Below are 72089 nucleotides of genomic sequence, written 5' to 3' on the forward strand. Positions count from 1 at the left end.
CCAAAGATAAAATTAGACATTTACACTATCCAAGGAGCACAAAGTTGAAGTTGTGCATGAATTTGTTGTTGTGTTTGAACTACTGCAGTATACGATTCTTAGTTTCTTAGTAGAGCATGGCCCAAATAACCAAAATTCAATGCAATAAATTAAAAATAGTTCGGAATCAAAAATAAATGGCCATTTCGATGAGCGGAATGGATAAGTCAAAAAAACGACTGACAAACATCTCTTTGATCGTCTTGAAAAAGGGTTCCTTATACATTCAACGAATTGGGCTCACATCTATGCTTTATTCTAAGTTTCAAAGAATTGTTTTTTCGACTTTTATAATGACCAGATATGTCTGTATGTGAGATTCTATTAACCTTCAATAATATTGTTTGAATGTGAGTTCATGCATCAGGGTGTCAGTGGGGACTTAAGTTACTGTAGATAATGGCATCAAACGTCAGGTGTTTGGGAATTGAAAAAATTATGAGCGAAATAGCAATGATAATAATGCTTGTGCAAAAGACAGAAATATATGTATTAGTTTGCCTCAGTCCAGTTCCCTGCATGACTGATTTTCCATTTTCAAATATGCGTTGCTTCTGGTACGGTAAGTATACTTAGGATATTTTACTTGACAAACGAAATTAGAATATTTGGAGTTCTTTACCAAAAAATAATAATATTTGGAGTAGAATTTACTAATCTAATCGATCGTTTTGTTGTGGTCGTGATAGCTATATTGTTTGAGATATGTGCAAAAAATATATATTGTTTTAGATATCGGACACTTGAATTTCCAGTGCATAATGCAGTAGGAGTATTAACAAAAAGGGTGGGCAAAATCAGTGGTTGCAGCATAACAGAATATTATCACTTGCTTAGTTACTTGAGCTTGTGATATGTGTCACCGATATTTTCCCTTGTATTCGGATAATTTAGGCATACTTGGTTCTAACTTCTACTAGATTTGTTGCTTCTTTATTGGTAGAATCCTATCAAAATGAAATTTCTAGGTCATCGAACAACTGCAACTTCAGTAATCTTTAACCAAATCCATATCCTGATATCCAATGAAAATCAAATTTCGTCGTGTCTAATTTCTTGGCGTGGAACTAGCTAGAGTGGCTCCAAGTTGGACTCAGATATTCCTATGAGACATGGAATACATAATGTACCAAAGAGGTTAAGGGATCCCATCATTTTTGTACATTATTAAGTTCAATTTCGTAATAGAAATCATTTTGCACGTGATAACATACATGAATACATGATGATTGATAGAGCAAGGTATAAGAGCTAGCAAACTTCAACAGTACTTTTGGGTTCTCTCAAAGGCTTTATTTGGAGGAGTGGGAGAACGAGGATTTCATTTCCTTGGATCTGCTGTTATCCTTTCACCAACTCTCCCATCTTCTTATCTTCATTGTTATAGTTTCCATTTTATCCAAGAGAGATAAGAGCAGATAACATGAATAAAATACATGAAGCCTGGATTTTGGTATTTCCAAGCTACAGAAAGAAATATTAAATTTGTACAACAACAGGTTTTATCTCCATACATATAAGACGCCTGGCGCATCAAATTTTGACTACATTAACACAACGGTGTATTCTCTTGAGAGTGACCTTGTCGTGCTCTATTAGAGCATTTGTTCCTTCAAAAGTCATGATTGTGCAACAACAACCTCCTAAGTGTGCAATGTTTGTGGCTCAAATGCTCACTGGTGTAAATATGTTGCGGCGCGTATGAGGCGGGTGATAGTGTTGAGAAATTTTGCAATTTGGATTGGATGTATCCCACCCTGTCATAATTCCTTGATAACATCAATGAAAGAAACTTTAAACGTGACATTGTTAAGCTATCCTCAGAGCATTCCCAATGCAAACAACATTCCTAATGCAAACAACTTTTTTTCACCTCCACGTAGGACTATTTCTCCTCTTTGCTACTTTGTGGTGAAAAACAAGAAAATATTGCCCAATACAAAGGTGAGTGTAAATTTTTTTTTTTTTTTTTTTTTTTTTTTTTTTTTGAAACAACTAGGGATTAGGCTGTTAGGGTACCCCCAACCTTTATATATTAATATTAAGTTCTCAAGTACAACTTTCCTTCTTTATCCCCTTTGATCAATTCACTAATTTTGTGATCCATGGGAGGCATAAAGTACAAAGTTTCATTATATTCACTAATGGTACCTAGGTCCATAGTATGTAGCTTTGACATATAGTCTGCCACCTGGTTACCTTCCCTCAGAACATGTTTGAAATTTACTTCTTCAAACTTCCTTAGCTCTACACGTATCTGGGCCACTAAGTTGCAACAGTACCATGGTGGGTCTTCTTTTTTGGTCAGCATCTTCACCACTCGCATTGAGTCAGCTTGCACTTCCAATCTCATGATATTTATTGCTGCCACCCCTTTAAGCCCTTGAAGTACTCCCAACAGTTCTTGGTGTAAAACTGATAACTTCTTCGAGCTTCCAGTGAATGTAAAGGTGACTTTAAACCTTGGACGGAATATTTGATTCCGCCTAAATGTAAAAATCGAAAATACGCGCCGGACGAATGAAACATCCCGTCTGAAGTTTTAAAAAAAAAAAAAAAAAAAAACCGAAAAAAAACACGGAAAACACACCGAATGTTTCATTCGGTAAAAAAAAATCGAAAAAATTTTTAAAAAAAACACACGAGACGGAATAAAACATTCTGTCCAAAGCTCACAACTCAGTTACTCTCTCAGTAGCAACTGCTACTCTCGTTTTCACTTAGTCAGAAGTCACCGCCATTGTCACCCTTGCATTGGGCAAGGGTTTTTTGCTCCAAAGCAATGAAAACTCTCAATTTCCCTTGTTTCTCACTTGCATTGGGAATGCTCTAATAATGGACCAACAGCCTTGCATGTCTCACGTACACCACTCGATTGGAGTGAGACCTTGGTAGATCTGAGTGATTCTGGAGAGATATGACGACTACTAGATCGAAAGCTAAGAATTATGTGCTCTCTTAGAATGGGAGAAGACCGTCTCTCAACCCAATTCTCTGTTTTAGATACTCTCTCTTAGACGTCCACTGAGGATCCTGGATTCTGCTTCTAATCTCTCAAATGGTGGACTAATGGATAACCCTCTAAAGCGTGGAAAGCCCATTGTCTCGGGTTTGCTCCAGTATTACGTTGTCCCTTCTATTTTTGGTGTGTTCGCTCTTCTGTGAGTGTATAGGTGATAATTTGGCCCTGCCCTCAACCCGCCCCAACCCGACTCTCAAAATTGCATGTTCAAACCCTTAACAGTTTGCCCTCACATATTTGAAGGGCGGGCTAGGATCTAGGTTTTGAAGCGTGAGCCCGGTCCTCACTTGGCCCTTATACGTTTTCTTATTATTTTACATTACATTTATGTATATATCTAAGTTGTATTAAAAAAAAATCACTAAATTGGTTTTCAATAGGAGATAGATTAGAACATAACATATGCGTTTTTTGTAATTGAATATATATATATAAGCAAATCCAACCTAACAACATAGTTAAGTATGAAAAATGTAGATATTTTAAAAGTATCATCTCACCATTTATCTCTTTTTTTCTAAAGACATAAGAATTAGTTTTGTATACTTAGTTAAAATTGATATACATAATCAAAGTATGATAAAAATAAATAAATAAAATACCAAAAAAATTAAATAAAATAGTAAAGTATAATTCGACCGCCCCTCATTTGGCCCTCAAAATTGAGGAATGGGTTAAGGGCTCGAGTTTTCATGCATGACCCTACTCGACCTCGCCCAGCTCGACCCTCAATCATAACGGCATTTATAATTTGATGGTTGGGCTTGCCCGGCCCGTCCCTTTTATCACCCCTCTAAGTGAGATTTGACTCCTTGGGGTCCTAACAACTACATAGGAACTTCATAATTATCTATTATAATAAAACGAAATGGATAGACAAAGGGTGGTAAGGATTTCGTGGGAATCTGAGTTAGATGGGGGCAGATGTGCAGTTGGGATCGTTTTGAAGGAATTAAATTGACTCTTTATTAACACACTTAATTTCACTTGAATTTAAGGGGTGTGATAAATGGCACAATGAATATTAGAAACTCTTGAGTTTGAGAAGAAATGTCATACACAAAACAAATTTAAGTTGAGAAATTTAAGGAGTGCATTAAATTATTAAAAAACGCTTCTCTAGCCATATTTAATTTGTTTTTAATAGGCTTTAAAAAGTTGTAATGAAGAATTTTAGACCTTCTAAACCAACCCAATAATAACAACACCTATCTCCTTCAAGTATGACTCTTGCTGGTAATTCTTCTCCTTCATCTAATATTTGTGTAACTCCTCCATTAAAGATCATTGAGAATAATGAGCATCTTCACCTCCTCTCTGTTTTTGCGTTTTCTCCATTTCTATAAATTGTTATTACTTTTTCTCTCTTTATTTGCCTTCTCTTCTCAGGCCTTTCTGGTTGGTAACTCTGGCATCACCAATCCACACATGTAAGTTATTTTAATTTTTAATTTTTAATTTTTAATTTTCCCTTAATTTTTTTTTCTCATGCAATTTAACCATTTGGGCGCCCACTTTAAGTCTCATGGTTATCATTAATGGCCTAAAAAGCCAGGGATTCTACTTGCATTGTATGACTATTATTTGTTTGTACAAATTTGTTTGATATAGTTATATGCCCACTATTTCAGCAAAAATTCCTCCGTCTCCTGTCTCATATTACATTTCCTCTATCTGAATTTCTTCTTCTTAGTTTCACAGGCATAGGTGCTTGAAGAGCTACTCTATTTCACAGGTTTGTCTTCTTCCATGTTTTTTATACTCTTCAAGTTATGGAATACTTATTCTTAATTGCTTATTCATTTGTTGATGAATACGTTGCAATGGCTCCTTTTGTTGAGCTTTCTACGTTTACAAATACTTAATTAATTAGCTAAACTTCATTAATCATAGTTTCAAATATGCTAAAGAAACTTTACAATTTTTTTGTATCGTGGTACATACCAAAAAACAATGTCAATTTCACTTGCTAGGTTTTTTTTTCCTTTTTTTCTCTTATAGTTAGCCTTGGGTGAATCTTATCTATGAATCCATTTATGATATGGACTCTACCATTCATTATGAACATGAAAACAGATGAAAATACCTAATTGGTATAAGGGATTTATACAAACTCAGCTCTTGCATCGATGTTTATATGACATACTTGAAATGAAGGTGAGTAGGGGAGGTCAGTTAATTAGATCAGTTTATGTAAAATCAAATTCACAATCTTCTTCTAGTACTCGCGTTATTGGTAATGTGTTTTATTTTGTTCTGAAATTTGGGTTTGTGTCAACCGTGTTGCATGTGGGTACATTTCATGATTGCTCTATAAATTCCAGAACTCTCTTTATCTTTTCTCTTTGTGCTTCCATTTTAATCGATGAGGTTGAAAAAATGGGAGAAAATTTTACCAATTTGAGGAAACAGAGAAGAGCAACGCTCAAAATTCTGACTACGATTTAGAAAATTGTACTTCTCATAGTCTTCATTTCATCTCTTCCTTCTTTATAGCATTGGTGTTATTCACGTTGGTGTACGTCGCTTCAAATTTAGAAAATTGTTCTTCTATACTTTAATATCTATTTTATATTGCCAATGTGTATATAATGGTGTCGCTACAAAATTTTGTTAGCCCTTATTCTCTTAATCCATTTTCGAACAACTTTTATTATGCGTCCGATCTAACCTGGCTCTGAGTTTCTCTTTTGGTCTTGACAATTTAACTTCCCAAATGAGTCTGCACACTAAAATGAGTAATATTTTAATGTGGAATACATATTACACGAAAAGTAGTAGCACATAATGTAGGACGTGTCAATGTCTTTACGCATGCAGTTAAAATATGATTATTACATAGTGGTATTGAATGAATTTACATTAGTTGTTAGCTCATCTCGATTGAGTTTGCAATTTGTTTGTGCAGCTGAAGCTCTTCCTCGCTTGAAATTTGTTTTAGCACCCTCTTGAAAATTATTTGCAATTTGTACAGCAAATTCAAGAAACAGTTTGGATTGTCATGTTCTCTTTTTCCTTTCCTTCTACAGTTCTACAGATGCCTTTGTTCTATACAAGTGCAAGTCATCATCAAAAGGTATTTACTTACCAATGTCTAATATGGTTGTTCATGTTTTTCGTATGAATTAGTCAATTTCCTGTATTTTTTGTTTCATACGATTGATTTGATATTGCCAATTTTGTGCACTACATATACACTTCTTGGTTATAGAACTATTTTTTTCAGTATCATTTTTATTCCTTTATTATAACTGAATTTCATGTTCTTCATAATCATCATTCTAAAATGAGCATATGTCCAATTATACATACTTATTTTTGTATAAGAACTCAAGTACATGTTCCTTGGTTGGAAGTCCAACGTAGAAATGTTTCCAATTACTGAAAAGTAAAGAAACACTTAACTCCTAAATCTAGGTTTGTTTTTTCTGTTTTTCTTTAAGCATTTGCATTTATGGTTAGCATATCTTTTTTGTTCTTTAAATAGAATGTAAGAATAAAAAAAATATGTGATTCTTTGAATGATGTCAACTTTTATGAAGTCTACTACAAAAAAAAAAAAAAAAAAAAAAAAAAAAAAAAAAAAAATGTTGATGGACGAATAAGGAGTGGACATGGAAAATGGAGTTGATGCACTCCGGATGGAGTTGTAGGAATCAACGTACATTATAGAACTGATGTTGTGGTATTCTCTATGACCGATTTTTTTTTGGGTTTCCAGAGAACAAAACTAGGGAAAAAAAGATTGTCTTACTGTTGTGGAAGTATTCTAGGATTATTTCTTTTGCATCGATTACAACAAAAAAGAAACGATAGAATTAGAAACTAAGTCATAAGAGATAAATCACAATTTGGAGTCTTAACGCGAACTCAAAGGTCTTAATGCAATAAGAAAATGCATATAACATTTGGTTTACTTGAGGTCGAGAAAAATATTTTATTTTTACTTTCTTATTTATCTGATGAACTCTTAAAGCATTAGTTTCGAAGGGTTAACAATTTAGTGGAAGCAGAGAACTTTCTCTGTATTAGGAACTTTCATTGGAATAATATTGTTTCTCCCTTTGATTATACTTGCCTTGAACTCACACAATAATCTTCCGTACCAGCTGGTTATTTACATTTGAAAGTAGGTAGTGTGACAACTAGGAACTTGATTTAGTTGACTGTTTAAATGGATATGTACATGATAACACCATCTCACCTTTTTGTGACTTCGACTCTCCTATGTTATTTCGATCCTCCATAGAAATCTGTGGATTAAGAGTGCTTACCTTTTGTCGTGTCATTTTTGTTAGCAAGGTCATTTGTAAATAAACTCAAGAATCTCAAATTCTCAAACTAGATTATCTTTGAAAATTTGTTGTTAACGTTTATGTGAAATTGCATTTCAAGAATCTCAGTCCAAGAAGTAGGGCTCTGGCATTCAATTATGTGTTCATATGTTGATCAAGGGAAATTTTGTTTATAAGGAGTTTAATTATGGATAGGGACTATCGTTTTGAAATGTTTGTTCAGATTGAATATTTTATGAAATTTATGACTGAATATCTTGAAATTTTCGGATATTTGATCGGTGAGCAGGCCTGTTTGTGTTGTGATCAGTAATCCTCCACCAATTGAAATTGGCCAGCAAGCTTTGGTGTGAGCCCTCAGAAGTTAGTCATAGTGTTTCCACTTCCTATTGGTACATGTCAGAAACTTGCATAAGAGCAGTATTGGATTGCATGACAATCTTGATTGCATGTGCATAATGACAATTTCTTGCACATGGATGATGGAACTTGGTTCGATACTAGCTTTCTCCAATTCTCTTATAGGTTAAACTTTGATACTTTCTCCAATTCTCTTATAAGTTAAACTTTGTGATCTCTTACCTCATTTCTAATGAGGTATTTTGTTGTAATGAAATTTTCAGTTCTATTGATCTGACTTTTTTTCTCTTGGGTCATTGGATACACCTGAAAGTTCGAGAACATTATACATGGGCTGTCTTAGAGGATAAATGATACCATAGTGAAGGTGAAGCAAGAGAAATATTCAGAAACCAAGAGGTTGGTGCTGCATGTCTTGCTTATTGAAATGATATAACATATGGTATAAAGTATGGTTAATAACTTATCAGTGGGTACAGTGCTTGCTTTTGTAGGGGTACAATAATCCATGGAGATCGACTTCAATGGAGGTGGAAAATAGTTGGAAGGAGTTTCCATGCATGGAAGATTCAACATATGTTACCGCCTCTTCTTTGGTGTATAAATTGAGAGATAGTGCATTGTGCATACATCCTAATCAGTTTCAACCAAAAGTGTAAGTTAGCAGATCAGTTACGCAAGTGTTTATAGATCTCCTATCATCTTTATATATAAAAATGATAGGAGAAAGGTAATTTCATAATGTAACCATTTAAAAACAACTTTCGTAGTGCAAGCCTTTTATCCCCTTTTTGCACATTTTGTCTATTTTAATTAGTGCAAATTTTGTTACTGACTCTTCGCCAAAGGCATAGACATGCTTCATTAAACATTTGGATTTGTAATGTTATTGGTGGGTTTTCCCATGGGGTATGTGCTTGAGATAGGGAATGAGTACTTCATTTTATGGAAGTTGTTCAGTGAGGAGTTCATTATTGTGTATGGAGATTACAATGGTAGGTTCAATGGTAAGCTTTAACAAATAACTTCCTGAGTACATGTGATTCTTTTCAACTTATAGTGGTATCCTATTTGCTATCATATATATTAAGGGTCGTCTCTTCACTATTTTAATTCCCACTAAACAAGACTTCCTTAGCACTGGGAAAGTTTTCCTATATATCCCTTTAAAGCTAGATTTTGTTGTTATCATATTTATCATAGTATTTTATTTTTATTTTATGCTTCGGCATAATTTACCTGATATAGCATTTCATTTTCTATTGTACACAACATTGAAGGAGGATATGGTCCAGTATAAGGAAAATTGGATTTGTTTGGGAGAAAGTGGCAAGGGAGAAAAGCTTAGACCGATGGACAATTTTACTACCATCGATCTAGACTTCAAAAGTTTTATTGCAAACTTGACTTGAGACTATTATTAATGCAGTTGCATTGTCGTTACAGATTCGGTGGTTCAGTTGTGAGTGTGTATTGACATAAGAGTTCAACTTATAAAATGGAAACATAAAAAAACTATTGTTTAATTGATGTAATAAGTCAAAGTCAAATCTCAAGAATACATAAATACAAGTTTTTAGCTACAAAACGTTATTATGGCAACACCAGAAAATGCTCATTTGTATTTTTCAATAAGAGACTAAATTGTGAAAAAAAAACATCATCAACACTACATTTATTTGTCTTTCGTGTTTCAAACTACGGTGTACTAAGATTAATGCCACAAACAACATAATAAACACATCATAACCAACCGTGCTGTAGGCACGGGTAATACTAGTCTATTATAATAAAACAAAATGGCAAGACAAAGAGTGGTGGGGATTTCATGAGGATCTAAGTTAGATGTGCGTGGGGATTTGTATAAAGAGGGTTTTTAAATACAAATTCAATGCATACATTGGATGCATAATGTAATCAATATTTCAATTAATTAAAAAGAATTTGTGTTCAATGCATACATTGGTTATACATTAGATGCCTAAATAATTAACATTTTAATTAATAAAAATTTAGTAGGCTAAAAACTTATAAACGTAAGTATTGAGACTACAAAAAAAAAATTGTGTTCATTGCATACATACATTGGACATTTTTAGCAATGTTCTTTTCTGTGTTCAATTAAGAACCCACTAAACCATTTGATTTTCAACGCTTATCAGAAAAGAAGAAATCATGGCACATTACGCTTGCTTCAAAAGTCTACATTTACTTCTCGACCGTTTCAATTTGTTTGCCCTCCTAAGACTTCTCGAGCCCATTTCTCTACAAACTAATCTCCTCTTCCTTCTTCCTCTTCAGGTATCTCTGAACCCTTTTGATTTCTTTTGGATTTTCTATGAAGCTTTTGTAGCTATTGTATGAAGGTCTGATTATATTTTTGTTATGGACGGTTTCATATTTGTTTTGGCCTCTCTTAGGAAATAATATATTAAGATGCTAGCTTCTTTGTTTTATAATTTTTTGAAATGTTTTTCTCTGGTGCGTCTATTCATCTCAATCTAGAACTCTCATTTTTTTTTCTCTCTTTTTGCAGGTGTCTCGCCAATCCTTTTCTGCACTCACGTTTACAGGGTAAGTTTATTCTTTTCTTTTTTCCCTTTGTGTTAGCTCCTTTATTTTTCCAATTTAATTTTATGTTTCCTCTCTAATTTAATTTTGCACTCCCTTTTGTATTTGGATTGGTACAATCGCTTAGAGAGGAAGCAAAAAGATTACCCAGACTTTTCTTTTTTGGTCACAATAACCAAAGAAAATCAGTAACTTTTCTGTATAAACATTATGTGGTCTCCATAAAGTTCAAGTTTCTAATTATTTTCTGATATACAATCTGGAATTCTCTTTTTCCTCAACTAACATTTCTGTTAGTTTTTCACTATGCGCCACAAATAAATGTTGATTAAGCGCGTTGCTTATAATATCATTCAGGTGATTGAAGTGTACCTATATCTGTAATTGGTTTAAAGTAGACAGTGATTCCAATGATGACTATATTTAGTATAGGTTGCTTCGTGTTTTCCATTCCATCTATTCTTTGAGGTGCGAGGCTTGGGGCTGATTTTGGACTAATTTCCCTCTTTAAGTTATGAATTTCAATGTTGTTTTGCTGTTTTTTGGTTGTTATAATTTGTAATGCACTATTGGCACCATTTCCTGCGCCCTTCTCTTATATAACTATGTAGTTCCATTTCTTTTTATCTGTTTAGGTCTGTGACTACAAGAAAGGATGGAAATAGAATGATTCCTTTGTATTCAAAAGGTATTTGTGACAGAGGGCTTTGGAACTCATTGCTTCCAAAGCACGACATATGCATTCAAGGTATCATTTTGAAGCTTAATATGGATCATCAATTGCGAGACGAACAAAATTTGGTTACCTAAATTTGCTAGATTTTTTCGCAAATCATTTTGGAATTAAAAGCTTACTACATATGTAGTGGATTAGCATGGATTTTGTCAGGATTATAGTTTGAGAATGTACTTTTATTTTAATTGATGAAATTCTTTTTTATTAATTTCAAATGAGAACAATTGTTGCTCTGAAGAAATTCAATCTAAGGTTGAACTATATAATAATTTCAGGCATGATGTACAGTTGTTAAAAGATCACAGTTTCATATCTCATCTTATCAGTTTACACCTATTTTGTAGATTCCATATGACTATGAGTGCTATTTGTTTGGGCATTTTTCAGAGCAACAAGGTAAAATCTCTTATGGGTATTTTTCAAAGCAACACTTTATGTGAATTAGGATTTATTACTACTTTGAAAAAAAATAGAACAATTGGATGTATACATTTATGAAATATTTTAAAGCAATGAGTCCCTATAACACATCCTTAATTCATACTATATCAATCCTCGACTTATACCGTATTATCTTCAATGGTATATGGAATACGTTTATTGTCTTTAACACAATTGGATTTCTACCACTGATACAAGTCATATAACCCCATGCGGACATTAGCAAGATGATCGTTTTTTAATAACAATAATTTAAGATCAAACCGCATTGGAGCAAACTTGATCTTAAGGATCATTTTAGACTAACATAGACCAAACATAAACCAATATATCTTAAGGATCACTTGTGGAGATTTATGATACTATAGATCAATATAGATATGTGATACTAAGACTCTTTTTAGACTAGCATCATAATGGCTCATTTTAGATTTTACATGTGTAGTCGTCACTAACATGATTTACATGGTATTTGAACACAAAGAATGGTTGTACGAATCTATGGATTGGTAATGTCCTATACAGGAAACCTTTTGGGAATGTTTTTTGTTTCTCGCAACGATTATTACAAGTCAATAGTTGACTTCCAAGTTGTATTCCCTTGACCTTCCTTTAGTGTGCATTTTCTCAAGGTTTAATTTGTGTAAGTAAGCTTTTGGAGATTGCATTGTAAACTAGATTCCTATTATAGTTATTATATTTTTTTTCTTACTTCTACCTAACAGGCTTTGGTCTCGGGTTTAACATGCATCACTTTAGTCACCTATGTACTGTAACCCATTCTCTTCCTTTGATATAAAAGTGTGTACTATGTATATTGTGTTTTTCCATTTTTTTTGTCGTTGTGTTTTGCTATTTATACGAGTGTTGCATTGTGTAGAAACTATTGATAAGCGTAAAAGGTCATCCAATTTTTGTCAGCTTATACTGTGGCAGAACCATGTGTGGAATGGATCTTAACACAGTTGAGATTGATTACAAGCTCCAAGTTGGCTAACCACTAGGTAAACTGCTACAAACTCCATTTGTTGATTCTTCATATTACTCAATTTAAAGTTGGCAATGCATTGTAGGATTTAATATCCATTTACTCAAAATGGTGTATAAAAAGGAGGAAAAAAAATCAAATAAGACAATCTAACGTCAAGGTTTTCATTTATTGTATATTGTATATTTATTGTTTTTGTTTCTTTCGCCTTATTGTGTCCATAGTCTCCCCATTTAGGCATTTACCATTGTAAGTTTGCAACTATGGCATCTGCAAGGAAGAAGCAAAAAAGTTCAAGGGAAAAAACACTAACATGTGATGCTTTACCATATAATTTCATTAACGTTTAGTTTTTTTAGTTTAGTTTATTTTATTTTATTTTATTTGCTCAGCATCTAATTTACAACTTTGTAAAACTAAACAAAATGAAGAGGCCTAAGCTACAAAGTATGCAATCGATTGAAGTGTGATCTGTAACATATGTAACTTGGAGGTATGAACCCCAACAATTTATTTTTATCAATTTTTTTAAAAAAATTATTTTTTCGTTTGATTCTTGACTACATAATAAGAACTAAGTTATCAAATATGACCATTTTGGCATGTATTTTCTTTTTATTCATCTTAGTGATTCCATATCATGTTGAGAAATTACACTAAGGTGTCATTCAAAATCTGATTTACATAGGATTTGTTTTGAAATGCATTCCTTCTTCTTTTTTTTTTTTATTGAGTTGAAAGGCATTCTTGTTCAGTTAATAATAGTTCATATTGCCTTTTGCGTATTTTTTAGATTTTCTCCTTCAAAATGTGAATTTGTACTAAAATGGTATCATGGCTACGTTCTAATAATCCATTCTTTTTGTATGTTTTTTATCAGCATTTCTTATGTAGTAGCAGTGGAACAAACTGAATGTGTAAAACTTTCATGTTTCAATTTTTTTATTATACACAAACTTGCTAATAAGAAGAACTTGAATCTGTCCATTGATCTAGTGAGTGGCGAAGAAAGCATGAACTTCATTCTAATTCCATTTTGTTTTATGGTTATTTGAGATTTAGAATCCATGTTGGCATCAATTTAATTGTAGATTATTTAGCAGTGATGGACTAATGTGCGATTTTCTTAGTTTGGGAATATCGATGGCAGTAATAACTTAGAGGAATAAGCAACTTCGGCAATATTGTCAAGGTCATTGTGTTTGTTACGATTAGATTATCATTCTTAGTGTATAGTGTCTTTGTACTTGATGTAGAACCCCGACATGATAACACAAACTGCAGATAACAACCATCACACCAATTAATATTTAGGAACTCAAAGGAGGAGTATTCTGACCTGCCATAGTTGGTTGCCTTTGTATTAGCAACTTGAGTAACAAACTATATATACATTATTATGTAATTGGGTTATTCAAAGAATGCAACGCAAGAAGTCCAATCTTGGTGCGTTCTTAATCTTTAGCATGCTTAGTTAGTTTGGGGTATACACAAAGTAGGGGCTCCACTTTAGGTACACATTTGAGTATAAATTTCGCATGAGATGAAACACCGAGGCAAGACTACCTGCTTTGGATTCAAGTCTAGGCGTTTAGATTTCTTAATCTTTTCCCAACTCTCTTGATTTATGTTAATCAGTTTGTGCTTTTGGAAAAGTTACCCTTTTATCGTTTTAATTCAACACTTTCTATATTTGCAAGTAGGATGGGAGCTGCTGCTGTTTTTGGAGGGGTTAGAGTTATTGACTTTTGCAATGCTTAGTAGATTGAAAAGGAAAAGCTTTATGTCCAAATGTGTGATAGAACAGTAGACATGGTTGATACCCAGCTTCCCCGATGTCCACAATGAGATTTTGTTTCAATGTACTAATAAAGTGTATCAAAGGACCTCACTATGACTAACACTAACAGGTCATTGGGAGTAGTTTACCTTCGCAATCCTCTAAGTGCTTTTAATAGAATAATTTGATTCTCACCATATCAAAGGTAAAAATGTCATTTATTTTTTCAAGAATCAAAGTAAACATGTCCTAGAGCGAAAGAGCATCGTGTCGATAGAATATTTTGATTCACCATATCAATAGTAAATATGTCATTGTTTTTTTTTTTTTTTTTTTGAGAATCAGAGTAAATATGTCCTACAGCTTGCTAAGGGCATCATGCCGAAGGCACACTATATCTAAGAGCTGGATTTTTTTGCTTTGTATTGCCATTTTAACTTGAGTATAAAGTTTTGTGTTGCAACATGCATGTATCTGTTTAATAGAGAAAAAGAGGTCGCTGACTATTTTTGGGTACATCCTTGGTGTAAATAAGTTGATCATCTTTTAGCTGCTCATTGACTCTTGCAAGTAATAATTTATGGGATCAGTGATTTGCCCCTTGAGCTTTGGAGACTTGAATAGGGCTCTCATTCCCCATGACTCTCAATAAGCAAAATTAATTATTTGCCTAGCATCTCAATGAGTCACTACAACAGAAGGGTTCAGCTGCAACACCATAGGGCGTCGCTAAACATATCAAAGTGTGTTGCAAAAGGTCATTTGCGACGCACCTTATGGCGTTGCATAGCCGTTGCTAAAAAGTGCGTGACAACTGATCAAATGCATCACCAAATAGGGCGTTGCAAAAGGTTTTGTTCTATTGCAACGCCAAGCTGCGTTGCTATTGCTTTTTCAGTGTCGCTATTCCTTTTTTGAACAAATAAAGGGAAAATGAGAATTTTGAATTTTTTGCAGCGATTGGCGTTGCAAATGCATCACTTTTACCAACAATGAATGCATTGCGAAAGGTTGATCTTTAGCTACACCTTTAGCGTTACTAACAACTTGGATTGCATTCCAAGCCACTGCCCTTATTTGCAATGACTTTTGCGTCACACATAATGGAGTTTGAGAATATGACATCCGAATTTGGCTAATTATTTTGATTCTTTTTAATTTGCAAAGTTCTGCCCAATTGAACATAAGTTGATAATACATATCAGGATAAATTGACAATGAATCATGACAAAACTAATTTCATTAATCAATATTACCATTACAAAAAACATTTCAAGCATCCATACAACTCTTTTCCACTACATCGACATAATCTTGACAAAGCAAAATCTACTAAATTGTAGAGAAGTTCTTCAAAACAAAAATTTGGAAAAAGTCACAAAGGTCCATAATTTGCGATATGAAAAACATCCACTCAAGTATTCTTCATTAATCAACCAACAATGCAGCAGCCGATCGACTAATCTGGTACACCAAATTAAAGAGAGCATAAGTAAACTTATCCAAAATAATGAAGCTAAGATGGTAAAACTAGCTACTTAGCAAAGCAAATCATAGAAATTTGTTAAAAAATGCAGCTCATAAAGTAAAAAAGAGATAAGAAAGTATTACTTGCTCAAAGTATTAAAGCACATGAGTATTGCTTAGATCGGAAATGAACCATTGTAGGTTTATTTGACTAACATGATATCGAACAATTCAGGCACATAGAGGAGACTTAAACAAGTGTCACATACCCAATACCTACAAATCCCTTAACCAAAAAAAATACACCATGTATAAGTTACATCTAGCCTGAGTGTTTAGCTAATGACTTCAAAGAATTGTGAGGGGACGACGGGTGCAAACCTTAGCTAGCAGTGTCATGAAAAGTTGCTTGTTCGAAACTTTCTAAATTTTACACTGAACCAAGACAATTCAAGGACAAGATCCATTTCAATTCATAGTCCCTAGACTTTACTTCATAGTTCATAACCATATGACACTAACAACAAACATAAGAGTTAAGAATACCAACCAGTTCAAACCCTTGATTTGTCACAGAAGCTACTGGAGGACCAAAGAAGTTGCGGACAAGATAACAATGCACCACACATCATTCATAACAACTAATTCCTTTAGGCAAAAATATCTAAACTTCTTCACGAAAAGAGTACAAAAGGAGGCCACAATACTTAACTAGAATATTACTATAAGAATATTCCTCGGAGTATATAACACAATCTAGACAAGCAGAGGATATTCACACCTACCAATAAAAGAAGAAAGGTTTGAAAAGAGATGTTGAGACAGACCCCTTTACTTCTGATGGCCATTTGTCTAGGTGGGGGAGCAGGTAGAGCTTGCCCAGGAAGGGAGACTGACTTGTCCCATCCTATCTTCAACTCATACTCATAAACAACAACCCTTTAGAAAAAATGAATAAAAATTCTATTATTAGAGCATCCACTGCGCTATACATGAAGTACTGAGAAAATTGTATGTAGTTAAATACAAGATTGTTCCCGTCTAACCAACTACATAGTCATGGATCAACTGCTAATAATACCAGAAACATAAACATTTTTTTTTCTCCTTAAATACTTGCTCAAGAAGATATTCATTCACATAACCTAACAAATCACAATGAGGCGGCATATCTGACAACTAAAGTAATGGAAATATATATATTAGACGATACAATACTGTGTACATATCTTGTTTACATAATAAGAAGTATCATAGCTGGACTATGAAAGAGAACTGCAGCCATTTTTTTCAAATTAGAAAGAACTTAACCGAAGAAAACAGGCCTTCTTCACAATCTATGGGTAGAAATTTCTCAAACCTTGCATTTGTAGAGATAAACATTATAGAATTATATAATGTTTCTCAAATTATAAAGAAATAACAATAACAGTGCAAATATAAATAGCAGAGGATCCTTGACGCCTAACAATAAGAATGTTAAATTTGTCCAAGTTAACTAGTTGTCCTAGTAAGACCAGATTAAAATTAGATACTTACTACAAAATTTCCAACATGGTTACCCTCACGCCACTGGTCACGCTCATGATTGCGTCTCTCCCTCATCAGCTTTTGCTTATGCTTCAACTCTTCCATAAAATGATCTATATTCCTTGACTTCCCTCGTCCCCTTGCTTGGGAATCAAATCAATGACTTGAAGAAACCAATGGATGTGGTATTTGCAAGGATCATCCCGACCTCTGGTCTAAAACTTTCTAATTCAACACTAGATAACGTATATATCTCCTCCAACTAAATCAGCAAGTTCCAATAAGAAAAATAAGATAAGAGAAAAAAACAATTTTATTTAAACGATATGATAGAAAACAATGAGCACAATAAGCAATCATATTATACGGAATACTCGCAACAAGTTAACATATTTAGGAAGGAAGGCTTAGAAATCAGATCTAGGACTTACCAAAGAGGAGCTACATATAGCCAATTTGTTACTGCTCTGGCAAACTATGCACAGTTCAAAAGTGGCATCGAACAACAGCATCCGAGCTTCCATCCTAGCTTATTGGATAGTTTACAACCACCCCAATTGTTCGCTGGGAGCTTTTTCCGATTACAGGAATTCTAATTTTCACAATTTAATATTAGAAAAATAAAACTGACAAACACTTATATATGTATTTCAAGGTGAAAAGAAAATTTGCTTGCTGCTATTAGCAAACCTCCCAATTGCTGCCACACAACACTACCAAATTAGTGGCTGTGCACATCAATATGCCTCCATCGGCAACAGATTGCATTGCAGAGTCCCGGAACACAGAAGGTGAACCATAAGGATCAAGATCCACCTAAAATACCAATCACCAAGATAAGTGTAAATAGATTGTACAACCTGAAAGCATGCATTGCCAAAGAATAAGAGATGCAACAATGAAACTATCACTTAATGTGATGGCGCCGAAACAACCTGTCCTAACAAGAATATGCTTTAAGGCATCTGTAGGCTCATGCCTAAAAGGGGACAGAACAATTAAAAACTTGTCACGAGAATGAAGGGGCAAAACAACTTACATTGCATTCCACTTCTAGCTAATTAAACTTCATGTAATTTTAGTATAAGTATTTGGTACCAAAGGTGTACATGTGGATCAATCGAAGTTCTATTCTGAATTGGGATAAAAAGACATGGATGAGTAGATCTTAGGTACGCTAAATTTTAAAAGTTGAAACCATCAAGATTAGTTAAAACTTCAAGGTCATGCCAATGAATGTTATGTATTATCGCACTACCTTAAACGATGTCATGTTAGGCACTCCTCTCAGACATTTAAAGCGTTTGACATATGCATCTAGTTATTGTTGGTCAACAACGCCCACCGACCAGTCGTCTATCTAAATCGATTTTCTCAGACTTTATCTGGTATCCAGAACAACTAAAGTATTCATATTGAGTGATTCTGGTTATTCCTTCCAAAGCTTACCACTTATGAAGTTATGAATCTCAATACCATGAACCACAAGTCACACTACACCAAGTAAAACTTAGATTCTTCAGTTGCACAAAATGTGTCAAACACAAAGCACTCTGTAAATGCACCTTTCTTTCAACCATCCGATCCAAACTCAACGGGCAATGCCCTATAATATACTGATCCATTTAAACCATATAACCAAAAACCCTTAGTATGTCGTCCAAAAAAATGTCATCAATTTTATAAGGAACTAAAAGCATTTATCTTATTATTCTGCTTTGATCAGTATGAGATGAGATTGCCTATTTTAATCTATTCCAATCCCTAGCTTTTTCTTCATAATGAATGTGACGCGGAAATTTTTTCCTTATTAACAAAGAAAGCTAGCACAAATCGAAAAAAGAAAAGAAACAACTAGTCAAGAACTGACCCCTTACCAGCACCACACACAAAGGGGACTTGGAAAGAGCTTTTAGATTTCTGATATACAAGCTAGAAAATTTTAAGCCAATGTTAATGTGTAATACAGAGATAAACCAAAGGGAACAATATAAAGAAAAACACAAGAATCTTCAATTTTAACCAATAGCTCGGACTCAACACTCTCTACTCAGTGTACCAATCGGAATAGAACCCATCCTCCCTAAGAGGGCAGCAAGACTAGCAATATCTCCATCTATCATAGATTTCTAAATGCCCAACTCTTAACAAAGATGTCTATCATATAGACATGTAAGCCCACAACTACTGTGAGAGACAAAGATGGTATATATAATCTCGAGAAACAGTAACTCCTCCAACTAAATTTCCTTGCAAAATAATCCTAACACCATCTCCAATTCTATTATATATGATTAAAAAAAAATCAGCACTAACTTTCCCAAATTAAATCAAAACCAATAAATGAAATTGAAAGAAACAAGCAAAATTCACCCTAACCACTTGTTCAAAAATAAAATCCAACGTAGGAATAGATTGAACCACCAAGGAAAACCATGCTTATATACACAATACCAACTATTAAAGAACATCTGCATTACCACCATAAAAATGTCAACAACTTCTATTCACCACTGAACATTTGATACACTATAATGTACATAAAAAACAAGTTGTTTCAAACAATTAATTTCATAAAATTCACAACTAAACATGAATTTACCGATCCTTTGAATAATTCACAACAAGAGACCTCACAAATAAAGTTCAAAGAGTCTAAAAATGCAATTCAAATCCCACCAGTACATTCACTGACATAAAAATCCACCATTTTCAACAAAATTTTCTTTTCTAAACATAACATATTTCTATTTCACTACAATCAAAAGTACCTGTATGATAAGAAAAAAAAGACCCTCTGTTTCAGGATTAATGGTTCCACTACCTGTCGAAGTCGTCAATGTGAACAAAATAAAATCAGTTAACCTTAAATAGAGAGAAGAAATCAAGTAGCTTTCAACTGAGAATATCAACTAACTTTTGAATTGAGAGACAACAAGTTTAACAGCAGTGGTGGTGGATTATACAAAAGTCCAAGTTTACCTTAGATTTGACGGTGGAGGAGGATACCATACAAAATTTCGTTTGGTAAATGTGGAATTAACCCTAAACACATATTAAACCAACCAAAAGTCGATGCATTGATGGTGTGGAGGATTAACCAAAATTAAAGCTTTCAAATTTAATAAAAAGAAATAAAAGAAAGAACAATACCTAAGCTTTGACCACGCTGGAGGAAAATGAGGAAGAAGATTTTTTTTTTCTTTTTTTTCAGTAGAAGAAGATTCGATGGCTGTAAAGTAAAGAAAAGGGTGGGAGGGGTTTTCCAATTTTTAGGGTTAGAAGCCAAGAATAAAAAAGGCCCGCGAGAAATATTTGTTAAATTGGAATATCCCGCCCCCATAAAAAGTACATCAGCGATGCCATTGTCGCCCCAACAAAGGGTAGAGTGAAAAAAACTTCAGCTATAAACAAAAACTATTTGCAACAGTCAAGGCGTCACATTTGTTAAGTTGGACAGCAGCTGCACTAATGGCGTCGCAGTAGATAGCTTTTATCAAAAAAGCTATTTATTCTTTTAACAAAATTATTAATTATGCCCTATTGGTCACGCAAAATGCGTGGCAATAAGTAAATTTAAGTAAGGCTGAGTTGGATTGATTGACAAACTATTAGGGACGCCCTCACAAATCCTGGCAACCGATATCTTTACCAACGAATTGTGACCACCAAAAAGAGGGGTTTAATGAGAACCCTTTTGTTGTAGTGAGTGAAGCTTTCCAGGTGGGACGAGTAACTTAAATCAATTGTCTTTTAAAGCGTTTTGGGTGGTTCTGTGCATGTAGAGGAGATCAACTCCATGGTTTTGCCGACACAAGACCTAAAGGGAGTGAACTTGCTATTGTGGAAATCAAGATACGAGTCCCTTTCATACCAAAATGTTCACAAATTGATGTCCACTGTGGCTATTGAATTTCCCTGTCATGCAAAATGTCCACTCTGAACCATGCATGTTGTTACAGTGGTTATCTACAAAAGGGTCTTAATTTCATTTGACTATCTTAATGTGCAAAGGTTGAAGGTGTTCAATGGAGAAGCACGAAGTAGTTAAGATTATATTATATGTTATTATCATTTCATTTTCCTTAGGCGTTTCACGTTGTTGTTTGTGTTATTTGTCTCTTTTAGTTAATATTTCTCTTAGATGGTATGTAATTTGAAGTAGAAAGATGTTTTTGAAATATTGTAAAGAGATGTTTACTTGGTATTCACAATTTTTAAATGCAGATAAATAAGCACAACCAAATTTATTCACTTTTTTACTCTCCTTTTGATATTGAATTTGTCTAAGAGCTCTTATCTTTCTAAGAAAGAAAAGGGCTCCCACCTCCCTGAAGATTTTTTTTTAATTGTAAAGTTTGTATCCTTTCTCTCATTTCTTCAAGATTTCCTCACATTGCATCAAGTTTTTGTTTATAACTCTTGGATTTTATTGGAGTAGAGCTAGCACAACTTTAAATGTATTTACAAGGGTGTATGAATTCTCAATATTTTTTATTAATTTTAAAGGAGTGGATTTAGTACGTAAAGTTTATTTTCTTTTTGCTTGTGAACAAACTACTAATTAGTTGTTGTATTTTATAATGATAATTGTTCTTTTCTCCCGCATTCAAAGAGGCTCTTGAGTCACTTGAAATTTCGTTACATTTCAAGCAGTATGTCTGTTTAGCAAATTGTTGCATTTTCTCAAAAAAAAATTTATTTACATGCATGTTCTAATATGTTGGATATAAATCTCGACATGCCACAAGTGTTATGAGTTGATTGATAAAGTTGGTTTGTTTGTTGTTGGTTGTATGGATTGAATTTTTCACGTCTTTGTTTGGTAGACACCCCATGATAAGAGTTTGTTTGGGTGAGAATTTGAGAGTTAATGCGCTATGCTGTCTGTCTTGGGTTGCTTTGGGTTGTTGAAGTACTAACATGAAAGAAATTACAATGTTAATCCCATTACTCAGCTTCATGTTTCTTATAAAAAAATAATAATAATAAAATACAACCATCCATCTTAAATCAATTATATCCAGTAATTGCTTATTGAAAAAGTTATATCTATAAATTCAGGCATAATAATTGTTTTTTATGTTTTTTTTTCATCTTTAGTCATGGTTTGTTTGTCTCGATTGAATGTGTTTTTTTTTCTCTAATTGGCATATAATAGTTTATTTGCAGAATGAATAATCTTTTCAAAGTGTCAGATGAGGCATGCAATAAAGTTCTTACTTCTCGTAAAGACAAATTCCCGGTTTATAAACCTATATGCACCCTCGGCACTTCAGGTCATAAAACAATCTTAACAATATACGACTACGTTTGCAAAGCTCAGCGGCCTAAAGCCGACTGTCACGATTGGGGAAAAAAAATTATAAAAAATAAGAAAATGTCTCAACATAACCAGAATGCCTGTGGTTTTAGCCAATCAAACCGGTGTGACTTTTCTAACAATGTACAATGCATTGAGAGCATAGTTAAGTGTTTTTTGACATTTAGAAGATTAGTAAGACAATAATAAAAGGTGATGTCGACAATTTCTGGTTTATACAATAATAATTGACATTAATTTTATCGTCTTTATATTGTTTGTAAAAAAAAAAGATTAAATGTTAACAACTATCCATTGGTGAGAGTACGGTGGATGAAATTGCGTTTAATTCATGACTTCAAATTGTTAAATAAAGTTTGATCTACACTATTTCAAAAATGTATTCATTACCACATATTGGCATCCACAAAATAAATAACGGCAAAGAAGTATCTCATCCAACGTGTAGTACCACTTCAAAATAAAATGTCTACAAATATTAGGGTGTACCAAGTTAATGTCATAAACAACATAATAATAAGCACCTCATAACAAATCGTGTCGTAGGCACGGATAATACCTAGTTACAAATATATGGTCACTATAGACATGTAAATAGAGAAGAATTTTGGGTGGGACTATAGTAAGCTAGAAGTTTAACTCTACTTGATTGGCTCATTTTGCACTACAAAACTCGTTTCCCCTCGAAGTTCAAATTATGTGTTAACGCTAAATCATGTAATCGAGACATTAAATTATGTGTTAACGCTAAAGTAAAATAAAAACGAATTATATATCAATTTCAATCAACGAAATGTAAATAACTATATTTTTTTTTTTATTGACAAACATATTTTAAATGAGATATGTAACTTTTTGATGTTATTGGGTTTAAGCCCAGACTTCTAGTATCTTCACCCCAAAGTTTGACTGACTTTGCAATTCGGCACCTGTAATACAAACAACGTTTTCGTTTTCCGAATAACAAAACCACAATTAAGTAACATCTATGAAGTATTCAAAACCCTGTACAAAACTATTACAGTTTCCTATCTCAAAAAGTCGTGTACCGCTATTACAGTTGGATATCTGATCAGCTATTGAAATCAAACACACTACTCATCCAATTAACCAAGTTTTGTCTCGAGATATTCCCCCCGTTGACTATTTAATTAACTAAATTAATTAAGAATTTAAATGATGATGATTGGTGTATTAACTAGTTGGAAACAAACAAAGAAAGAGGTTAAAGAAAGATTCTATATTTAGCACTACTGAATCCAACCCTTAATTCCCGCAGAATCTTCGGCTTAACAGAATTTCTGTGACGATTCTCAGCTTCTCTCTTCTTTACTTCCGTTCTACTGCATCGACCAATCACCAACTTCCATTCCTCCACCTCATCATGCTGACGTGTCACAACCATTGCTTAAAAACCCACCACGTGTAAAATTCACGTGAGCGATGACGTAATGTGGGCCTTATAAACCCGCCATCATTCCTGGGCCCAAATACCCAAAAATCTCAACATAGAACCCCGTGTTACTTCTCTCCGTTTCTCCGTTCACTAAACACACCCACGTGTCGTCAAGTCAGTAGGGCCCACCACCTACGGCCCATTGATTGATACCTTTGATCTCACTCTCACACACTTTCTCTCTCCTCTATCCGTGTCAGATTTCAACCAATCCGTGTGTCACACACATTACACTTTTCTCTCTCTCTTCGTATTATAAGTACCCTACTCTTTATTTCTCACAAAGCTTACACAATTTTCTCTCCTCTTCCAAAGTTTTTACTACATTCGGGTAATGAACTCAACACTGACAGAAATGTTACACCGCACAACACAAGCAGAAATGAGTGTACTAGAAAGACAACAAGCTAGACTAAAATTTCAAAGCCAACAAAATGTTTCAGTTTCAGAACAGTTACAACAAAGTTATTTTAGTGATACCCAATTCAATTTAATGCCTAATCAAGGCCTTATGAGTAATGAAATGGCAATCCGAGAGCTCGTAAACCGGTCTATAAAAATGGATCCTGCTGGTTTAGAAAATGGGTGGCCTGATTTTGCTAAATACCCATTGTCTGGAGCTGGATTTGGCAGTGAGACGACGGGTTTTGGGTCGGTTGAAAATGGGTATGGAGGGAATGGTGTTGATTTGGTGGATTATTCGCTTTCGAGGACTTCGAGTTGTCCAACGGCTATGTTGGAGGGGAGGAGTGTGGAACTGGGCTTGTCCGGGAAAATCGGGTCTGTTGGTGGGAGAGAAAGTGTGAAGAAGAGGAAAGTAGATAAAGCTCAGAACTCAAAGGTATTGTGTATTTTTGCTATTTAATTCTATTTCATTGCATTTGTAGTTGGATTCATAATTGCATTTTAAGAATTGAACAACTTTGTGACATAGGAATGATAGGATAGAAGATTTTGAATAATAACAAATTGGGGTTTAGTCTACTTTGAATTGGAAAATTGAGAACCTCATTTCAATTTTTATATTTGACTTCGAATTTTTGTAAATAAAATAATATTTTGTTTTTTAACTTCTTTGAAGATTATTTTGTAATTTTAGTTAATGTGATGTTTATAGGTTGCAGCAGAGGAGATTAGAAACAAGAGGATGAAAGGGGATTCAGAAGAGGAGTCAAAAATAACAGAACAAAACAACAGCAACAGCAGCATTAGTAACAATAATAATAAAACCAACAACAAAGAAACTTCTGCAGATTCAGTGAAGGAGAAATCAAAGGCTTCTGGAGACAAGTCAGATTACATTCATGTTCGAGCGCGTCGTGGGCAGGCCACTGACAGCCATAGTCTTGCTGAAAGAGTGAGAAGGGAAAAGATAAGTGAGAGGATGAAATATCTTCAAGACTTAGTTCCAGGGTGCAACAAGATTACTGGCAAGGCCGGAATGCTGGATGAAATCATCAATTATGTTCAATCTCTTCAAAGACAAGTAGAGGTAGAAGATCCTCTAACTAACTTGTTATGTCATATTCAAGTATAATTTCATTTCTTCTTGTGAAGTAGTTGAGCATTTCCTAAATTGGGTTTATTCACTTTGAAATGCAGTTCCTGTCAATGAAGCTTGCTACTGTTAATCCTAGACTCGACTTTAACATCGAAAGTTTGTTCACAAAAGAGGTAAAGACCTATATAAGTACTTAATCGCAATTAGGATTCCATTTTTGGTTTGTCAAAATACTATAAAATGATTCAGATATCCTATTAATTCTCTACTAAACCTATGCTATTGCAAATAATTGAAAGGTGCAAAATGTTGCCTACCACAATACTTGTACTAGATTTTAGATCACAATATATAGATATGGGTCTTACGGTCTTACCTATAAATTTATATTACTAAGACTCCGAATTGTATCTAAATTCTTTATTTATTGTTGTTTGACAGAGTTTTCCGTCTAGCACATCTTTTCCAATTGGGACAGCACCTGAATTGTCCAATTGTGCGGCGTACCTTCCTTTTAATTCACTCCAACAAATGGTCTCGAGTTGTGGTTCAGATATGGCGATGAGTTCATCTGAGTTGGCGCTTCAAAGAACGAGAAGCGCACCTTTGCCAGATGCATTCATCGACACATCTTGCTTCACTGTAAATGCTTTCACACTTAAATAATTCCATTACAATTTGTTCTGTTTTACAGTAAGTCTTATGTTAGGATTGCATTATATTACAGCAAACTCAACCCTCTTCTACTTGGGAAACGGATTTGCAAAACCTTTACAATGTGGAGTTCAATCAAGGAAGATCTCCTGCATTTCCACCTCAATCATTTACAGGTAACTTTTTTATATCACCTTTATGGTAATTTCAATATGGTTAAAGATGGAGGGAGATTAGGAAGCAAAGAGTGCTTTAAAGACCCTACTAAAGAAATAGCAGCCGAACAAACTTTAAAGTTTCTTGTGTTGTAATCTTACTCAAAGACCTTTAATGGGCCCTCTGTAATTAAAGTCAAGAATAGGCTTACTGGGAGTTTCACTTTCTCCTCTTTTTCTCCCTAAAATGATAAAAAGCAACCTCTTTTCCATGACTGTAAGGCATTACTTTCAGTTCTCATTGAGCAATCTTTTGACAAATTTTATTGAAATTTGTATGGAATAAAAGTTGATAAAGACATCTACTGTTATTTTATTTTTTTTGCTAACCGGTGTCCAGGCCAGCTTACGCGCACCTCGACTAATCCCAGGGCCCTGGTTGGAAATTCAACCGGGTACTGCCTTGCCAGTGGCCTTGAGGGGAATTGAACCATTGGGGAGCAAACCCAAGGCCGGACCAGTTGTGCTACCCCCTCAAGGTTGAATATAGCATAACAACTGTATAATGCACTTAACTAAGTGGAGTAGTCTTCAACAGTCGCTGTGATCAAACGATCAATAAGAAAACCTAAATCACAACAATGGCATAACTAAGAGATCTGTGCTGGAACTCCTGTCATAACATAAAATTTAACTATATATGATAGGCTACTCAACAATTTGACATTGATAGATAAAGTTTTGTAGACATTGGGCTAACAAGGATCAAGTTAGTGAAATGAATGCGGTCAAGCATATGGACAATTGGTTTTCTTCATCGCACTGTATTGAAAGTGAATTTGAATGTGTTTATACCCTCTGGTTTTGTAGGCATTTTGGAAGCTAACAACCTCAAGATGGAGATGTGATTTTTGAACATTCTGGAGCTAATTACAGTCAAGTACCAGTGATCCTTATTCTTTTGTTTTTGGTCCCAGCAAGTGGTATATAATTTGTATGTATACTAGTGACGTAGGTGTAATAACACAAATACCATATTAACCATCATTGTACTTCTCCCGATTCATTGTATAATGTTGAAGCAAATATTAGTCAACATGAACTCGTCTTGGATTTCCAGTACTATATAGCATGTCCAGCAGTAGTGTTTGGTAGATCTGGCGCTTGTATAATGTAAACTCTATTATGAACTCAGCCAAATGACCAATGATGATTTTTCTATTTATTTTTTTAATTATTTTGATTGGGCCAATGAGGATTGGTAATCACTAGAAAGCGTACCCCTGTACTCCCACAAGAAAGACTGTTAGCAATCAGCTAATGAAACTACAGGAACTACAAGGGTTGTATATGGGAGAAAAAAACACAAATACTTTCAAAATCTATGTAGTAAGAAATTTAGAAGATTACGTCAGGTATTTATAAAGCGCAGAAGAGAGGACAACTGAACAAGAACCAAAATAGGACAATCTGCAAATTGTTATTTTGTCTAAATTTTTTGACATATTTAGAGGGTTAAGCCGTTAAGACAGACCCACACCGGTTACAAAATAGGAGAATCTGCAAAATGTTATTCGTGCTTCCTCAACTGTTATTTTTATATACCAAAGTTAAGTTAAAGCTTGTAATTGCATCACTTCACTAAGAGCATGTCCAATAGTGGCAATAGTGCCCCTCATATGAGAATATACTGCCAGTCCATAATCCACCACCAAACCAATGACTTCCTAAACGATTTAACGTATGTAACTTGATTGACACAAATTAGAATCTTGTATTTATTTGTATTTTGTTATTTGCTTGGATGGATATATAGCGTAACACTATAGCATGCCGGACAAGGTAGCACCCACAATGAATTCACTCTGTTGCGCAACAGAGAGAATTCTACTTGGCTGTCACATATTCAGATAAGTTGAATACTTGAATCATACTTTGCGTGTAAGGATAAGAAAATATGCATTTAGAGATCAAGATATACAGCTGTAGGTGCCGTTGGGAGAGCGATATTGATACACAGTTTCCAACATTGAGGGCATAAGCAACCATTGGAGATGCTCTAACGCCACTTCTTGTCTTGAGAATTGGCCCTTTGCTTCTAGCATTGCTTTCACAATGTAAGGCGCATACTCCAATCGTTGGAGTACTGTCGGAGTATGATTGTTACCTTTCCGACAATAATGTTTTAATTAGATGTGCATATAAACTTCAGAAGGGTGTGAAATACAGAACAAAACGGATGGTGATTATCAAACTACTCGATTTACATGATCATTTTCAGTGGCACGTACAGAGAAGCATGTGTATGTGCGGAAAAGAAAATGAGAGGACCAGTGGTACCAAAAAGGTAGAAAACGAAAGAGAAGGGGACTGAAGAGTCAGAGCTGGTAGAAATTATAAATTTGGTGGGGGCAGAAAGCGGTTGAAGAGATGAAATGAGAGTGAAAGGTGTGGGTAACCATTCAGTGGCCCAAAGTGTCTTTCTGCTAGATGAGCTTATATATATGCATTTATTAAAGTGGCTACTTGCAACAGAGAATGACATCCATTTATTAAGACAACACACATCATGTACAACTTGTATGGACTGCTTGTTTTATTTTCTGCAATTTGAGTTCTGGACATTATAAACTCTCGTTGTTTATGTCATGTACTTAACGAAACCACAAGACTAAACATGTCTATCAATTTATTTATGTTCCTTAAAGAAATTAAACAATTCGGTTTGTAGTATTAGATGATGTTACTTAGGTTGTCTTCTTTATGTCTTAAACTCTTAATCCATATTATGAGACTAACCATGTCTACTTCACCAAAAAAAAGACTAAGCAGGTCTATGTTTCGTTTGCTTAGTTTAATTTGTTTAGAAGTCGTCTTATTGATCATTATATATGAGTGGATAATACGAATATATGGGTAGCAATCTCTGAGGGGACTGCTGTGCAAGTGTGCAACTTGGGTCGGATAAACCCGAATTCTGAGAAATTTGGGTTGCAATAAGTTTTCATTGGGTCAGGCTTGGGTTGGAAAGTAAAAGCCCGACTTTAGTGTGGGTTGGGATGTCAGAAAACCCAAGCCCGATATAAGTATGAACAAATCTCACATTTCCCCATTTGCTTGCTTTGTTTTTCTTTCAAAGGTTTTTATTATGTGAATCTTAGTGATTTCAATTATACATGAATATCATTGATTTTGAGAAAGATATAACCAAATCTTGTAAACTCTGTGTTCTCATTTATCAATCTATTATATTTCAAAACTTTTAAATTTCTTGTACATTTCTTGTAAACTCCATGCTAACAATATTTTAATGAATTAAAAAAAAATCACTTTTTGTCAAAAGAGAAAAAAAAAACCCTCAAAAAACCTGACCCGAGCAACCCAACCTGACTAACCCAAATAGAACTTGGATTGATATATTTCCACTTGGGCTCGGGCTTGGATTGGTAATCCAAAACCCAACGTAGGTCCGAATAGAAGTCAGGTTGAAATGATTGAAAGATGGGTTGGGTTCGAATTAGACCCTCAACCCGACCCAACTCGCCCGAGTTGCACCCCTATGTGTGCAACTGCCTTAATAAGACACTTTTACGAAGTATGTTGACCCTCCCCCCCCCCCCCATCTTTCTTTTACGAAGGAATGGAGATACTTGCAACAATACAAGATGGATGGAAGAGCAACAACCATTGAACAAGCCAATGTACAAGCATCATTTTAGATGAAACTGAAACGTACAGCTTCCACAAAATTGAAGATCATTGAAGGAATGCAGGAGGACTAAAGTAAAGAACCTTAGTGGTGGCACATGTTAAAAACCTTGTTCCGGCTTTTGATCCAATGGTATGTAGGAAATGTCAAATGTCGTCACTGGCCATGGCCAGCCTAACTTTTAATGCTAAAATATTAACACCATTTTTTTCCCCAAGATATCCAGTTTTTAATGCATGATTTTATCTTTATGTCGGATATATATATTCAGTTAAAATTGGAGCTTTTTCGATTTTTGAAGAATACACATTCTAAGTTATGTAGTATTAGGATACATTGTTGGGTGTTATCCCTCACATGAGGAAGATTGGCAAAACAGGTATTGTTCGTGTGAAGAGAAGAAGGCGTGCACGCCCCCCTAAAATGTCTGTCCCAAGAGGCGCACACGCCTTTGCCTAAGAAAAGAAGATAGTTATTTTTCTCTCTTTTTCAGTAAAACAATATTACTGGAATTTGGTCAAGAAGGAGGCGCGCGTGCCCTCTTATGCCTATTCCAAAAGTCGCCCACGCTCTTACCTCTACATACCGAGTTCTGATATTTCTCCAGTGAACTGAAATTTCGCAGACGCGTTGAAATTTCATATTACTATAAAACAAAAGTAAGGTTTTAGTAAGAGAAGTCTGAGAGAGAAACCCAATTTTGAGAATAACTAAAATTGAGAGAAAACCCTTGCAAAAAGATAAAGCTTGTAAGGAGAGATTAGTGAAGAGAGATCTAGTAAGTTTAGAGACACTTGAGAAGAGTGATTGTAATCTTCTTTCCCACACTTATAAAATAATTTGCTCTTGTGGGAGTAGGCATCATTAGCCGAACCACGTTATATCTTGTGTCTCATTGTGGTAAGTTACTTTACATTGCTATTGCTAGTTTGTGATAGTTAATTTCATAGCTTAGGTTATGGTTGTTGGTTGTAGTGAAAGTTTAGATTTTTTATTGGAGTAGTCGATTGTCCAACTGCAAGCTATCTTAGTGGGGATCGATTAGTATCGTTTTTCCCAACATACACAATGTTAAGTTAATGCAACATTAAAAAATACTGAAAGTTCTCAACATCCATCTAACAATAAAATGACTAAGTAGGCGGCTTCCCTCCATGGCTCCAGGCTCCCTCACATATAGGGTCAAGACCAGCATCTTGTATGATCACGTATTCCCATCTTTTCTAGTGAACAGCCAAGGATGATATAGCTGAAGTTTCGAATATGGGGACAACTACCCCACATGGCCCAGTATACAAAAACTTGCGAAGTCAATTTTTACTTGCTAGAAAGAATGATGTGGCGAGAAACCAAAAATAAAGTAAACCAAATTATCACACAAAACAGAAAAACAAACAAAAATCTCACCTTCTTCGTCTCTCCTTTTAGTGGCCAACTCCATTAACATTTTTCTCTTCCATTTTTCTCAATGTTTGAAGCTCCTCAACATAAACTCGAAACCTCCTCTCAAAAATTTCTTAATTAAATTAATATGAAGTAACCAATCATAAACATCATCTAAATATTTTGGAAAGTGGATAATATTTCCAATAGTTCTTTTGGAGAAGGATTATTTCATTTCAATGTAGATTCAATTTTTCTTTTAAATAATTTTTTAATGGGGTTATGGAATTCATTGTAATTGAACATAAAATTGAATAGCTTCATTTGATGGAATACCTCTTGTACTTGAAAGCTTTGAAATTGAAGTTGATAGTGAACTTTATGTTAAAACATGTAAAAGTTTCTACCCATTTTTATTGTTGATTGTTTTGAATCTAAATTATTCCATGTGCTAAGAATTTGATAATGTAAAAGTAAAAAAGAATTATAAATTATGGCTGTGCAAAAGATTACTGAAAAGAGTCTAAAATCCTAATCCCAAATCCCCTCTTAACCAAAGTTAAGTTTATGAAATTAATAGAGTTAATTAAAAAACATACAGAAGAAGAAGGTTGGGTTGGAAACTTGGATTCTCGTGGGTTTCCTAGTTTTTGTGGGATATTTTGCATTTAACATTAGTTTATGTTTCTGTCCACGTTGTTCATTCTGGCCAGTAAAAATTGACTTGGCAAGTTTTTTGTGTGCTGGGCCATGTGTTGTAGTCGTCCCTTCCAATATTGATTAGATTTATTTCAAAGTTAACCATATCTAAATATCTAATAGATTCTACTGTATATATTCACTGTAAAATGTAAAAAGTTGAATATAAAGAGCATATTATCATATCCATATATTGATGTCTGTCATCACCTGATCAAGTGATTATGTTTTTGTTTTTTTGTTGTCACTGTTGATAGATCAACTGATTTGATAAAACATCGACATTTCAACGCTGAAATCATAGTAAACAACTAAACACCAACAGTATATCTTCATTCCCTTTCAGGTACATTTTCTGTCTCAAATCTTACTGACGAAGTAGTATGGTTTTTATTGTTTGTGCTAATAGGATGGGCCACACAATTTTCCTGTGGGTACCGCTAGATTTTCTTGTCTTGGATTCTCCATCGTCTCAGCTTTACTTGTTAGTGAAGTTTCATTTCCAAATGAGCGGAAAGTGGGCATGTATCATGCAAAGGCAGATCTATAAGATTCTATTTCTTCTATGACTGGTGAGGAATGATTTTGCCTTTTATCTTTGGGGGCCCAATTCATGATGTTAGGAAATTTCCCCATCTCATTTTGTTCCAAAGATAGATTTCTTTTTCTTTTGAAGTAAGGATTTCTTAGGAATTCAAGCTAAGTTTGAAAAATGAGATTCCAAAAATTAGAGAAATTGCACCTTTTTGGGGCTCGATATTGTTCTCTTTTATTGCACAAACCCTCGAGCAATGCTTTCAGGAATGGGGATGACTTGATTTGGTTAGTCTCTAACGTTTGTGTAGAGTGTAGACTGTAGAGAATATTTTCAAGTGGATTTGATTGTCCGGGCTTTAAAAAAGTCCAGCGATAAATTGACAGAAGAGTTGTGGTTTCCTTTACTTTAGGCCCAATTCGCTCTTGCATTTTTTTTTAAGCTTAGTTTCAGATTCTTTACTAGATTTTAGACCCTGGCATACGTCTGGGATCTATTAAATATTTTGTATCTAGAAAAGGCTTTCCAAAATTACTCACACAAATTTTCGAATCAAAATATATTTTTATTGAAAATAAATCGAAATACATTAATGAGCATCGATTATGGTGCATGAATACTTAAAAACTAAGGAATCAAATAGAGATAGCCTCTTCTCACTTTGTAGTTTAGGATATTAATCCGTAATTTTTAAATGAAATTATCGTAAACTCGATCTAGCTTGTATAATAGTTTTCTTAGATTTATAGTGATTTAGCGGTAAATCATTACCGCTCGGCTTACGTACTAATGTGTACAAATCACTAAAATATCTATCAAATCACTAAAACAGATTGATTGTTTTCATATCCTTAAATAATACACTATTCCCACTTGAAAAGATTTATCATATGAACGTGTTCTACGATGAATTGATGAATACAAAAAAAATTCTCTTTCAAGAAAATGCATTCACCTACTTAGAATACTCCCCTAAGTATTTTCTCTTTTTCTAGATAATTGTTTGTATACATACAAAATATACTTATTCAATTCCAACATAAATAACAGAGAAGATCATGTCGTTCTATATTTTTCGTCAATGTGAACATGTCAAAGTGTTAACGTAAAATTGGATGGGTAAAATGAGTAATGACTATTAATTTTCAGATTTAAACAATCTAATAATCAAATGGATAGAAGAAGTGTGTGTCTTTCAAATAACATTCTCTTTCCAAACTTGAAGCTTCTAACACGCATCTTGAACTTACAATAAAATGCTCAAATATTCCATCTTATTCCACATTTTTCCTTGTTTCTTATAGTAGATTTATCTATTCTCAATGTTTCTACAAGCACATTGCAAAACAAAGTTCGGATGAAGAAATAGTACCACAAAGTTCTTCCAATATTGCACTAATACTAATGTTTGAAAGGGTCAAGTTTGATGGTATCAACAAAGTGCCACAGAAAAATAAGTATAACAATATTTCACACAAACACTCTTCATTCATTTGGACCAAAGAATTATCATCCATCAATTATCAGTAGACACACTCATAAGAATTTTTAAGCTTCGATATATTTTATTCCAAAATTATTAAAATTCCTATAACCAAAAAATGTTTAGGTGGCTCTCTTTACAACCAAAGTTTGTTGCGTATCGAATAAAGGTTATTGAGCTATTGCAAATTCAATACCAAGAGTAGCTCATATAGGATATCATATTATTATACAACTTGGCAAGATCATACTCCATGATGATATGAACATTATATAAGTATTCACACCCATTTATAAAGTTAGAGAGGTAAAACATACTTGGCAAGATCCTACTCTATGATATGGATATTCTATAAGCATCCCGACCCATATCTTTTAGTACTATCACATCTTCCTGCACTCAGAATGAGCACACATTTTGAAATTTTATTTTTAGCACTATCCCATCTTCTTGTACTTGGGAAAAAAAAACAAAACTTAGGAAACCAAAGACAGCCGCTCGATCAGTTAATTTAATCCTCGCTCCTGAATGAAGTGATTTCACTCATTATATCTTGTATTTGTTATAAGAGTTAGTTCTAATTTCTGTTCCAGGAGCTAAAATGAAATGTAAGAATGTTGTATATATTCAGTTCAAAGAAAGCCAATGTATTATTTATAAATGAAATTAGTTAAGTACATATACTTAAGGTTTTGCTTACCATTTGAGCCCTAAAGAAAACCGTCCCAAGTGCCAAATATAATTTTGCTTTTGAGTTCATTTGTGTTTTCCGATGATATCCGAATATAAAATCTAGATTGTTATAGTCAGCTCATTGTGATGGAAAAAACTTTATGGATTCACATGTAAACGTATTTTATTGCTTTATATACATTGAATAGAAAAACAGTATTACACACATAACCATGCATTACATCTATCTGTCTTCCAAATATGACTATCGATGATCGTCCGATCCTTTCATAGTGTTGTTAAACTGATAGAAGCACAGTTCTCTACATTAATGAGAAAGAACTTGGGAAAGTTTGCACTTTGGCATTTGATCTCGTGTTAACTTTGACATTTTCTGAATCGAGTGTTCGAGTGTATGTATGTGAGAGATTGTGTTTGGATAATTATTAGATATATCATTAAATTGTCTAAAAAAATAATGTCATACAAAGAAATATAAATAAAATGTGCAAATAAAAGCATCCCTTCATAATAAGTAGGTGCTCTTTTTACAGGTTTAGACTTTCAATATGTATTATCATATTGTAGCCTGCATGTGTTTGAAAATCAGAATAAGATCTAAGAAAGAAAAATGAAAATGAAAAAAAGTGCATATGTTAAAAATGTGAGAGTGTGTGATGGGTTTTCAGACACTTACTCGGGAAGTATATTGGTCTACTTCTTAAGAAGTTCATAACCAACAACAAATGCAAATTCCACGTATATGAAGGGGTTATGCAAATACCATTTTGAGTGTTCTAATTTGGTATATCTCACATAATCCTTAGAGAATGTGGGGAACCGTCGGAAACTGATTTTGCACCCCATCAAAAGTTATTAACTGAATAATATGTAGTGTTTTTGAGGCCGCATTAAGGATATATTCGAAATAAGTTGGTATTTTATCATAGACATTAAAAGTGTATGATTTGTAATAGGGAATTAGCTTATACAAATCATCTATTTTTTAGCAATTTTTTTTATTTGATCAAATATATAAGAATTAGAACACTAAAAGTGTTTGATTTGTAATAGGAAATTACCTTATACAAATCACCTATTTTTTTAGCAATTATTTTTTCTACAAATCACCTATTTTTTAGCAATTTTTTTTATTTAATCAAATATTAAGAATTGGAACACTAAAAGTGTTTGATTCGTAATAGGAAATTATCTTCTACAAATCACTTATTTTTTAGCAATATTTTTTATTTAATCAAATATATAAAAATTAAAAATATACTCAAACTCTCCAAATATAACAATTAGAAATATACTCAAACTCTTCAAAGAAGTTCCTAGAAAATATTATCTTTCATATTAGAATGCCACATAGGAGAAAGAAAATGGTAGCTCTCATATTAGAGTGCCACATAGGAGAGAGAAAATCTTTCATTGGAGGTCTCTGCTTTAGTATATAGATAGTAGATTTAGACAAATTAATGTGGTTAGAAAAACCATTTTTCTCTTAGCACATCTCATTAAGTAAAGAAAAAATACCACTCTCAGTATAGGAGTGCCACCTGAAAAAATTTCACATTTTCATTAGCATGGAGCCATGGACTCCCATGGAGTATACGAATATAGCTAGATTAGCTGCAAACTCCAAAGTAATTTTAATTTGATATGATTGTCTTATAAGTAACTAATTTCACTACTCATGGGGTGCATATGATTAGAGTGATTGGAATGACCTCATTTATTTCTTCGCCGCGTGTATATATATGTGTGGAGTTATCGTCCGTTAGCAACTCATGTGTCATAATAGGTTTTGTATGGAATTCCATATACAAATACTCTGTTTTATTATTATCTTAGTATTCATATGTATGAATATTTTGTGAAGTCTCTGTCTAGTCTTATTTTCTATTGATGCTCAATCCGAGTAAAAATTGAAGGACAGAGATAATGGAGAAAACGAAGCATATAAGGTATAGTGGTAATGCACACTTTGAATCTCCAATCTGCTTCTTCAAGCCCTAATAGGATTTAATGTAGTGTGAGACAAAACAGTGCATAGAAGCATTTTGTCTATTTGGTAAATGTAACTTGCTAGTGTAGCACTCAATAGCATTCTTTGTCTATTTAGATACGAAAAACGACTAAAAAGGGTATCAAACTTTATACATTTTGACAGTTTGGGGACCAAACTTTTTTTTTTGACAGTTTGGGGACCAAACTATTTGCTTTTTGCAATTGAGGAACTTCTGTCAAATTTCTCTAACACTGTTTCTAATATATATATATATATATATATATTTTTTCCAAATAATAAAAAAACATTCTGACGTCACATACTTATCACGTAATAGAGAAAAAAAACATGCTGACGTGATCCCCAAATTACAGTTTCGTTTCGGTGATCGAAACAAAAACCCCAAAAACCCTAGCTAAGTAATTCCACAAAAAAAAAACCCCCAAAACCCTAGCTAAGTAATTCCAAACAAAAAAAAAATGAAAACTAGTTTGAAGTCCCTAAATTAGAACCCCGAAATGGATGAGGGTTTACAACTGCATGATGTAAGTGTTGAAAGTGAAAGTGAAAGTAGTGAATATGAAGTTGAAAGTGACAGTCCAAGTTTAGACCATGTGTCGAGTGATGATGATGAGGAGCTTGTAGAAGTTAGGAGAAAAATTCAAAACATGAGGAGTAAACTATTAGAAGAAAAAAAGAAATTAGATGATGATGATGATGGGGATGGGGATGTTGTTGAGGCTACAAGGGCAATTGAAGTGGAGGAAGTTAATGAGTTAGGAGAAGAATATAATATAGGTCGGGAAGTTAATGAGTTGAGCTGTGACTCTGAGTATGCAAACTCAGATGGATGTGATAGCCCTGTTTTTAGCGATGAAGAAGGTGTACATTTGGTGAGGGTTCCAAGTAAGTATCCTATATTTAATCCTAAACTTGATGTATTTAAGCAGAAACCTATACTTGGAATGAGGTTTTCAAATATGGAGGAGCTAAAAAAGTGTCTAAGAAACTATGCAGTATGTAATGGCTATCCCATTAGGTTTGTTACCAACAAATCAAGGAAGTTGGTCGCAAAATGTCAATACAAATGTCCATTTAAGTGTTATGCAACTTATATGCAGAATGAGGTGTCTGTCCAAATAAAATCACTTAAGTCTCAACATGGTTGTGTGAGGGATTTCAATGTCAAGGTTGGTAATGCAAAATGGTTGGCTAACTACTATTATGACAGAATTACGGAGGACCCAAAATGGAGTATGAAAGCTTTTAAGAAGGATATTAAACATAATTTTAAGATGATTGTGAATATAGAACAATGTTATAGAGCAAGGAAGAAAGCAAGAGGTGATGTGAATGAAGTGATGAAACTTGTGTATGCTAAATTGTGGAGATATGCAGCTGAAATTAGGAGGTCAAACCCGGGATCTACAGTGAAGATTGACCAAGATAATGGAGTATTTCTTAGGATGTATGTGTGCTTTGATGGATTGAAAAGGGGTTATATCAGAGGATGCAGAAAAGTGATAGGTCTTGACGGGTGTTTTCTGAAAGGGTTTTGTAAAGGTGAACTATTAACTGCAGTGGGAAGGGATGGGAACAACCAAATGTACCCAATAGCTTGGGCTGTGGTTGAAGGTGAAAATAAGAAGAGTTGGATGTGGTTCCTAGATCTTTTGATAGAAGACCTTGGGATTATTGATGGGAATGGGCTCACATTGCTTACCGATCGCCAAGGGGGCTTATACCAAATGATACAGAGCTCCCTCGCCTAATGCTGAACATAGGATGTGCGCAAGACACATCTATGCAAACTTTAGAAAGAGATATGCAGGTACATTTTTATTTGTTCATTTTCATTTTCATTTTTTTTTTTTGCATTCATACTTATGCATTTTTTTTTCTCATTTGTTGTATGTATGTGTATAGGATCACAACTAAAAGGTTTGTTCTGGAAAGCTAGCAAAAGCTCTACTCCTCAAGAATTTCACCTTGTGATGAAAGAGATAGAATTGATTCTTCCTGAGGCAGCTAATTATCTACAAACTAATCAAAACCCTATGTGGTGGTCTAGGGCATTCTTTGGATTTTGGGCTTGTTGTGAAGCTGTAGAGAACAATATGTGTGAGTGCTTCAATGGGACAATTGTGGAAGCAAGGGAGAAGCCAATTATTGCTATGCTAGACGATATCAGACTTCAAATGATGGTTAGAATGCAGAAAAAGAGGGAGATCTTTGGTGAGTGGACTGACTCTTTAACCCCTTATGCTAGGAAAAAGCTAGAAGAGAACAAGGATGAGTCAAGGTTTTGGGAGACATATGTGTGTGGTGAGTATGAGTTTGAAGTGAGAAAAGGGTTGGCTGATGCTTACACAGTGAATTTGAAAGAGAGAAGTTGTAGTTGTCGGATGTGGCAGCTCAGTGGCATCCCTTGTGCCCATGCTGTATCGTCTATATATTTGTGTCATGATTCCCCTGACAAGTATGTAAACAGTTGGTATACATTAGAGGAGTATAGGAGGGCATATCTGACTTATATTAAGCCAATGAGGGGTGAGACTATGTGGCCACTAGCCGAAGGTAATGTGATTTTGCCTCCAAAAAATAGAAGGATGCCTGGTAGGCCAAAGAAGTTAAGAAGGAGAGAAGGAGAGGGTCCAAACACTAGCTTTAAAGTGAGTAAAGCTGGGACAGTAATAAGGTGTGGGAGATGTAAAGAAATTGGGCATAATCAGAAGACATGTAAGCATCCAGTGCCAGAACTAGAACCAGTTCCGACAAGTGATGTAGTTGGTAATGGTGAAGGCTCTACTCGGCCAGTAGTGATAACCAAGTGTGGGATATGTAGAGAACCAGGACATAATAGGAAAACTTGTACGATGCCAGAACCAGTTCCAACAGATAAGGTAATTAAGTTATACTTAGAAATTCATATTCATACTTATATCATAATGTGAATTATGTTTTACTTGTGTTTTATTGTTTTACAGAGATACAAGAAGAAACAAACAATGCCAAAAGGGACGATGCCAGAACCAGTTCCTACAGATAAGGTAATTAAGTTATAATTATAAATTTATTTTCATACTTATATCAGAATGTGTTTTATGTCTTACTTGTGTTTTCTTGTTTTACAGAGATACAAAAATAAACAAAGTATGCCAGATGGGATTGGTGTATGGACTGACTCTGAAACTGGGAACACTTTCATGGTGAGTTACAAACATGTGTGGTTTAAATGTGTTTTTGATTAGTTGTTGTCTTATACTAAAAATGTGAGGTTTAAATAGATGTCTGGACAAGGACCACCAGTCAACATTGATGATCTCCCACATGTTGTGGACTCTAACCATACTCAACTAAGTCAAGCTTCAACTATCACAAATGACCCCCAGCCTAAAAGGAGGTGGCCGGATTTGTTGATGGAATCTCCAGAAAGAATGCATGAAGCAACAACAAGGCCAGTTTGGAAGTGAACTACTGCTTTCTACATTCGTAGAGTTGTTGCCGATGTTCATAAATGAATAGGTAGATATGTGGGTTGAGCTCTTTTGGCTGTTAGAGATTATTTGAACTTTTTTGGGCTGTCAGAGATTATTTGAGCTGTCAGAGATTATTTGAGCTCTTTTGGGTTAGAGCTCTTTTGAGCTGTCAGAGATTATTTATAAGTAAACCTTTTGGGTTAGAGCTTGATACGTATTTATAAGTGAACCTTTTGTTCGTATTCTGTTCGACTGTCAGATATTATTTTTGCTCAGTTTAATTAAGACTTTCTGATCAGATTTCATATTTAGGCAAAATGGAACTATTTCTAATGAGATGGGACCTAGCTAGACATAACAAGTTCCAAACATAATATGACAGCAGCTTCTAGCTTTCTAGCTGGGTGTCAAGGTTGTTAGTTTTAAAGCAATCATTAATTTCTACTGATTTGTACAGCCCTGTTTTGGTGTCCTTAATTTATCTGTTTCCACGTTCCAAGTATCTAATCACTTGTGGTCGATTTATTATCGGGTTCCCACATTGTCCTATCCATCTATCCATCTTTCATTCTCATTAGAAGTGTGTTATTTCTGCACATTGTCCTATCTTCCATTGCTTTATTTGAGTTTTTTCTGATATGGCAATGAGAAAGCTGTTCTTAGCCTCTGTTCCACTGACTTTCTTTGTTTTTCTGTTGTGTTTTGCATCTTGCACTGGTGAGCTTAAGTGCTAGTACTCTCTAAAATCTTGGTTGTTTTGCTCTACGTTAACAATTGTACATTTTTATTGTATCGTTTAGATTATGTTTCTTTTCATCTATATTTTATCTTTCAAGGACTTGGTGTTTGAAATTGGTATTTTTTTAGGAGTGATGAGATGGATTCTGTTACTGAGCTACTTGATACTTAACACATCTTTGTGGATCTGTTTTACATATAATATATGAAGTATCCTCACTTTGTTCCTCAAATCTCAACTAGCTTTCTATGCAATCGTGGTCCTAGTCTACTTTGATCTAGCCAGCCTCTTGTATGACTTGTATTCACCATTTGATCTATTAAGATCGAAATGAGCATCATGTTTTTGTTTTTTTCCCGAAATACCACCTCTTGTTTATTTGATATTTTCATATATGGGTTTTAACAGCTCAGGTTCAATGTCAGCAGACGCCTGATCTATCACTGTTCAATATGCTAATTATATAGATGAGCCATTTTTCACTTTTCATAAATCAAATATGACCAAGATTTGATGCATCCTATACATAATCTCTCTGCCATTTGACTTTTCTCAACCGGCTTGTGTAATTTTGTGCTTACATGTGAAGTTATTAAGTAAACAAATTTGTAAATGAATTCTGGAAACATTGTGCTCTTCTGAAACAGAAGAAGTAATAGTAGAAATATAATAGACAAGACTTGGAGCTCGTTGAATTCTAGCCCTGCATAGAGTTGCTGGAATGTGGTGGCTGCTGTCATGAGAGTTTATAAGCACAATGTACCCAACTAGAATATGGATATCACTGACAAGCACAATGAACTTGAGATGAAAAGAAGAAAAAGGGTAAATAAATACGGGCACAGATCAACAAAAAATACTTATAAAACCACAAGCCAAAATACTAGAATACATTTGTCGCTACACATTTAAAACCACAACCTCACAACTCTCATACATTGTCAGCCCTGATAGCCTTTTTGAACAAAACCCCACATTTAGTTACCATGATCTATATGACAACCATTGCACATACCAAACAATTTACAGATTTCAGACTCTTCCTTGCACAAGTTACACGCTTTGTTATATACTTTCTTATCAAAGTATATCCATGTTACAGCACTACAACCATCACGAGAACACTTGAGATATTTGCGTTGAAGAGTTCTACCATTAGAATAGCCTATTTCAACTTTCATGAATCCGCAACACCAAGAACGAGGGCAATGAATACCAAAATACGGGCATGTTGAAGCGTAATGGCCCTCGTCATAGCATAGTTGACATACCTGATGATGTTTAACAACAAAATAATCATATATTTATTTTCTACAAAGATTATTATGCAAAACTATATTAGTTCGTTAAAGAATGACGATACCATACCCAAATCAATCATAGGAAAAGTAGAACCAGTAAACGAGGATAAACAAAATATGCATTTTTCAAAACTCATGCCAATGTCTATAGCAATTATACCCAAGACTATGACAATTATACATGAAGTGAAGAAGAGCACTAGTACTTTGATCTATAATAAGGTACGTAGAAGAGAATTTATAGTATATATAGAGTAGACCTTATAGTTGGTATGAAATTATAGAGCACTAGTATTTTTGTTTGTCTGCTTTCAAGGGCAGCGAACCTTATCCCTCCATCACCTCCACCTCATTCTCTGTTCTTCCACTCTCACCATTGCACCATCACCAGCAGTTGGTCCCACATTTCATTACAACTAACTAAAGCTAAACCTAAACGTACTTCCCTTTAGTTCTACTCCTTCTGGTACTTGTTTATCAGAAGAAGTCCCAAACCAAGTTGGGATGACTAGTGAAGATGAATATAATTGGTTTCTTCCATTTTGCAAATATTTCACTCATTATTATTTGCAATTTGTTAGTTAAGTTAGTTAAGAGAGAAATCACAGATATCTAACAACCAATAATTTGTAGATGTTACCCTATCAGAATTACAACAAAAAGAAAAATGAAATATATAAAATATCTATTCTTTTGGGTACAAATTACTCACCTTTGGAGCAGCCACAATTACAATTTGAGTTCCACCCATGATGCTAGGGTTTTGGGTTTTTTATTTTTTGGAATTACTTAGCTAGGGTTTTTGGGGGTTTTGTTTCGACCACCGAAACCAAACTGTAATTTGGGGATCACGTCAACATATTTTTTTTTTCTATTACGTGAGAAGTATGTGACGTCAGAATGTTTTTTTATTTTTTGGAATAAAAAAAAAAAAAAATTAGAAACAGTGTTAGAGAAATTTGACAGAAGTTCCTCAATTGCAAAAAACAAACACTTTGGTCCCCAAACTGTCAAAAAAAAAAGTTTGGTCCCCAAACTGTCAAAAGGTGTAAAGTTTGATACCCTTTTTAGTCGTTTTTCGATTTAGATATGGTCTTAACTCTTATAAGTATCAAATCATAGTTTGCAGTTTCGAATTTCTCTTTAGATTTAAATGATTTGTTTGCAATGTTCATTCTAACAAATAAATTTTGATGTATTTACCTAATTATTGAAGATGTCACTACCAATTTTAACGCATTTAAGCCTTTGAATAACCTTATTAAACAAACATAGAGCATTTGGTAACTGGAAACTAATTAGGAAAATAATGAAGTTGGAATCTAGTAGAATAGAATTCAATTCCAACTTATAAAATGTGTGTTGGCAAACTTTTAGAAATAATTAGATTTCATCAATTCCTACTTAAAATTTTGTGTTTGGTTGTCATCTAAAATCATTTGACATTTACAATCCAATTCTATTAGATGCAAAGCCTCCCAAAGGATGTCCACCAAGGATTCTAATTAATTCCATTCCTCAAGTCCAATTCCTAGTAAACAAATGCACCACTAGCTTACACACAACTCAATTCCACCTGACTTTAAGGACGTTAGTTGAATTTCTAAGAATCACTTACTTCTTCCATTCAAAATATTTTGACATAAGTGATAAAAACAGTTTTCTTTTTCTTGATTCTTGCTGTTTTCTTTCTCAAACTCAAAATCTCAACAATTTACCAATCAAACTATAATAGCGGCGTTGGCTAACATAATGAAAATGTAATGTTGTTACTTGTTACACACATGAAAGAATTAAATCTCTCCCATACTTAGTACTACAACAAAGCATACAATTTTTCAATGAGAATCACAAAACATAGCATGACTTAAAGCTCCCCTATATCACTGACTCCTCCCCTGCATCTGCAACCAAAAGGTGTTAATATAGAACTTGGCTGTTAAATGTGAGAATCGTAGAGAAATAAGTGTGGCAAATATAATACCTTTACCAGGAACGATTATGACTGGTGCCGATTTGCAGTTGTGGAAACAGTATTCACTCACACTACCTTGCAGCACACTATATCAAACAAATCATTAGAGCCCCAGCTAATCTTCGTTCCAAATTTTCCTCATAAACTTCAAATGTACGTTGAGTAATAAGATTATAATCACTTAATAGCATGTTCGCCACAGGTAAAAAAAAGACCTCGCAATCAATGGGTCAGGAACGTCGTATTGTAAATAATGACTTAATGATTAGACGACCAGTCCCAGCAAACATAACCCAACAGAAACTTCATGATCGTCATACACATCCAAACATTTTGGCCAGACTGAGACTGAAAGAATGCACAAAAACTCATGCCTCTCAAATTCTCAATTGTACTGTGTTTTTGTTATGGTGGAAAATTTATTGGTGATCGAGGTCCAATTCTAATTAAAAGGTCCCTGCAAGTCCAAGACTCTGGCAACTTAGGGGCCTAGTGCATTAGTACATTGGCAGATGAGCGAGTATTTCCTGTCACCACTTCCCAGGGTTGTGTATAGGTTTCCGTATGTTCCGTCTTCCGTTGGCAATATCCAACAACCGGGGGAGTCAAAACTTAGGCTAGTTCTGGGAACGACCATTGCATCACATAGAATTGACAATGGAAAAAGCATTTGAAAATATTCTCTACAAACATTAGAGTCAAAACCTCGTGCATTTCTTTTGGGTCCCCTTGCATGGGATGTAACTATGTAAGTATGTAACAAAGGAATGTAACTTTCGATTTCCAGAAACAAATGGCTTTCCATAATTCTTATAAAAAAATATAGTTACGATTTTCGTTCTTATAAATTATAAATATATGATATGTAACGAATAGAGAAACTTGTATACCAAATTGCATACAGTACTGCACAACTGCTACATATATTTGTGCATGATTGAGGAGAGAAACAGCAGTTGTTAGGTAATCATGACTTCATGAGATATTTTAGATGATAATATGCAAGTGTTATTCTAATATATATATGCAGGCATAAGACAGAAAAGGGACCTTTTGATTAAACTTCTTCCTCTAGTGCCCATCACTACTGCTGCTGGCTTCAATCTATCAGCCTCCTTACATATAACTTTACCTACATCTCCTTCCACTATCCTTGCCACTGTCTTCACCTATATACCACAATCAAATAATTTATATCATACCACAATCTCATAATATTTTGAAGGATTGAACTTGTATATCTATAAATAAAATGATAATTTTAAAAAAGAAATTGTTATTACCATGGCAACTTGATATGCTTCGACGGCCAGCTTCTCAAACAAAATCTGCGTCATGTCGTATACAATTTGATTTCCATGGTGTGCAGAAATGTTGGGGACGGCATGAACAAGGTGGATGGTATCGGCAAGTCTGCATAAATGAACGGTAACCCAATCGAAGGCGTGTTTACTGTTTGGGCCATGATCAATGGCTATGAGAATATCTCTACCTCTCCTTCTTTCACCGGTTTCTCTCTCCAACTCTGGTTGTCCTACTATGGGAATTAGAGATGGTAGTTTCACCTCTGTATAATTGTACTCTTCATCTTCCATTACTGTCTCCATTTCCTTTCTCGATCTCCAATCCAATCCAATCCAATCCAATCACCTCTCTTTCTTTCTTTCTTGTTGTAGTGTTTGGCCTTTTCTTCTCAAGTAATTTAGTAATGACCGTTATATAGCACAAGTCTAAATTTTCTAAAAATGGTCAGCAGAGGTGTGCTGCAATTTCACACGTTTTGTCATCTTCGTAGTTATAGCCTTACAAGTTACAACAATGACAAGAAAAGAAAATTATAGATGGTTTAGTGGTGCAAGGGTTTTGCCCACTGTTTGAGTGATTCTTTAAAATTTAAATTAAACTATAGTTTTAGAGCATTTCCAATGGAGATGTAAAGTGTAAAGTTTATACCCCCAAGTGTCAAAAAAAATTAAAAAAAAATCCAATGAGGTGGTATACTATAGGTAATATCCAATTAGTTGATAGAGGGGGTATGAAATTCCCCATCTTGATATCAAAGAATGTGAATACTGAGTAGTTGAAAATGTTCCCAGGAAGCCACGCCAGTCCCCTTTTTTTTCTCTAAGGTGGACAGCTCAGCTTTTCCAATAATTTGGCAGAAAAAAAGTAATTCTACACTCTCTTTTCCCAATTTCAATTGTTCGTAACCCAAACAAAAATAAAAAAACAAAACCCTTCACCCAAAAAAAAATAAAAAACAATATTCCTTTCTTTTATTTTCTATTCACTCTTCATCGTCTAAGAAAAGTGGTTCTGAAAACCCCATGAGAAACTGTAGATCCGCTCGACCTCATTTAGTATCAAAGATGCTAGCCTCCTCTAATTCTCTTCGAATTTAAAGTTTTTTCCTATATGATTTTCTAGTAAGGCACAAACCCTTTCTTTCTCTATTTATATGGATTTCTTGATAATCTCCATGAGGATTTGTTGATAGTTGATCCAAGATCACGCGAACTGAGGCTGTGCTGTTGAAGTTTCTCACGTTGAGAAAACACAGCCCTAGCGCTCATTGGTGAGATGGGTTCCATGCTTCTTGGTGACATTCTTCCTGGAGAGTGTATATCACCAAAAGAGGCCTGTAAGAGAGGATGATCAACATTTTTGCGGGAGAATACACTTGTGTTTATCGGAGAGAGCATGCTTTGTTGTTGCTGGAATTGATTTAGGACAGCTGATTTGTGTGATGGCGAAAACATGCTAGATGACATAGCCTGATCAGAATACCGGGGAGATGAGGACATCTCTGCACTGAAGAGGTCTTCCAAATTTGATGGTGCTAGAGATTTTGTACGAATGGGGCGGTTGGCAGATGTAGGAATTAGTCATGGTTGAGAGAAACATGATAATTCATTGAGGAGCTGTTGATGTTGATGTTGATGTTGTTGTTGTGCTTCAAATTCCACCAACAAGCTGAAATCATCGGCTTGAATATCTCTTGCGTTAAGGGATGATTTGAGACGACTAGACTGGAGATTGCTTCCAGGAAGATGCAAGGTAGGAACATTTGGTTGTGGCCACGCCATGGATGAGTGTGAAATGCCAATGGCTAATGAAGACATCGGTGGCCTGAAAGGATTAGGTGACATGACGAAGCCGAGGCCGGGGAGGCTGGCAGTAGACTCAAGGCAGCAGCCATTTCCATAGCAATAGATGCAGCTGAATGGGGAGAAGGAACATCGGAGCCTGTGGACACAGAGAGGACGAAACTCTTTAGTTGTGTGTGCAAAGAAACACACTCTTTGCATGCAGCCCGTACCATCCTTGCAGAGGCGTGTCCTATACTGTGCAGGGTGAAGCCAACACTCAAAAACTCCATGAGCATATTCACATAAATCACCCCCCCGCGACGCCCCTTCCTAACTCGGGCAAGGAACACAACTGTAGTGAAACTTCCTTGGGTCTCTTCTTCTAGCATTTTCACCTGGGTGAACAAAAGGACACTCCGTCCAGTCATGAGAATATGCCCTTGAACAAGGTTGAACCTTGAAGGAGAACATGTGAAATTCATCAGGTGCATAAATGTTGTTCTTAATGTCGGGGAACTTCTGCTGAATTGTGATTATAGGGGAGTAAAAAGTTTAAGCGGCTAAAGAAGGCTAGAAGGGACAATGATAATGGAGAAACGTCTAGTTTTTCAGATGATGATGTTTTGGATGAACGTGATCGTACTGGGTGTACTGCAGAACAAAAGCTTAAACATAGTTTGTTCGGTGATGATGAAGGTACTAAATTTTGATTTGAGTGTGCTTTTTGGTTATTGAATATCTCATTCTTCAATTGTTTGGTCCAAAATAAATGCTTATTAAATTTATTTTTATTTTTTCCCCCTAAGAAGTTCATTGAAATTTGAATTATTAAAGGTGTGTGAGTTTTCTAAGTTTTTTATGGAATTGTGGAATTCGGGTCTGTATCGTTTCGAGTGCTATATATGTTTCTTCTCTTTGTTTATCTCCTATGAAGTAACATATCTACATTTGTTGACCTATATTATATAATCTAATTTTTAGTTACCTGTAAATTCATAGGTTGAGTCCTTTGCGTTAAGGGATTCCACATTGCTCATGATAAAAGGCTTCTTGCACTCGAGTGAACTGATAATGGATCAATAGCACATTGAAGAAAAGTAGTTATTTGTAGATTCTACATTATACAAAGAAATGTAATTACACTTACTTGATAGATTATGATTGATGAGGACAAGGAGATGCTCAAACTTTCAAGTATGGCTCTTTGGCTCTTTATTTAGTCGTTTCTTCATATCTACAATGCGTTGTCTGATAAATTGTTACTAATATGCTCTGTTTTTAAAGAGCAAATATGGCTTTTATAGCAAGAGCAAGGTGAGAAGTGATCTGGAAGATGTGAAGTCATGCTATCTTTCTCTCATTGAAAAGGTGAGTTGTACTCAATGTCAGTTGTACTAATGTGATTCTTTATTCTTTCTAATTGTAAAATCTATTGATTATTCTTACGTAATTTTTTATAGTGTGTGTGAACTATTTCTGTAATGAACATTTTGTTAACCTTCAGACTTATTGTGCTAATAAGCTATCCTTCATTTTTGGGCATGCATGTACATGTTGGTTAGGAAAATATGATGGTACAAAATGTATATAATTTGACAACTTCAATAGGATTTAGAAATGAAGTCAGAACAAATAAAATAATTAGGGGTTTCGATATATGTGCTTCCATTCCTTATATTGAAAGTCTAAGATTATTACATAATAATTTCACTTAAAATGGTGTTACTATAATGAATATGAAACAGTTATGAGTATATACAACTCATGTTTTGTGCATTCAGGGTGAGTATTGATGTTAAGATCACTTGCTACAAAGCAATAGGTTATTGAGAGTGGTTATAAAGAAAATATTAATGTAGAAATTGTTTTGGTTTTTCACATTTTTTGGCTAGAAGGTCCACATCACCCACCTAATAAGCTTACTCCTATAGCATCATTGATTCAAAGGCTGGAAACGCAAATTATGAAGGATGAGCAAAACAACATTGAAAATAGAAAACTATAGCAGTCAAAGAATTTCAGTTAGTGCGGATAGAAGAGTGCACCAATGGTCGAACGAGATTACAATAACTTACAAATGTGATTTGCTCTTACAATAATGCGGACTGAGTATTAATATTACTACAATATATACTCTTACAAATGTGGTAAACTTGACTTAGATTTCATATTTTTGTATTTGATTTAAGTTGCCTTGACTTATATTGTCTTGGTTAAAGTGGCCTTAACTTATATCGTTAAGTCACTGTCATGACTTTTATGTGTAAACCAATGTCCATCATTCTCTTAAACAATGTATATACATGAATTTGAATGGTATTAACTAAATATGGAGACAAACAAGTATTTAGAGGATGAACATGAAATCACGCTTCATTGGAGATAGGTTCCTTTTATTGTAGTACAATTGAATTTCGATCTAAGAATGTCTATTGATGCTATTTCTATCTTTAAATTAAATATACTTTGTTTTTTAACATTGCTATTCAAGGTGTCAATTGTATGTTTACTACATGTTGATTATTTTATTAATTTATAGAATCTTCGGAACTTACAAATGGATGGAAAAGTTAATAATCTTTGGGGATGCCGATATGTCAGCAAGACAAGAGATAAATTCCATATGAAATCACGATTTTAAAACCCACATCAAGTAAGTGAGTCGATTCTTTGTTTTATTTTATTTTAATTTTAATTTTAATAAAACAATATCGTGATTAATCTATTATTGGTTTCATTCCCAAAGGAGGTTAAGAATGGTCTTTATTCTTGGAATCCATGTAGAGAAGGAGATTAACTTTGATCAAATTTGAACCAAGAGGGCGTATGTTGAGTGGACAAGCTGTTTGGCCAGATAATATTATTCCAGAAATCTCTGAAAATTAGGTATGCCTACCACATAAACTATAACCAGTAGCATGGGTATACCAAATTTATCTAGATTTTTGGCTATATGGTTTTTAATTTATTGAGTTTAACATGATAACTAAAAGCAATTTCGACAATAGATTAGAAAATTTTTCGTATCGCTCAGTTATGACTTATAAGATGCCAGTGCAATCCAACTTTTTTTTGGATTCAGATTCTTGGAATGGTTTTCATTTTTTCATTTTTCTTTTTCATTTTCCTCTAAAAAGACATGGAGTTAAATTTTATATTATAGTACTACATGTTGCAAACAATTATCACTTTCAGTTTCAAAGAATTTTGTGACTGGAGAACGAAAATGCTACTATGGTGGGAATTGATGAGTGATATCTCAGCGTCAATTTATTTTCAGGTAGCAATATTGCATTGGCATAGTTATATCATCACACGACTAAAACTCTGAAGCCACCTTCTCTTTCTTACCAACGTGACCTTCAGTTATCAAGTCATGCATGGTGTCTCTATTATTATTATTTTTTCTAGTTCTTCTTTAGTACTTTTGATGTTCTATAGTTTTTCTTAACTTTATCTACACTGCTCTATTTGTTTATCTACATTTGTGAATATTTATTGGTTTAAATCCATTCAATCTTTGTTTTTATTCGGTTGCAAGCTAAATGCAACGTTGATCTTGCAATTCAATTTTACTTGATCACCATTGAGCAGGTTTGTAGATTTTTCTGGACATGATACTCCTTTCTCACTTTCTTAACTTTCTAGATTTCTAGGATGTGGAAGCTCTTTGGAAACACGAATTCGACAGGTACATAGTCAAGGAAAGCAATGATTTCTAAGCAATTGATCGATCTCATATAGTGCGTGCTAAGTGACGATTAGAAAGTATCAAAAGACTTTGCACTATGTGGATGTTTGATGGGAAAGGTGAATCATTTACATGGACACAATTATTTTCAATATTCTATTAACAACCCTCCTATATGCATGCCTTTATACACCTGTTTGGTTGGATAATTATATGACTTAGTGTCTTAGTTCCTGGCTTATACATGTATATTGGTGTTCATATGTAAGGAAGACAAAGTCACAGATATTTAATAATAACTCTTCCTGAAGCAAGGCTCCAATGATTCGTCCAATGGAGAAGACTTGAAACCTTGAATGGATTTCCATTATATTTTAAGCATGCAGTTAATGCCTTTAAAGCTTGAACCAAAGGTAAGTTAGTTTACTATTTCTTTTCCTCTTATCAATATGAAAATTTGGATTTTGATTTTGGATATATAGCTTAGCTGATCATTATGTGTTTTCCTTTCTTATATGAGTATGTGTTATTTGTTATGGTATTACTTAGTTTCATTTTCTCTTACAATGTTCTAATTTTACTATTTTTAGGTACTTAATTGTTGCTAACTAATTGATTGTGCTCTTGCGAGTTAATTAAGACCAGATCGATAATATCACATGTTGCATAAATTTTATGGTCATGTATCAAATTAACTAAAACCCATACAATATCTTAATAGGTAACTTAAGTGAGAGCTTTTGTTGGTATATATACAATTTTCCTGCCCAATGGTAGTCTCGACAAATTCCCTTTCAATCAATCTAAGCCTATATACTTAAGTTTGGCACCCTTTTACTTGCATCAACAATGGCTACATACAAGTGATTATTCATAGAGATGCAAAAGCTTGCAATATACTACTCCGAAAGTTAGGGGACTTCAGCCTTGCTAAATTATGTGATCATGGAGTTGATTCTCTAACTTCGCGCCATGCAGGTACTCTCGATTATATTACACAAGAACTACATATACTGATGTGTATCCATTTAGAGCATTTCTCACTACCGTTCTAAATCAAGGCATGCGTCTTCTTCTTTCTCTCTAAAATTTATGTTTTGTAATTAAACCAACATGTTTAATCAGGGTATTCACATTCTCCAGCTTCATTAAGGTGTTTTTTTCATTGGAATTGATTGGATTTTTATAGGATTGGACTTTTAGGATTTATTTGGGTTCTTAGGAATGAATAGAAAATGGAACATTTAGATCTGATTTAGCTAATAAAGAATTTGGATTTCGGTGCTATGTTATAGCTCAAGTAATTCCCTCTATTCGTAACTACAAGCCTACAACCATCAGGTCGTTGGAAGTCTATTCAATGTTATCAAGTTTTTAAATACACTAATGTATCTAACATACATTCATATTCTTTTATTTTTTTTCACGTACTTATCAATAGGGCATTCATCAACAGTTAAGTGATTTTATACCACACAAGTCTGGAAACAATGTCATGGATTAATCGGAACCAGGAAATGACTAATGAATATGCTTGGGTATCTCTTGGTCTTGCTTTCATTCAGGTGTAGGCTCAATAATAAAATGACCTTAGCGTTTGTTGTTTGCACATGTTACCGATATTAAGCTTCATGCACTCTCCCATCAATCCCAAAGGCGTATTAAAGTTGCCCTTTATGGTCTTTCTTTCTTCAGATCAGCCATTATCTACAATAGAGTGTTTTTTTTTTATATAAGTTTAATGTAATTCCTCCGAGTCGAGGACAATTGTTGCTTTTATTCTCTTTGACTAAAGAGATCCTTTCCCATGTATGTCCTTCGAAGTTTCCTTATTAGTGTAATATGTTTGTTTGCAACCATCACACCAAATCGTTCCTTTTTATCATAAGTGTAGTGGCAGTGTATATCAACTGAATAGGAGTAGGGAGTTGGGCCGAAGCAGCGTAGCGTCGTAGTCCACGATCCACCAGATCAGGCTGAAAGCATGGGGTCGCGGTACGGAAACCCTACACATGGAGCTAATAGGATCGCGAGATGGAGGGACAGGTGGAGGGCCATGATGGATGGAAAGAAAGGTATAAAGGGGAATAGTGGGTGAGAGAGAAAGGGAGGCGGGTTCCTTAACCTAGAGAGGGAGAGGGACCTAAGAGAGAGGAGAGGAAAAAAGTTGAAGGGGAGAATAGTAAGGGGTAGAGAATTGCTTCTTAACTGAATAGGTTGTAACATTTGGCGCCGTCTGTGGGGAGAGAAGAAATGGCACCAAAGAAGGCAGCGGGTAGGCCACGTAAGATAAGGGTCCCAGAACAGATGCCGGAAGCGGAGATAGAAGAAGGAGAAGGACGAGAGGAGGGAAGAGGAGACGCGGCTTATGCGGGAAGAGATTGAAAGGTTGAGGGAGGAAAACGAGGAGCTGAGAAGAGAGAAGGAGAGGGTGGAGGAGGGGACAGAGGAAGAAACAGGGGAAGAAACAGAGAATGAAAAGGTGGAGGACGAAGGGGAACAAGGACCAACCTTGGTGGATAATCCGGTGACCGGGTTAACGGCTGAACAAGTGCAACAAATGATCAACAGTGACCGAGTGGTGAATCTTCATCAGACAAGGGGTCCAAACAGCGCCGCCAATAAGTGGTGGCGGGGCTGAACCGCAACCCACTTGCAGAGGCGATATGGGCTTCGGAGGTACCAAAACGCTTTACCCAGCCGAGATTCGAGAGATATGATGGAACGGGGGACCCGGCGGATCACATCCACCATTTCGGACAGCAGATGCTTCTTTGGCAAGAGGCGAGGTATGATGGTTCAAGGTGCATGATGTTCCCGGCAGATCTTAAGGGTGGAGCTTCCGACTGGTACTACCGGTTGCCTTCGAAGAGCATAACCAATTTCCAAGAGTTAGAGCAGGCGTTTGTGGACCACTTTATACATCAGAAAAGGAGGGTTATGGATATCGCGGCCATATTCAACATCAGACAGAGGTCCGCAGAATCGGTCGAGAATAATACATGCCGTTTCAAAGGCGAGACCCCCTAAGGTAGAGAATCTGGATGAGAGGACGGCGGTAATAGCATTCGAAAGGGGGCTGCGACCTGGAACGGCAGTTCACCAGTCCGTGGCAAAGAATGAGATAGCGACACTGCATGAGTTATATCCGAGGGTAGAGAAGTATATAAGGTACGAAGACACCATGCAAAAGGAGTCGAAGAAAGGAGCCAAGACAGTATCGGCGGTAGAGAAAGGGGGTGAGCGCAGAAAGGCCGAAGGGAATAGCCGGGGCGGGGAGAGATACTGCGGATAGTCCTCGAGGCCAGAAAGAGGAAGGGAGATAGCGCGGAGAGAGCAAAGGGAGCGGAAGCCATACCGCGAGGTGGAGCACGTCCCGCTGGTGAAACCATTGAGTGAGATCTTACCGCTGATTAAGAATGTGCAGGGATATGAAGGGCCGCGAACCATTCCAGCGGAGATGCCAAACAAGCCCTACTGTGAATATCACCAAGTGCGCAATCACGAAACCAATGATTGTTATGCCCTGAAATGGTTAGTCCAGAGGTTAGTAGAGAAGGGGATGTTGAGGGAATTCGTGGGGGAAAACCCAAACCGGGAGCCCGGGCCTGCTACGGGACGGATATTGGGGACCATAAATGTTATCTTCAGCGGGGAAGCGCTGAGTCACAATGCCCACCGAGATAAGGTTAGAAGGACGGCGAGTATCCAGCAGGTCAACGAGACCCATAGCGGACAGAGATACAGAGCAGGTTCAATGAGCGGGGAGGAGAAAATCACGTTCTCCAAGGCAGACCTCCGAGGCGTGGATACGCCACACGAGGATGCGTTGGTCATTACAGTGGCGATGGGCAATTATGTGGTCAAAAGGGTCTTGATAGACGGCGGTAGCGCCGTGGATCTATTATTCAGTGGAGCTCTTCAGGAGATGGGGATCAACCCGGGGCAACTTAGGTCTCCACGGGCAAATTTATATGGATTCAATGGGAGTGTGACAGAGCCTATGGGAGAACTTCTGCTGCCGGTAACAACGGGGCCAGTGATAGTATTCTCAAGGTTCATGGTGATCGACTCCAATTCTCAATACAACGCAATCTTGGGAAGGAGATGGATACATGAGATGAGGGCTGTGCCGTCGACTTACTATCAAGTTATCCGGTTCCCCACCCCAACGGGAATATATGAGGTCCGCGGAGATCAGGTGGCATCCAAGAATAGTCATCAGAATACAATCAAGAGGATGGCCCGCGGACCAGAAGAGGAGTCGACGGGCTCTAGAAAGAGGCCAGCATAGCAATTACAGTGCGGGGCCGTGGAGGAGGGAGGGGAGGTTGAGGAGGGTCCCAAGACTTTAGATGAGATAGAGATAGTAAACTTGGGAGAGGGCGAGGAGGAAAAGTTCACATCGATAGGGTCGAGTCTTACAGGAGAATGGAAGGATAAGTTGGTTCAATGCTTGAGGAGGAACAGAGACGTCTTTGCGTGGGGAATAGAGGATGTCACTGGGCTGGATCCGGAGTTTGCGTGTCATCGCTTGCACATGAGGGAGGATGCGAAGCCAGTGAGACAGAAGATGAGAAGCATGAGGCCCAAATATGCAGAAGGAATCCGAGAAGAGGTGGCGAGGCTAAAAGGTGCGGGGATAATAAGGGAGGTGGAGTTCACAGACTGGTTGTCTAATGTGGTCGCGGTGCCGAAGAAAAATGGAAAGGTACGGATGTGTGTGGACTTCACGGACGTAAATTCGGAATGTCCGAAGGATAGTTATCCAATGCCGCAAGTGGATGAGTTGGTAGACAGGACGGTGGGGTTTAGTTTCTTCTCGTTTATGGATGCATCCATGGGGTACAACCAGGTGGCAATGTATGGGCCTGATCAGGAAAAAACGGCCTTCGTAGTGGAGGGGGGCGGGGCACGCATCGCTATACCGTAATGCCATTTGGATTAAAAAATGCGGGGGCCACCTTCCAGCGCTTGGGGGAGAAGATGTTTGAGGGCAAGATCCGAAAGGGCATTGAGGTGTATATTGATGATATGGTGGAGAAGAGTATGTCCGAACAGGAGCACTTGGAAGGGTTGGAGGAGACATTTCAGATACTCCGAACGCACAATTTGAAACTCAACCCCGAGAAGTGTACGTTTGGAGTCACCACAGGGAAATTCTGGGTATATTGACACAAATGAGGTATAGAGGCCAACCCGGAGCAGATAAGAGCGTTGGTGGAGATGCCATCGCCCAAGACAGTGAAGGAGGTGCAGCGGTTGGCTGGAAGGGTCGCGGCTCTCAACAGGTTCATATCAAAATCATCCGACAAATGTAGGCCGCTGTACAGATTGTTGAGAAACACCACAGATTTCAGATGGACGGCGGAGTGTGAGCAGGCATTTCAGGATCTTAAAAGGTATTTAGAAGGTATGCCGCTGTTGTTGCGGCCCGAAGAGGGAGAAAAATTGTATTTATACCTGGGGGTCTCCGATTATGCAATCAGCTCGGTCCTCGTTCGAGTAGTGGATAAGATAGAAAGGCCAGTATACTTCCAGAGTAAGACGTTGTTGGACGCAGAAAACCGGATCTGGTCGAAAGTGGAGAAGCATACCGCTTCGCTTTGGTATTTTCAGCTCAAGCCGGGTTCTACCCTACTTTGAAGCCCACGCAGTGATCGTGGTCACGAACTTGCCGCTGAAGCAGGCTTTGAGAGCAGAGAAGTCAGGGAGAATGCTGAAATGGGCTGTGATGCTAAGTTCGTATGACATCCAATATCAGGTGAGAACAGCGAAGAAGGCTCAGGCAGTGGCGGAGATCTTGGCAGAGTTTCCCGCAGAAGATCCGACATGGGGGGAGGAGATGGTTTTGGAATCAGAGAGGGAAGAGGAGCCGGATAGCTTTAACCCATAGGACGAACGAAACGATTGGAGAGTGTTTGCGAATGGCTCCGCGACGGATGCGGGCAGCGGAATTGGGGTAGTATTGGTCACGCCGGACAACAACAGGCTAGAGCTGACAATGAAATTGGGTTTCGCAGCATCCAACAACGAAGCGGAGTATGAGGCGGTAATCGCCGGCATGAGAATGGCCGAGGGCCTGGGGGTGAAGGAACTCGTTGTATACTCCGACTCTAATTTGGTAGTATGCCAGGCGAATGGAGGGTTCACAGCGAGGTGTCCGAGGATGGCGAGATATTTGGGAGTCTTGCGAAGCTGGGCGTCGAGGTTCACAAGAATTCGCTTTGCACATTTGAATCGAGGGGAGAATCGCCACGCCAGACGCCTGGGCGGCGTATATGGCGGCGCCATGCCGATCCGAGGAAAGGACCCTCCAAGTGAAGAAGGCTGGACAGCCGAAAGTGTCGGAGGCATGGGGAGTGATGAACACCGCGAGTGTGACGATGGGTGGATAATGCCAATCAAACGGTTTTTGATAGGGGTGAGGGATTTGCCCCGCAGAAAAGACGAAAAGCCGAAATGGACATCACGTAGATACGCATCGTGGGGAGGGGAATTATATCGGAGGAACTTCAGTGGACCTTTGTTAAGATGCTTGGGGCCGGAACAGGCTCAGGAGGTGCTCAGTGAGTTGGATGAAGGGGACTGTGGGAGCCACTCGGCAGGCATGACAACGGTACACAGGTTGCTAACACAAGGCTACTTCTGGCCTCACATGAAAAGAGACGCCGTAGAATTCGCCAAAAAATGTGAGAAATGTCAGAGGTTTTCTCAGTCTATATTGGCCCCAGCAGAGCCGCTGCACAGCGTATCTAGCCCGTGGCCGTTCGCAATGTGGGCCCTTGACATAGTGGGACCGCTACCCATGGCTCGAGGTAAGAGGAGATTCTTGTTGGCCGCGACGGATTACTTTACGAAATGGATCAAAGCGGTGCCATTGCAGCAGGTAAAAGAGGTGCAAGTGATCAAGTTCTTTTGGGAAAACATCATATGCCGTTTTGGGGTGCCCTACACTATCATTGCGGATAATGGAACCCAGTTCACGGGATCAAGGGTTAGGAATTTTCTACAAACGTATCATATCAAACAAGGGTTCTCGGCCCCTTACAACCCCGAGGGGAACGGGCAAGCGGAGTCCTCTAACAAAACCATACTCAGCAATCTTAAGAGAAAACTGGAAGGCAAGAAGGGGGCCTGGGCCGACGAATTAAATCGGGTGTTTTGGGCGTATCGGACAACCCCGCGGACCTCGACCAAGGAGACCCCTTTTGCGTTGGCGTATGGAGTAGAGGCCGTGATACCGACGGAAATGGTGGCAGCAACCACTAGGACCGCGGCTGTAAATGATGGATCAAACTGGGGCATCCTGGCCAGAGACATGAATCTAGCGGAAGAGAGGAGAGACACTGCTCGAGTCAAGCCGGAAGAGTATCGGCCCGCTTGCAAAGGCAAGATAAACAAGAAATTGAGATTGAGGAAATTTGTGGTGGGAGACAAGGTGCTTAGGCGAGTGACACCCAGCACCAAGAAGGCCAGCGAAGGAAAATTGGGTCCGACCTGGGAAGGGCCATATGTGGTGATCAAGGTAGGGGGAACAGGCACTTACATGTTACAAACTGTGGAGGGCACAGATGTGGATAGGCCGTGGAATGTAAGGTTGCTGAAAAAATTTCACGAGTAGATATAATGGGGGAATGGTTTGAGCTGTCTGTACATATATAAAACCGTAGCACTTTTGAGTTAAATATTGTTGCTTGAGTTCTCTTTGCCCCTCAGAGTGAAGGGAAGGGAGGGGGTGAGCCCTCCAAGGACGAGAGGTCCCAATGTTAGTGAGGCACAATTAGGTGCCTTGCGAAAACGAGTTCCCCGCAGTGCCGGGGTGAGAGGAGTTGCCCCGGACCTATATGGGACAAAGGCGAATGGAAGCAAAGAGGCTTCCACACGCCGCAGGCAGAGTGCCTGCCAGAGTTAGAGAAAGTGGCGGAGGCCTGGTCTGGGCGTGGGGCAAGCAAATCAAACATTCCCTACCAATGGGGTCAAGTACACTAATAGGGCCTGGCTATTGTTCACACATGAGTAAGAGTAGCAGAAGAAACACCCCAGACAATCAACCATAACATAATATAAACATCCCAACAAGAGGGGATGGAAAGACAGAAAAAATTGTAGCAAAAGTAGTGTTACAAAATAGTGTCAAGGGAAGCCTAGCCAGGACAAAAAACAAGCTAATTTCCATCTGCGGTGCTTTCTCGGACCACAGACTCGGCGGCCTTGGCTATGACTACATCCGCCGCCTCATTTATCGCCTCAGAGACCAACGCAGCGGCATCATGCATGGCAGGAGGGGAGTCCGGGATGGGCACGGAGACATCGGGTAGGGGAGCCGCGGCAGGGGCTTCAGGAAGGAGACGACCCTCTTTGGTGAGCCGGTCAAATTCCTCCTTGACCTTCTTGGCCACCCTCTTTTCGGCCTGGGTCCTAAAGCTGTCCCGGAGCTCGTCCATATCAGCTTCGTGTTGATTCAGAAGAGCCGACACCTCCTCTTGATGCTTCTAGGAGAGGGCATCCAGAGCAGCGGCGTGTGTCGCTTGGAGGGTCTCGCGCTGATTACTCAAGCGGTCATTAACCTTGTCCATGTAAGCAAGGTGGGCGGTTTCTGCACCTTTCAGCTCATCCTGGGCCCTCAGTGTGTCCATCTCCGCGGCAGACTTATCTTTCTCCAGCTGGGCGACCTCCTTGTCCAGTTCATCAATCCGCGCCCGGGCACCGAAGAGGCCGCGGATCATGTAGGAGATGTCCAAACTCATCTGTGGAAGAGAATAGAAGTTAGAATACTCAAGGGGAAGGGAGACACTAGAATGAAAAGAGAGGGTTACCTTCTCCCAGCCAGTGTAGAATGAGGTCCGATGAGACTCGAAGTTGCCACCTTCAGCGTATGCCATGTCTTTGGGGAGATGAGACCCAAAGAATAGGGAGGAAGCCACCACTGGATTTTCCAAGGCAGAGTCGTTGATGGTTAGGTGGCGGTTGCGAAGTTTGAAAGTGGGGCAGAAGGGGGGAACGGGCCCTGCGGCACCCTTCTCAGTCCGAGCCGCCGCCTCTTTCCCGGGCCGCTGTACCGCCTGAGGAAGCGCGGTAGGCGGAGGGGCATTGGTAGTGGGGACCTCTTCAGGAGCCGAGGGCCGTGAACGTTTGGGGGCGGTGGAAGGAGAGGAGGAGCAGCAGCGGCAAGGCGATAATGGGGGACGACATCGTCATCCGAGTCGCTGTCAAAGAGCTTGTGTTTGTGGGCACCCATATCTGAGTCTTGAGAGGCGCTGGAAGGGGAATGAGAGGATGAGTATTGGTCCTCCCAGGTGGTCAGGGATCGATAAGGAGTAGGGGCGGCGGCGGGAGAAGGGTTCTTAGGAGCAGACTTGGGGCGGAGTGGGGGTTTCGTGGTACGGCGTTTTCCCTTGGGGAGTGGATTGTTACGTGGTTTTCTTTCTTTGGGAGGAGGGGGATGGAAAAAGGGGGCGCAGTATTTCCCTATGGATCGCAGTTCGGGATCGGCCAATAGCGGGGTGGCGGTGGCAGGGTCAATCCCAAGTATCACGGCCTGAGCAGGTCCCAGGTCGCGGAGCTTTTGGAAGGTGGTGGAAGAAATGTTGTCGTAAGGTCGCGACTTTGAGTCGGGGCGCCAACCTGAATAAGAGAGCCGACAAGTCAGTTGAGAAAACAAAAGATATGCATCTAGGGGGTGAAGATAAAGAGAGAGACTCACCACTAGGAAGAAAAGCCAAATGGTTAAGGTTCAGTTCAGAGGGAAGATCTGCGGAGAGGAAGTTGCCTGAGATATAAAGAGGGTAGTGGTGCCACAGTTTGTCAGAGGAAGTGATATGAAGAATAAAGTGGTGCTTCCTAGGACGGACACAGAAGGAGTGATAGCCGACACCGACCTCCTTGGTGCTCTTTTTGATGAAGAAGTGAGCGGTCATGTCGCGAACCGTTATCTTGGGTACTTCGGAACGGTTGTAGTAGTTCGCGGCATACATGACCCTCCAGAAATTGTCGATGCCTTGACAAGGGGGGATGTTAAAATGATTACACACCTCGACATCGAGGCGGGTGAGGGGCAATCGCAGGCCGGCAACGATTTGGCCTACCGCGGCCACAAGGCACCCCGGCCTGTAAGGAACTAGGTGGGGGAAGTGAGTTAGGTCAGGCACATGCTCTAGGATGACGTCAGCGGGTATTCCATAAGCCGCTTTAACAGCTTCTAGGTTAGGTCTACGGCCGCGCGGCGGAGGCGGCGGGAGGGCAAAAGCTTGTCCAGAGGTGGAAGGGGCCTCGGTCTGGTCGGGGAGAGGGGGGGAAGCACGGCTACGGGACTGGGAAGAGGAAGAGGTGGCGGATCTCGATGTCGACATCGTGGTCGGAGTGGAAGACACACAGTTACAACAAGGCGGAGAAGGAAGGGAAAATGAACAGACTCTAACGCCAAGAACCAAGGAGAAATGCGCAATATAGCAAGTAAAGGGAGCTAGAGAGAAGAGAAAACCAACCTGAGGTAGGAGAAAAGCAGCCGGAGGAAGAATTCCCACAGAGGAAACCGGAGAAACGACGATCACGAGAGCTACCAGGGTTGAAAAATAAGAAGAGAGGTAGAAGGGGAAGTTGAAAGAAACTGAAAGGCAAGAGAAAGGCAAAGTGAGAGAAGAAAAATCGAGCGGGCTTTTTATAAGAGGAGGGGGTAAAAAGGTAATTTGAGGGGAGCTGAAATCGAGGGGACACGAAAAGGAACCAGCCAATGAAGGACGCGTGGATGCACAAGAATCGAGGGGGCGTCAGCTGTAGTCACATGGGAACTCGTGAATCCAGCGGTGAAAGGAAGACGGAAGGCCACGGGAAAAAGATTAATGTAGGGGGCTCTCGACTCCCCGATCGACATACCATCGCGGACTCGAGAGGGGGCATCTGTAGTGGCAGTGTATATCAATTGAATAGGAGTAGGGAGTTGGGCCGAAGCAGCGTAGCGTCGTAGTCCGCGATCCACCAGATCAGGCTGAAAGCATGGGGTCGCAGTACGGAAACCCTACACATGGAGCTAATAGGACCGCAAGATGGAGGGACAGGTGGAGGGCCATGATGGATGGAAAGAAAGGTATAAAGGGGAATAGTGGGTGAGAGAGAAAGGGAGGCGGATTCCTTAACTTAGAGAGGGAGAGGGACCTAAGAGAGAGGAGAGGAAAAAAGTTGAAGGGGAGAATAGTAAGGGGTAGAGAATTGCTTCTTAACTGAATAGGTTGTAACAATAAGAAATCTTGGTGATGCGGAACCTATGACATATTCAAGTAAAGTTGTGTTAAGGATGATAATAACAATAACGTGATGCCTAGCTCTATCTTCTTTTTCCTCATCTCTTTTCATTTTCAATATGTTAAAGAATTCAAGAAAATTTGCTTGGCGTGCTCATTATTTGGTATACTAAAGATTTTATAAAATTATCATTTACTCCTTTTCAGCACATACTAAAGTTATGTTAAGTTCAATTTATCAAATTTTATTAGGTCTGATCTTACTTGGTATTCACTACAGGACATGTTGCACATGTGATGATATTTGAGGCTCCCAATCTCATTCTATGAACACAATATATCTATTTTTTAGGAGTTTCTATATTGACATGAACACAATATGTCTTTTTTTAAGGATTTTGTATACATTATATACCTAAACGTTTTATCCTTTCATTTCTAGGTTTCTGAGAAACCAAGTTGCAATACCATTCAATGCGGCAGCTGAGAATGGCGATCAGGGACAAAATACTTTCCAGCAAAGATACTTAGTGAGTCAACTTTTTCCTTTCCATAGTCATTAAGTTTTTCTTTCCAGTTATCTTTTTGGAAAAAATTAATTTTGGAGAGATGGATATAGTCATAGGGATTAAATGAAAAACCATAACATAGTCATTTGATTGCTAAAGTACAATAAGTGATTGCTAATTTAGCTTATTATGTGTGTCGGATGAAACACGTAGGTTCTTACTCAGCTCTACATGGACACAAGATTTAAACAGCTTAAGGTTGCAACCAAACTTAGACTCTGGTAGGTGCATGTCTATCCCACTATTTTCTTTTCATTCACATGCATATATGATAAAATGATATATTCATTAATGTTAGTATAGCACGGATGCATGGCGTGTTTCATCATTCGCACCTTCTCTCTTGAAGTTGTTAAAAAACAGCTACAAGTTTGTGGCAGTTTCCTTATATTATACACCATTACCAAGTTATTTCCAATTTTCTATATTGATTTCTAGGTTTCATGCCTATTTGTGTTTGAGTACTTATAAGTGTTTGCTACATCTAAGTTGGTGAAAGGCAGGATTATCTTCTCATTCTTTTGGTAATTATAAGTAGCAAAATAATGTCAACCATTTAGAAGTAGCTGGCCAAGTGAAAAAAAAGGTGGTCCACCAGTTACAAGCAAGTTAGAATAAGTGGCAAGCTAATCTCTTAAGAACTAAAACAAACATGATTTTCTATTTATTTTATTTTTTTTCTCTTTGGTCAGACTCAAGTAGTTATGGACTGAAGAAGTTCCTGCTCATGCATTTTGGAACAAGGCGATATTCAGTGAATATTCAGGCGATATTCATTGGAAACCTTGACACTGGTGATTAACTTTTTCCTTTTTATTCTTTCATTTTATATTTTTTGGTAATGACTGATCATTGGTTTTTTTATGTGTAATGTTGTTTCAATATATGATGGCACTTTTGAGTAACATAGGAAAACACCAAATCATATTTAAGTTTTAATTTTTGTCTAATTATGAGTACCACATTGTGTTTTCCAAACAAAATGACAGCTTTTGTGTTATAATTGTACACATGTCAGTATTGATACAATGAAGATATATGACATCTTCTCTTTGCATTCATAAGAGCCCAAAAATGAGGATTTGATTCTCATTGGTATTTGCTTTTACCATCTCTGTTTCAAGGAAATCTGTTTTCTGCCTTATCCTCTGATCTTTTAGTATATTGTCTCTTTCTCAATGCTATCATGTTTGACATCTTTCTACTTTTAACTGATGTGTAATGCGTAGGGGCATGGCCAGAATCACCAAGCATTAACGGAATTGGACCAATTCCATCAAGGTGGAAACGCACCTGCTAGAATAACACCGTACCGATACTGAAGCTCCTTGGAATAGGTCTATTTTCTAACCATCTTTAAATTGATTCTCTCCACCACAATAACACCCATACATTATCTTTTTTTTTTCAAATAATGATCTTCTCATAGGAGAATGTGAACTCACATTATCCATTGTTTGTTATTATGCATATCAACCACTTAAATCTTAATCTTACCAAAATACAGAATATAAACATCATATCCTTTACATTTAATAGAGTGTTTCATGTATGTTTTTGTTAATTTAATATTTTTTTTTACCTGCGAACATGTGCCTATCAATTTTTATAAATATAAATTTGTTTCTTTAGTTGTCTTTGTGAAAAAGAAATTTTTTTTTTCAATTTTGTGTTCCCATAGTGAGGAACGAATTCCTGTAAAAAAAAACAACAAAAGGATGTTTAGGATTCTTTATACTATATATAGTCTGCCGGTGCGAATTCATTCATTAATTTAATCCTTACCAAAAATAAAACAAGGTATCTGTAATATACACATGTTATCCAAACCCTCCAGTCAAGAATGGCAGCCTCACAATCAGGCCTTTTCTACATGATAAGGGAATCGTTTGGCCCCGGGGCTATGGAACAAAGGATTGTCCCGGTGTTTCCAAAAAAAGAATGTGACTCATTATGAATACTATATGTTGTAGTTAATTTACTTCAAATAGTTAATGCTTCTTTTATTTGGTGATAGTATTGTTACTTTTTCATTTTTTCACCCCCCATTGATACTTGAACTTTGGTAGAATCTTAAATATTGATGATGACTTTAATTGGCCGGTGCATACCTTTTCTTTTTATGAATTGGTGTTGAGGACCGAGTAGCCAAATGAGCCTTTCCATTATTTCAATCAAGCAGAACACCCATTAAGCAATTTACGATAGAAGGGATGACACGCTTGGATTAGATTTGTTGGATTGAAGATATATAAACAACCAATGCAACCCATATGGTAATGAATATAACTTATTTCAGATTATGTCTTTATTTTCTTTGTTCATTGTGCTTTGATATTGTTAAATGTCCTTCTTAAGTCTCACATGTATTTCCAATTAATGTTCAGGATGGCTCCTAAGTATCGGAACGCTTCTCAGAAATGAAACTAGAACCTAAACCAGGTTTGCTTCTTCATTTATCTTAGAAGATTTGTTAGTGGGAGGCCTAGCCTAGGTTGTTTTAAATATCTTGAGATCTTAAAGTTACTTAGACAGATATGAACATAGTACATGTTTTTATATTTATTGGATGCCATAAATCGTTAAAATAATTAGTGAATGTGGTCATCAGAGTTCACGCCATACAAATACAAGGAACAATCCTTGATCTTTAATCTAATAACTACACAGCTGGTCAACCATATAAAACGAGGGAGCTATTAACATTGATATCCCCCTTCTGACCCGAGCATAGATGCTATGAACAAGTTTGATGCTCATCAGGAAATCAACATTGATGTGTTTCTTCATGAGTAGACACACAAATATCACACAAGAAACCTTAAATTAGCTCCAAGTTACTACAATTGGAAAAGTAAGGAGAAGACGAAGTGAAAATGGAAGGACTTATAACTACCCCATCAGTTCCTGCCAAATTGTTCTAGCAATATCACAAGAGATGTAGAATCGTCAAATATATTTGTCCACACAATGCACAAAATGAGTGAATTGTTTCAATTTCTTTTGATAATTTCTGAAATCATAGTTAGCTCAAATATGGCTTCGCAACTACGGGTGAGTATCGTACCTTTAATTGCAAGTTTTATTTTTTTCCCCCCATTTTTCGGAAACACGTGATTGATAATAACTGCTATATATATAGCTTTATATTTTTCACTGAGTTTGGTATAAGTTCACTCACATTATGAGACGGCGGCATGAGAATGGAAGCACGTAATGTTTAAGGCTAAATGATAAACAAAGACAATATGATGTACATATGCTGGCATCATGGCATTGGCAATGTTGGTTATGACACAAACAATGGTTTAGATTAATCGATAGTGAAGAACATATGAGAAGTCGTCTATATGGAGAGAATGGGTAGATTTGTTTAGAGTGTACGTAATTAGGTTGTAGTAGCAATAGCATTGGCAAGTGCGGGATCACCTGGCTTTGTACCCTATAAGGAAAGGCCAGAACCCACACAAATATGATCCTTCTCCTCCCATGTACTACTGTCCCATCCCATTTTCTCCTGCCCTAAGTGCAACACCGTAGCACCTGTTGTTGTGTGGATGAATATGGTAGATATTGTGGACTTGAACCTGCTACCTGCTATGTAGATCACAATAGTTGCTATACACACGAGTATTTTGTCTGCAAACTTGAAGCTGGGACTCGCTAGATAGTATCTAACGTCACATTCTTACTGTCTTCAAACTTTCAAAGGTAGTTTTCCCATTTCCTTTTCTTGTGTCTGCATGCCTTCTTTTAGCTTGGTAGCATTTCCCTTTCTTTTCCTTCATTATTGCTTCAGACAGAGCAACGCCATTCGTTTGGAGTAAAAGCATTGAGGAGTGCACTCCTGTTATACCAGACTGAGTTTATAGTAACAATGAAGTCCATTTATAAGCAGTTTTTGATGAAAAAGTGCGTTCTGCCAGTCAGTCCATTATTGTTTTTGTAGTTAGTTCAATAGTCTTATCCTGAAACTCTATTTGAGTTGTTTAGAAAATTGTACAACACAGCCAATAGTCAATACATGTCTTAGATCTTTCCTTCGAAAGGTTTTTTGTTTTAACTTTGGTATATTGCAATATATATTTGAATAAGAAATGTGGGTGGTTGTTTTCTCATGGGGCAGCAATTATCCATATCTACGGTTTTAGAATGGAGGGGTTTAGTGACGATCAATCATGTCTTATTAGTGTGCGCTTTGTTATGGTTTTTAAAGTGATTGAGCAATTTGGAAACGGTAAATCCTTTCCTCTAGTATTTGGACGTATACAATATCATTACTTGGAAATGTCGACATCAGTGCGCCCCAAATATATAGAGTTGGATGAATGACAGTATTGTTCAACCATGAAATATAGTTACTTTATACATAACATTTTAGAATAAGTACTTCCCCTGGCATAGCATAGTAATGTGTATGTGATTCAATTCTAATTTGATCAAATTCATAAGCTACTTTGTGACAACAATGAAACAAGCGGAGTTCACACACTTCACTGATTGGAAAGTGAATTATTGTAAGCTGTGATGAGATATGAGAAATGCACTTTCATTGGACTCTTAACTGTTAATTATTTTCCTACTTATTTTCTTGAATTGTATTTAGGATAAAGCAGTTGTTTATGTTGGATAAATGATTGAGATCTAGAGGACATGCCAGCATTGATCTTCACAGCATTTCTCAATAGATTGAACATTGAAGGACATGGCTATAAGAATTTCTTTGGAGAATAATGGGGTTTGCGATCTTAGATTTTAGAGACCATTGATGGTAATAATTGTAACTAGAATGGGAAGATGATTTTCATATTGTCAGGCATAGGTCTTAAAAGGCTTGGAATTGGTTATATCTCTTTTGCTTATAGATTGTTTTGTGTACTCAACGCATCTGACATTAGAAGGCTAACCGTAATGAATGTGGACGTGTTGCTATTGTCATTAAGCAGCTCTTGATTCTTTGATATAGTAAAAGCCATTATTATTTCAGACATGCATACTATTTGTTATTGGCTTAAGAAACACAAAATCTTAAAAAAAAATCGCGAGGATACATAATCCACTATCAAATGTTGTATCAAGTACCCACTAATTTTTTGAAGTTTACACTAATGTGTATGCCATTTTCAAAATGATAATAATAATAAGGGATTTTTAGGTTTTGGTCCTCCTAATAATGGGGTAATTAGGCTTTGGTCCAACAATGATCGTTTATTAGGTTTTGGTCCTCCTAACCGTGAGTTGACCATGAGTTGACTTTGTTGACTAACGATGGCCGTCCGCCCATCTCACATATTTTGTTATTACCCACAATACCCTTATGAGGTCAATGTTGACCGAGTTGACCATCTCCAATTTTGATCTCAACACTCTCTATTACACAGAAAGTATAGAGCAGAACCACACAACCACGAGAGCTCTCTTTCTCCATAGAACCTGAAACATCAACACAAAAGAAATAACAACACTCTTTCAAAGATATTTGAGACTACCCATTAACCAACCATGCTTGAAGAATCCATCCCTGCAGTTTGGGCTTTAATGAACAGTTGGTTCACTCCAGCTCTTCTTTTTATGTTCTTAAACCTTATGATTGGAACCATTGCTATTGCTTCTGGTGGTTTGGAACTCAGAAACAGAACCGAGAAAACAACAACAACAATAACCAACAACCCAGCCAGTTACTTAGATCTCCATCTCTTTTACAGCGCGTGAAATCAATTAATTAATCTATATTGTTACAAGTCCCAAGAACTAAACCCATTTTCTTCAATCACAATAACTACACTTCAACTTTCAGAACTATAACATACCCAACAAGTTTTAGACACTTTTAACATACCCCATAATGATAAACAACACATTGACCAATTCCCATATGAGAATCTGGATGAGAACCATCATCTCCCCATGGATGAAACTTATCACAATATTGAAGATCATCATGTGACAAGAACATTATTGTGGTGCCCTACTCTATACTTTATTGAGAATAATTTTTTTTAAGGAAACCCTGTTATGATATTTCCTATCTTTGTTTACAACCCATGAGCTGAGGGAGGGAGGCCCTGCAAGAGATGGGGCCTCATCTGATTTTGAGTTTAATGCTTTAAACCTTGGTGAATCTGTGGACTCGGTAAATGTATCTATCGCTGAATCCTTTGGAATAGGCTCTGGCCAGAATGTACTGTTGCTAGAACCAGCAGCATTTGAATAGTAATTGATGGGATCAGTGCAACTCCCATTCTTTAGGTTTAAAGAAAACTCGCTACACAAGCATTCACCAGAAGGTGCTGCTAGGTCCCATACTCCTTCATCGGCAACCTGACAACTTATTGCAACAGGAACAATAATAACCCAAAAATAGAAATAAAACCCTTCGTCAAAACCCTTCAAAATAAATTAGAAAAACATAAACCCTTCAAACAAAATATGTATATACTATAAGCAATGAATCATTAGCTATCAATATACATATATTATTTATTCAAGTGGACTTTAGGCTTTTGAGTCATTAGCTATCTATGTAGGAAGTTCGGCCATAGGCCGGGCCAAATAGCTAGTTAGTTAATAAAGAACTCAGGTGACACTTGAATACACGTCTAAACCAAAAAAAAACACATTCGGTTCTAAGTGACGTCCCTATCTAGTTCTAAAGTCACAATTTGAAATTTTGAAACTCAGACGTCACTTTAAGTGTCATCCGAGTTTAAAATCAAACTTTTTTTTTAACACTTATCCATTTAAAACAATAAAGAGTGGATTATTTATGGGTTATACACTAACTTGCAATTGAAGTTCTAAAATCCTAATGGCACCTAGGTAGAGCCTATGTGGAGGTGTAATTTTACACCTCTTATCAGATATATATATATATTATAGCTCTACCCTCTTCAATTGAGGAAGCGTTTCTAGAGTGTCCACGTGTCATCGCTAATTAATAAAAGTAGGAGATAAAATAGAAAACAAATATTTATCTTTATCATTAGATATATATTATAGTTATACCCTTACAAATCTATTTGAACTAGTGTTACCCCCCCCCTAGATGGGAAATTAGGGTCTCCTCCCTAAACACACGGTCAACTTGGTTTAACTGTTAACTTTCAAGTCAAACAACTAAAAATGACATAAATGCCCCCCACCTAATTAAAATTGAACATTTTCTTTTTGAAAACAATGAGGGCATTTATGTAATTTTCAATTGTTTGACTTGAAAGTTAACGGTCAAACCAAAATCCCCAGCTTTCAGATGGGAAATTAGGGTCTCCCCCAAAACACCACGGTCAACTTGGTTTGACCGTTAACTTTCAAGTCAAACAACTAAAAATGACATAAATGCCCCCACCTAATTAAAATTGAATATTTTCTTTTTGAAAACAATGAGGGCATTTGTGTAATTTTCAATTGTTTGACTTGAAAGTTAATGGTCAAACCAAGTTGACCGTGTGTTTAGGGAGGAGACCCTAATTTCACATCTAGTGGGGGGGAAATCCTAATTGGCTCATCTAGTGGGGGGTAATACTAGTTAACCCTTGTTAATATTCATGTTCGAACTGTGATCTATACATATATTATTTGCGAGTAATATGATATAAATAAGGAAACAATCTCATCTAGAGTTTCACAGAGTCTCTAACTTTTCCTAAACACTATAGCTAATTATGAAAAAAACAATCTCATCTAGAGTTTCACAGAGTCCCCAACTTTTCATAAACAATACAGCTAATTACGAATAAAAAAATATGAGACAAAAAACTAAATTGCTAAAAACAATAGTTTCCACCGAAAACGATTTTCCTAAAACTTTTTTTATTTTATGCGCCATCCACTGTGGGATTTAGACATTTATTCATAGTTAAGAATTTCAAAAATCACAATTTTGGCCACAATAATTACAACATATTCTAATTCCTCCATAGATATATATTATAGATATACCCTTACTAATCTATTTTTTAGAGCACTTGCAGAGACTTTTGTTTTTTCTAAACTCTATTACTAATTATAAAAAAGTATGATATAAATAAGAAAAGAATCCTATCTAAAGTTTCACAGAGTCTCTAACTTTTCCTAAACACTATAACTAATTACAAAAAAAAAATAATAAAAAAAATAAAAAAAAAAAATCTCATCTAGAGTTTGACAGAGTCTCCAATTTTTTCTAAACAATATAGCTAATTACAAAAAAAAATGAAACAAAAAACTAAATTGCAAAAAACAATAGTTTTCACCGAAAACGATTTTCCTAAAACCCTTTCGATTTGATGTGTCATCCACTGTGGGATTTATACATTTATTCATAGTTAAAGATTCCAAAAATCACAATTCTGGCCACAATAATTACGACATATTCTAATTAAATTTATAAATTTATAATTTTTCAACACTATAATATAATTTCAAATATATATATATATATATATATATATATATACAGTCCGGCTCCTAAAATGACCTTAAATAAGGACCAAATCTAAAACAACCCACAACTTCACCTAAAAAATAATTTAAAATCTAATCTTTTGTGCATATGATCTACTAATCATAAAGAACATCTCTACAAAAATTTAACTTATTTGACAATTTTTAACATTGGCAAAAAATGATTGCAAAAACTAGATATTTCTGGACCGTTAGATATTTTTTTCATAAGTGGACAACAATTTTTATCTAAGTTAGAGGATATCAAACGAGTTGAATTTTTATAGATATGTTATTTATGGTTAGTAGATCATATGCACAAAAGATTAGATTTTAAATCATTTTGTAGGTGAAGTTGTGGGTATTTTTAGATTTGGTCTTTATTTAAGGTCCTTTTAGGAGCCGGGCTATATATATATGAGATTCAGTTTAAAGTGGACGTTGGGCTTAAATAAACTATATACCAAACCAAAACAAAACAAATTACATGTGGAAAATTAAATTATACAAAAAATATATAATAGAAAATGTTAAAATAAAATAAATAACGGCAAAGCAATAATGACAAATATTTTTAAAAATATATATAATACTGAATGAAACTAACGTTAAAGAACAATTAATGGGGAACCAAAAACTGGATGCAAATGCATCGAACTAACCTCAAATAATATTTAACGGGAAATCGAAAACTGGATGCAAATGCAAGCATTAAACTAATATGAAAAAGTAATTAATAGAAAATCAGAATATGGATACTACTGCATTAAAC

General features: G+C 36.5%; 3 protein-coding genes, 2 long non-coding RNA genes and 1 pseudogene across 10 annotated transcripts; 2 read left to right on the forward strand and 4 right to left on the reverse strand.

Moving 5' to 3' along the window:
- Nucleotides 1-15457: 15457 nt before the first annotated feature.
- LOC147514854 (uncharacterized) lies at nt 15458-16292 on the reverse strand. Its single transcript, XR_015213302.1, has 2 exons — nt 16250-16292; nt 15458-15696 (listed from the first exon to the last, which is right to left on the reverse strand). It is a non-coding gene; the product is annotated as an uncharacterized LOC147514854 (long non-coding RNA).
- A 41-nt stretch (nt 16293-16333) lies between these two features.
- LOC147514855 (uncharacterized) lies at nt 16334-20844 on the reverse strand. Of its 5 annotated transcripts, XR_015209706.1 has the most exons (6): nt 20383-20840; nt 20212-20274; nt 20001-20053; nt 17661-18045; nt 17239-17491; nt 16334-16638 (listed from the first exon to the last, which is right to left on the reverse strand). It is a non-coding gene; the product is annotated as an uncharacterized LOC147514855 (long non-coding RNA). The 5 variants fall into 5 exon arrangements; XR_015209703.1 differs by having other exon boundaries at nt 20001-20274; nt 20383-20844; XR_015209704.1 differs by having other exon boundaries at nt 20212-20838.
- A 3443-nt stretch (nt 20845-24287) lies between these two features.
- On the forward strand, nt 24288-27552 carry LOC147514856 (uncharacterized). 2 transcript variants are annotated; one of them, XM_086585319.1, is made up of 6 exons: nt 24288-24849; nt 25126-25500; nt 25611-25682; nt 25951-26005; nt 26237-26339; nt 27189-27552. In XM_086585319.1, exons 1-6 carry the CDS (start codon nt 24343-24345, stop codon nt 27202-27204), a joined length of 1128 nt encoding a protein of 375 aa, XP_086441445.1. In that variant the 5' UTR covers nt 24288-24342; the 3' UTR covers nt 27205-27552. The 2 variants fall into 2 exon arrangements, with proteins under 2 accessions (XP_086441445.1, XP_086441441.1); XM_086585315.1 differs by having other exon boundaries at nt 24289-24849; nt 25951-26151.
- An 11033-nt stretch (nt 27553-38585) lies between these two features.
- LOC147514857 (uncharacterized) lies at nt 38586-40535 on the forward strand. The gene is made up of 5 exons (XM_086585329.1): nt 38586-38644; nt 38740-39716; nt 39801-39863; nt 39948-40022; nt 40101-40535. The coding sequence occupies exons 1-5, from the start codon at nt 38599-38601 to the stop codon at nt 40284-40286; spliced, it is 1347 nt and encodes a 448-aa protein (XP_086441455.1). The 5' UTR covers nt 38586-38598; the 3' UTR covers nt 40287-40535.
- A 3510-nt stretch (nt 40536-44045) lies between these two features.
- Nucleotides 44046-46183, reverse strand: RD2 (Adenine nucleotide alpha hydrolases-like superfamily protein). Its single transcript, XM_086585340.1, has 4 exons — nt 45591-46183; nt 45358-45476; nt 44317-44393; nt 44046-44236 (listed from the first exon to the last, which is right to left on the reverse strand). Exons 1-4 carry the CDS (start codon nt 45912-45914, stop codon nt 44211-44213), a joined length of 546 nt encoding a protein of 181 aa, XP_086441466.1. The 5' UTR covers nt 45915-46183; the 3' UTR covers nt 44046-44210.
- Nucleotides 46184-46757: 574 nt separating this feature from the next.
- LOC147514859 (zinc finger CCCH domain-containing protein 30-like) lies at nt 46758-47939 on the reverse strand (annotated as a pseudogene).
- Nucleotides 47940-72089: the final 24150 nt, after the last annotated feature.

This window comes from Coptis chinensis, chromosome 2 (genome assembly GCF_015680905.1).
Source record: "Coptis chinensis isolate HL-2020 chromosome 2, ASM1568090v1, whole genome shotgun sequence".
NCBI lineage: Eukaryota > Viridiplantae > Streptophyta > Magnoliopsida > Ranunculales > Ranunculaceae > Coptis > Coptis chinensis.

Bases quoted from the DNA above. Each gene is read 5' to 3' on its own strand.
- LOC147514857 (XM_086585329.1), top strand. From the start codon at position 38,599: ATGTGCGCAAGACACATCTATGCAAACTTTAGAAAGAGATATGCAG. The intron at 39,717-39,800 runs GTAATTAAGTTA...ATTGTTTTACAG, and splicing joins AACCAGTTCCAACAGATAAG to AGATACAAGAAGAAACAAAC. The intron at 40,023-40,100 runs GTGAGTTACAAA...AGGTTTAAATAG, and splicing joins AAACTGGGAACACTTTCATG to ATGTCTGGACAAGGACCACC.
- LOC147514856 (XM_086585315.1), top strand. From the start codon at position 24,343: ATGAACTCAACACTGACAGAAATGTTACACCGCACAACACAAGCAGAA. The intron at 25,683-25,950 runs GTAAAGACCTAT...GTTGTTTGACAG, and splicing joins AAAGTTTGTTCACAAAAGAG to AGTTTTCCGTCTAGCACATC. The intron at 26,152-26,236 runs GTAAATGCTTTC...ATTATATTACAG, and splicing joins TCGACACATCTTGCTTCACT to CAAACTCAACCCTCTTCTAC.
- RD2 (XM_086585340.1), bottom strand. From the start codon at position 45,914: ATGGAGACAGTAATGGAAGATGAAGAGTACAATTATACAGAGGTGAAA. The intron at 45,477-45,590 runs GTAATAACAATT...TGTGGTATATAG, and splicing joins AAGCATATCAAGTTGCCATG to GTGAAGACAGTGGCAAGGAT. The intron at 44,237-44,316 runs GTATTATATTTG...TTTTGGTTGCAG, and splicing joins CATAATCGTTCCTGGTAAAG to ATGCAGGGGAGGAGTCAGTG.